Below are 71,260 nucleotides of genomic sequence, written 5' to 3' on the forward strand. Positions count from 1 at the left end.
ATTACTACCAGTGTGATGTTTTAAATTTAATGTAGCAAAGAACAAAGGTAGCTTTCTCCTTGCTTTCCTTCTCTTTCTTTCTTTCCTTTTTTCTTTATTTTCTTCTCTCTTGCTCTTTTCCTTCCTTCCTTTGTGGAATGGTTTGTGTTGGAAGAGACCTTAAGCTGATCCAGTTCCAACCCCCTGCCATGGGCAGGGACACCTTCCACTAGAGCAGGTTGCTCCAAGCCCCTGTGTCCAACCTGGCCTTGAACACTGCCAGGGATGGGGCAGCCACAGCTTCTCTGTGCACCCTGTGCCAGCGCCTCAGCACCCTCACAGGGAAGAGCTTCTGCCTAAGAGCTCATCTCAATCTCCCTTCTGGCAGGTTAAAGCCATTCCCCCTTGTCCTGTCCCTACAGGCCCTTGTCAAGAGTTCCTACATCTCCATTCCTAAACCAGGATCGAACCCACCAAATTGCTCAGCAGGACTTTGTGTTTCACTTCCAAAAAGTTTAATAAAAAATAAATAATGACAATAAAAAAGCCCTTATTGTGACTTTTTTTGTGGGTTTTTGTCGTGTTTTCAGGATGAGAGTGATCACAGTGATGTGGTGATGTAAAGGATGAGAGGATCAGGCCCCCGATGCTGCCAGAGGTGTTGCTGGAGCCAGAGGAGCACATCTGGCTTCTCAGATCCTGGGACTGTGGGTTGGCAGCACGAGCAGCAAGAAAGAGCTGTGCTTTATTTGTAAAGGACACGAAGTTACGGTGGTGTCACCACAGCACCATAAATGTCGAGTCCCACAATACCCATTTTACAGTCTCCATCCAGACCAAAGCCTTGCTATAATACTGCTTGCACATAATCTTCAGTTTGTAACATTTGCTTAATTCCTTATTGTTAAAAACCCCAGAGGAAGAATAGACTAGTCCTAACCTCTTCTGGACTGCAGTTCTGAGCTATTAATCTGTCATGTCAGCATATTTTATTAATACTCTTTTCCTGCGGACGAGAGGTGGAATACATCATAAGTCACTTACCATCTGCTGTGCAAGTGCGTTGTAAAGTATCTTTCTTCCATAGATTATTGCTTTGATAGATTAGGGGTTTGTACAGCCATGATACCTCATCCCATCAATTTTAAGCTCCCAGAAGAGCCTTCACGGCTGAAGTGTCTGATCAATGCAAAAGTCTTCAACAGCCTCTCACTGTGCCTCCGCGGGCTAGGAAAGTGCTATTACACCCACTTTCCAGATGAGGACATGGTGTCGCAGGTTTGTGCTGCATTGCTTAAATAAAGAGTGTTTTCTCCTTCTCCTCCATCCCTATGCAATGGGGAGAAATATGCAGGTCTAGAGGGGAGCGACCTTTTCTCCAGATTGAATCAGGGATGGATCTGGATTGTGGGGGTGCCCTGTAGCATCCGAGCCACTGAGCCATCTGCTCTGCTCTTTGGAGCTTGAACACATCTACATCACCAGCTTTTATAGGCAGAGTTGCATCAGTGCAATGAGTGACCTACAGACCATGCCAGAACAGCAGCGTCTGGGGGTGCAAAGCTCACCCACTGCTGTTAGAATCCACCCCTCACTGTTATAGCTGTATTAAAACCTGGGTGATTAAGTATGAAGAATTGTATTGAGATTAAAAATGAGAAAGAGGGAGGCACCACTACAGAAGGGGTTTATTTCTAGCCTAGAGAAGGTATCTTAAGACGGGGGGCTGAACCTGAAGTGTGGTGCTCTATCCCACCGTACCTGCAAGATAGTGTCATCCCTTTCATTGCACTTGTTTTTTCACATATACAGAGATGGGGAATCTGTGGGCAGCTGATACATCAGCAGTTCCCATTCTGCCTTCCTTAATGCAATGTGTCCTGTTCAGCCTGGCCTTGAACACTGCCAGGGATGGGGCAGCCACAGCTTCTCTGGGCACCCTGTCCCCCTTGTGTTGTTGTCCCAGAGCAGAGGGGGAGAATCCCCTCCCTGAAGAGCTTTCAGAGCCGGTGGTACATCTGAGCCACTGAATGCATGAGTTTGGCCCCAGAACCCAGCAGTTTCTGGTGTGCTGGAGCTGGTGTCAGACCTGAAAACCACCTGAACTTAAGTGGTCCTTTTGGGAAAACTCAGTCTCTCTGAGGCAGGCTTGGAAAACAAGGACTGATCAAAGGCCTGATTGAGCAAGACGTAGAGCAAGGAGGACAAAGTGCTTTTGAGTGATGTACATCAAGTAAAACTTAATGAGCCTGGGATTTTGTGCGAAAGTATGCATTAGCTGCATAAAGAAATTCAGTGTGAAGAGCTCAGGAACAGGTCAAACATGAGGCACTCATGAGGATGGGGAATAAAGATGTCAATCAAAGGAATAAGGCATATCAGCCTGTCGTCTGAGAGATGCTGAGAGGCCATGGTAGTTGGGATGTGGCATTGCCCAGATGGATTTTCCCTGTATCTTACTCCTTATATATCCCAATCCAAAGTGGACCACCACTCCTTTCTGCCCCTAAGCTATCATCTCCCACACTTTGGCATGCTCAGCACCCCAAAGCCCTCATCTACCCAAAAGCAGTTCAGCATTCTCAGGGTTAAATCAGATTTGGTATCCAACCAAGACCTGGCAGCTGAATTTCAGCCCAGCATGAGTTTTTTATGATCAAATTATAGACCCCAGAAACAGAAAAAAATATACCCCCAAAAAATCCAGTCTGAGGTTTATAATGGAAATCATGACAGAGCTCTGATTGTAGTAGCAGGAACAGCATCACTGTAACACAGTCATAAACTGGCACCGTCCTGTGGGGTATTGTAAAAGAGAATAAAGGCATCTAAAGTGCACTTGGTACCCCCAAAAGCTCTGAGGAGGTGGGTGCCATGACTGGATGGGAAAAGGGCTACTTGCCAAGATGAACTTTAAAGGATTAAATCTCCTCTGTAGTGCAAAACAGAATCCAGTGTGTCCCTGCAGCCCCATGTCGAGGGAGGTGAGATGCTGACCTGGCCCCTCTGCAGGGATCATGCTGGATATTTGCACCCTTGAGACAGGGAAAATAAAATATGTCCATTTCCAGGATGGATGACTGTCTATATGTGAGTAAACTCAAATGATATCGAGCTAAGCAATGCTGGATTGCAGTGATTTTTGTGGGTCTAACAAGGTGGAGGCGCAGCTCTTTCCAACATTAAAGTAGAAAAGCAAAAAGTAATAAGGCTTCTGGATCTCATCTTTATTATTATCTGGGCCATAAAGGGAGGCAAAGCATTTGTGAGCTGCTTGCAAATCCCAGCTTCTGAACTCCTGCTCTAGATGCTGGGTTTGCAATGAGTTTGGTTCATCCTCTCCTGGCCCTCTTAAAGATCTAGTGTGAGGCGTCCCTGCTCGTGGCAGGGGGTTGGAACTGGATGATCTTAAGGTCCTTTCCAACCGTAACCATTCTATGATTCTATGATTCTATGGAGGAGAAATGATGGTTGGCTCCAGCAGAGAGAATGATACAATAAAGAAAAAAATACTCACATTTTATTGCCTTGCTCACCCGTGGTTTCTTGAGTATGACTTATGGAAGCTTTGATTTACACTGGTGCAAGCTTTATCTGCTGCTGTCTTGGCCAGCTCATTCTTAATACCGAGACCTATGGGCCTCTGCTGACTTTCTTGGTTAAATAAATTCAAGCAAATATAAATGTTAATGGAAGCCACTTAATTTATGGCTAGATTGGAGCGCTGTCTTTTACACTGTGGGTCCAATCCAAAACCCATTAATCTGAAGCCTACTGACATCCTTGCATCAGGCCCTATCTTTGGGCTTTTCCTTCTCACTATGAAAGCGGGCAGTTCAAAATTCATTTTAAACCAGATTACATTATCCCACAAAAGCCATTCTGCACAATTCTCCCAGCCCTTGGCACCTCTGGGGAGGCCGAGCATCAGGATATTTTAGTGGCTGTTGTTTGAAGGCTAAAGATATTCCTCCCGCAGGGATGCCTCTCCCCCTTCTCCTCTCCATGCCAACCATCCCACCCTCTAAATATCTCCTCGTGAAGCGTTTTGCAATGCATCACGTGCTGTTTGTGGCCAAACACATTTTTGGCTCTTCTGTATGATACAGAACCTACTTCCAGCTCTTCAGACACTTTCTCAGATTGTTCCTTGCCAAACCTTGATTTTTTTGGCCTGGTTGGGTGGGAGAGAGTTTTCTGCTGCTTTTATTAATATTATTAGTATTTTTTTGTTATTGTTTATTCAGGGATGCTTTCTGCCACATGTACTTGGATAACTGCTGGCTTGTCATTCCAGTGTCTGCCTTAATGCATTCTGGTATGCTCCTTCTCCTCGCCCCTACATTTCACTTTCTCTGGTTCAAAAAAACCTCAAACTAACCCCAAACCACCCCAAAAGCAAGAAAGCAAAACAACACCCCAACAGCCAAAGAACAGTTGCGTGCTCTTTTTGTGCTGTAGAAGAAAGGAGAAACACAAAATATTAAAAACATGGAAAAATATAGGAGTTGTCCTGCAGGGGATTAAGATGAGTCAGTAGTTGTGTTTTCACATGGAAGTAGCAAGTTCTGGGTTATTCTCCTAGCATAAAGTCTTATTGTTATCACAGCTGTGGGAGGGATAAAAGGAGCAGTGAGAAGGAGGATCAGCTCCTCAGTGAATATGAATTATTATAGTTTATTAAGGCTGTGGCTTTTCACATCTGATCGTGCCTTGTTGATATCAATAGAGCTTTTACACAGATTCAAGCAGGGACTGAATTCAGAAGCTAGAAGACAAGAAGAAAGCATTTGGTTAGACGTCCAGAATGGAGAGAAACAGGAAATCTACCCAAAATGGTTACAGCATGAAGCCCCAAGCGTCTGTGTGAGCACAAGTGCATCCTTTGGGATGGCATTCAGACTTGTTAGGTTTATAGACAGCGTGGTCCTTCCCAACCGTGCCTGTTAAAGCACGTGGGCATCCAAGCATGGTATGTGTGGCTCTGCAGGATTAGGAAGCTGCCAGTCTAACAGAGTGGGATAATTCAAGGAGGTCTGATGCCTTTATATCTGTGTTTAAAAATAAAGAATGCTATTTATATTGCAGCAGTGGAGTTTGGGAGCCCTGCCTTGCTTTGTGCCAGGGAACTTGTGTGAACATAGTAAGAGGGATTTTGTACCCTCTGTTGTACCATGGTCCTATAGTCCAGTCTACAGGCCAGATTTGGGGGCTGCTTGCAGGTTGGTTGCGCTATTTCTTATTGAATTTAGGATAACAACCCTGACTTACAGGGAAAATGGGGTGTTAGGCAGGGGGGGTGGGATGTCCCCTGTAGGACACAGGCTCCCAAGCCTTTGCGAGCTGATGAAGCAGCTCGCTATAATCCCAACTAGGTCACACCAGCGTGGCCACACTCTGCCAGGCACATCCTTTGGAGGCATCCAGAACCCTTCTTAGACCCACCTCAAAGGGCCTGAAGGGGAACAGGGATGGAGGTGGTATCAGAAGAGGGGATTTTGCATGCTGTCTTCAGGCTTTTGTGGCTGCTCTGCATGCAGCTCAGCATGTGAAAAGTCTGCTGATATTTTGCCTTCCTTTTCCATGCACATCAGCACTGGTGGGCTGCGGAGATGTGCCCAGATATCACACAATCATAGAATCATTAAATCATAGAATTATAAAATCATAGAATCAGAATCGTAGAATGGTTTGGGTTGGAAGGGACCTTAAAGCTCATCCAGTTCCAACCCCCTGTCACGAGCAAGGACACCTTCCACTAGAGCAGGTTGCTCCAAGCCACATTCAACCCGGTGTTGAACACTGCCAGGGTTGGGTCAGGTAAGGTGGCCCAAACAAGACCCCATTTCTCTTTCCCATTACCTCACCTTAATGAACTCCCTATAATCACCCTGCCAGCCAAGCCCTTGACTTTTTGAGTGAAGTGACAAATGGCTTTCAGATCTGCCTTGCATTTTGCCGAGGAGAGAAAGAGCTTTGTGAATATTTACCCTGCAGATTTCCTCAATTAAAATAGCTCGGAGAATATTTGTTCTGTAGATTCCATGCAATTAAGTGAATAAGCGATAAGGAACAGCCCATGTTTTCCAAGAGCAGGATGATGTCCAAGCGATAGCGCAGCAATGGCAAAAGGAACAAATGTCTGCCTATGTTTTTATGCCACCCTATAATTAACCCCTGGAATGGCTCTGGAATAAAAATCAAGTAACTTAGTGCAAAGTCAGGCCTTGAATCCAGACTACAACCTCAAAAGTGCTCTATCTTGCTCAGTACTTAATTCACATTAAGTACTGATGTAGTACTTAATACTACATCACATCACATACTGATTAAGTGTGTGATGGACATACTCCATCATGGAAGAGGAACTAAAGCCTGTAATCAGGTGTTTGCAGGTAAATGGGAAGCCTAACTGAACTGTCAAGGTGGAATCAGAGGCAAATCACACCATGATCAGGAAGAAATCACTCAGGAAAAAAAATCACTTCTGTCACCAAAAAGGATTGATCTCCAATGTTTTCCTAATAGTTGTAGTTAAGAACAAAACAACCAAGTCTGGGTGTTTCTGGGAAAGGATGAAGGAGTTTTTTACCTTTAAGACCGTTCCTTAATAAAATCAGCTGGAAGGGAAGATAGCCAAGCTGGGATGTCTTAAGAATGTCTGAAGGATGTCTTAAAGGATGCCTAAGAAAGTAAAAGACCAGGTTCTTGGGCTTGGAGCAACCTGATCTAGTGGAAGGTGTCCCTGCCTGTGGCAGGGGGTTGGAACTAGGTGAGCTTTAAGGTCCCTTCCAACCCAAACCATTCTATGATTCTGTGAATCCATAAAGCAGAGTGTATCTGGGAGTGATTTTCCTTGTCTGAATGGTTCCACACTGAGTTTCAAAGCATTGTACTTTGTCTGGTACCTAGCCAGATCTTGTCAATTACGTCACAATGTGATTATGCCATTAATTCCCTTTCTTTCCCCAGTCTCCATCAAAAAGCAGCTTTATCTCATGGTTTCAAATAGAAATACTTAGCTAAGATGGGGCTTTGGGATCCTTCCCAACCTGGGTGTTGTAGGTTCTCCATTCAATCCATGGATTGCAACTAACCAAAGGGACCCACATCTCGTCTTGGTTTTGCTTTGTTTTGCCTTGTCTGAAAATGTGTCCCTTCAGCAGAGCAAGTTGTGTCTGGATCTCTAGAAGTGTTCAGGTCCTTTGGTCACAGCTGGGTGTGAAGAGGTGCTCGGCCCCAACTTAGGCATCAGAAATCCTGTCTTTGAAGGATGTGCACACAAACAGCATTGGAATACCTTCCCAGGAGGTTTGGCAGCAGGAATGGCTGCCTAAACTCATGGAAAAAGTCCACGTTCTTTCCTGCAAGGCAGTCTTGTCTGAAAACCTCTCCAAAAGCCCTTTGGATAACCTGGCCCTCATTCTGCCTTGCATGAGGTGGTCCCAAGACCCACTGAGCCAGAGCAAAACCTGGCGCAGCTCTCTCCTGGTCCCCGCTTCCCATCACAGAGTCAGAATGGATGTTGGGATCAGGGAGTAGGTTAAAAATGGGCAGAAATAGGGATGTTGAACAAACGTCTTGCTCACAGATGAGGTGTTTTTACTCTCAGCCAGCATTTGCAAAGCCGGGACCATAATGGCAGATGCTCCCCTGAATATTTAACATTATTCCCTCTATTCCAAACAGGCTATTCAGGCATTTTATCCTTTCCAGTTGGTCTCCATCTCTTCACTCTTGCAAATCACTGTTATTAATTACGCACCCACTGCTAAGCCCCCCTGTGAGGAGGACTCACAGCACCATAGCGAAGGAGGGGTTACTGGGCTTCATAGGGAAGAGAAAGCACTACCCCACCCTGAAGGGATCATTCAGCTTTGGAGAGAGGAGCTGACAGCTGGTTTTTATTAGGATAGAGGCCTTCTAAAGGCAGTGTTGGGGTAGGGGTGGGACCTTTGGTCCGGAAGAGAAGCATGTTCTGCTCAGTCCCAGGGCTGGAAGGTCGGGATTGCATGGTCTCCAGCCAAATGTGTAAGAGTCATGAAGCTCTGCTTTGATTTTCCTCTGGATAGTGATGGGACCTGGGCTGGTGCAGTGGAATGAGAGCTGGCCACTGCTTGGGCTGGGCGCGGACTGGGCACTCCTACAGCATAGGGAGTGAGTGATGGTATTAAAAACAAGGTGATGGAGACTAACAGCACTGAAATATAGGGAAAATGAGCTGTGGCTACAGCTCTGAATGCAACCCCTTTGCAAGCGGGTAAGCAGGGTGTTAGTGCACAAAAATCTCTGTTACTTAATGGCAGGAGAGGAGCAGAAAAGGGGCAGAATAAAGCAGAGCTGTGAGGCTGCAGGCTTGCATTTCACCCTGGAACATGCTATAATCTTCTGTAAGTTGTCTGGTGGGGGGGAAACCTCAGGTTGCTGCAATCTTGCTGCTTTATAGGCATGGTCTCACATGCCAGAGGAGGATAAACTGTGACCTCATCCCCTTTTAAATCTGTCTATGTTACAGGCACAAAGGAGTTTGTCTATGGTCTCTGTAAGATCTGGCCTCCATCATCAGGATTTGGGCACTACAAGAAACACAGTGTTCACCTCCCTCTGACTGCACCTTCTTGGGACAAAAACCTCATTTCTATTATTTGCCTTGAAGCTGCCTTGTACCACCAAAGCATAACCAGAGCTGCATCCCCTCTGCATGAGTAGCAGTGTGGCTGCAGGGTTATTGTGATAGATGCTCACACATTGCTGCTCTGCACCCCTTTATGTGCAATGGTGTACTACTATTTTAACTCCCTGGTTGGCCTCAGAGCAATCTCATGTTAAAAAAGGAGTAATCCATTTATGAGAAGCTGTCTTCTTTTTCCCAAACATGTGGCATTTCTCTGTGGATGCCGTACAGACTAGGAAGGGCTGTACCCAGTCTTGTATTTACCCCTCAGGAGTATCAATGCTTGCTATGAGGCAATCTAGAGAAAACACTCCTTAAGTCCAGAGTGCTCAGGAGAGACCAGAGGAGGTCCCGGAGCTGCTGCGAGGGCTGGAGCAGCTCTGCTCTGGAGCCAGGCTGAGAGAGCTGGGCTGGGGCAGCCTGGACAAGAGAAGGCTCCTGAAGGGGAGCCCTTAGAGCAGCTCCAGTGCCTAAAGGGGCTCCAGGAAACCTGGAGAGGGGCTTTGGACAAGGGCCTGTAGGGACAGGCCAAGGGGAATGGCTTTAACCTGCCAGAGGGGAGATTGAGATGAGCTCTGAGGCAGAAGCTCTTCCCTGTGAGGGTGCTGAGGCGCTGGCACAGACTTTTCCCAGAGAAGCTGTGGCTGCCCCATCCCTGGCAGTGTTCAAGGCCAGGTTGGACACAGGGGCTTGGAGCAACCTGCTCTAGTGGAAGGTGTCCCTGCCCGTGGCAGTGGGTTGGAACTGGAGCAGCTTTAACATCCCGTCCAACCCAAACCAGTCTGGGATTCTATGAAACTAGTAATTGAATAGGCTCAAGAGCACAAACCTGGTAACTGACCTATAATTCATCATTAGTAGGCATTGCTCACCAAAATCTGAGCAGGGCTTGGGGGATTTAAGAGAGACATTTCCCAATGCAGGGTGTGGATGCGATCACCCTGTTTTGGGTAACACAGTTTAGGTTCAAATGCCAGTTGTGCATCAGGCCAGTAGCTCAAAGTTATTTGTATTTATAGCTGGAGCCCATGTCTGAAGATGGCCAGAATACTTGTTTAAAAGGGAGGAATGGCATCCTGTCTCTGGGTGTGCTGTCATACGGCACCTTCCTGCCACCATTCCCAGCTAAATGATTTAAAACCCCCCTCCAGAACATTTATCAATGGCTCCTTTGAGCTTCACATGCAGAACACACACCAACGCTGGCTGAAGTGCTATCCTAACCCCTCTGCGGGTGTGATGGCTTTCATAGCTCATTCATAGCACACAGCATCTTGAAACTCGCTGATAAAACCCTAATACCACAGCCCACAGTGCACATAACTATGTCATATTAATAAATATTTGCAGAGTGCCACGACTTGGCACAGCTCTATAGAGATTTGTTAAGTAAAGGAGCACAGCCCCCTGCTCCAGGAGAGTTTATGCTTCAGTTCCAGTTCTGTATATGTTTAATGTTATCCTGAGTCATTCATGGACAGTCTTCTCCTCTTATAGGGGGGATGGAAGAAGAATAGAGAGTGAGGAGACACATGCACAGAAATGACTGATAAATGATGCTACTAAAAAAGCATGGGTGGGCCTGAGGTATTAGGGATGGAATATGCACCCTCAGGAAGTTTGTGATGTGTGGTGTAATTAACATGTTGGAGGGAAGGGATCCAGAGGGACCTGAACAGGCTGGAGAGGTGGGACTGTGTGAACCTCATGGAGTTCAACAAGGCCAAGGGCAAGGTCCTGCCCCTGGGTTGGGGCAATCCCAGCACAAACACAGGCTGGGGGAGACTGGATGGAGCAGCCTGAGGAGAAGGACTTGGGGTGTTGGGTGAGGAGAAGCTCCCCATGACCCGACTTCAGTGTGTGCTTGAGCCCAGAACCCCCCCGTGTGCTGGGCTGCACCCCCAGAGCGTGAGCAGCAGGTCAGGGAGGGGATCCTGCCCCTCTGCTGCGCTCTGGGGAGCCCCCCCCTGCAGTCCTGACCCAGCTCTGGGGCAGCAGCACAAGAGGGACGTGGAGCTGCAAAGCCGAAAAGGGTTGTTTGTTCAACAACCACTTGTGTCCCCTGGGGCTTAAATGCGTTCGGAAAGCCCCAGCTCTGGTTTATTTATTGTCACTCTGGTGTGGTGAGTTCTCTTTCATGAAAAAGCCTGGAATATGGTGAATCAAGTTGTCTTCTGCTAATGAAAACTGCAATAGCTTTGACTCATAGAAGCAGTAGGAAAGGTAATGATTGCTAAACTTACAGATCTAGGCCCTGATTAGCACTCAGGTCCCATGGAATGGAAGCCCATATGTACACTGAGGCATCTTCTCACTTCCCAGTTGCCCCAAAAGCATCCATGCTTTGCCGCCAAACCCACACCCCACTGTGTGCATGAGGAGCAGGAGGCAAAGACCTGCAACAGTTCAGCTATGGGCATTCCTGATTCATCAAAGCACTTCGAGCACAACATGTCACACAGAAATTGAGAGGATTTAAACATGTGCTGAAATATTTTGGCATATCAGGGCCTGGGGGCTTGTCTATGCACAAAATTGTCTCAGATTAAAGGTTTGAGGTGGTTTTAAAGTTCCTAAAGCTCTTCCTGAATAACCACTATATACATGTGGTTAGTCCAGAGCAAAAATGACCTTAAAGTCCTTTCCAACCCTAACCATTCTATGATAATATCCTTTATGTATACATCCTTTCTCAGTAGCCTTCTGGTTTCTTACTCTTTATCCCACCTTTTGACTTCTGCCTCCTATGTCATTCTGTCCTGATGAACACTGTGGACAAGCAGCCCTCATGAGCACTGCAAGGAGTAGGTAATTCTGCTCCTAAAACCATTTTTCATGGTTCCCTAGTACGTTGTCCTGTCAAAAGAAACCTTAACAAACTATTAGTGCTCAAGATAACTACGCAGACTGGAACCATCTCCTCCTTTCCATATTCCTCTCCCACACCATCATTTTGGGCCATTCAGCTCACAGCCCGAACATTTAGACCATGGAGGGCTGGTGGTAGGACTTGCCTTAGTGTGTTGTTTGCACAGCTCTGGGCACAGCAGGTGCCTCCTGCAAAATCATGAGTATTACGACTACCGCTACTTACTACTGCTGCTCCTATTGATTAATAACAACCACATTTCCCCAACAGCCCTTTAAAGATTAAGGTAATATGGAAAAAGGCTGTTTGTACAGAAATCAGGGCATTTGTACAGCGAGCTGGACTGCAATAGATATTCCAGGCAATTTCCCCATGTAAATAAGTCCTCCTTGGAGAACCTTGACAAAAACCTCCTCCTTGTAGGTACACGTATCTGGGGGGCAGTGAGGTGGAAATGGGAGTCTCGAGCAGTTTGAGCACTTATGGGCAGCTGTCACACATAGAAAAATGGACATACTGTGCAAAGCTGCTGGCAAAACTGGGTCTTAAGTAAGTAATATAGTGGCTTGGGGAGTTTGGGATTGTGTGTACAGCGTTTTTTGCAGTTCACATAGGAAAGCCCATTAGCGACCTGTGTATATGAACGTGATCTTTCCGGCACAGGGACACACACATAAACATATTATGCTGTATAAATAGCTGTGCCAAAAATAGACCTTTAGGAAATTTATTCTGGGTTTCTTGGTCCTGAGACTAAAGCATTTATTCTCCTCTTTCCTTTCCCGTGAAAGTCACAGTTACACTGAGTGATCAAAATGACACCGGTGCTTTTGCAACCAGCACCCGTTAGCTCAGTCCACAGCTGACACAGACGTCTTAAGTTCAGACTGATGAGGCGTGAGGCTGAGGAGCCAGTTGTGCTTTTCTTTCTTAAGGGTATTTTTTCTTACCCTTTCTTTTTCCTTTTCTTTTCTCTTTATCTTTTTCTCTTTTTCCTGTCTTCTTTTCCTTTATATTTTCTCCTTTTCTCTTGTCCTTTTCCTTTTCTCATTTTTCATTTTTCCTGTTCCCTTTTATACTTTTCTTTTCCTTTTTTCTGTTTTTCTTTTTTCTTTTCCTTTTTATTTTCCTTTTTAATTTCTTCTTTTCCTTTTTTTCCCCTTTCCTTTTCCCTTTTCTTTTTCTTTATTCTTTGTTTTCCTTTTTTCCTTTTTTCTTTTCTTTTTTCTTTTTTATTTTCTTCTGTTTTATTTTCCTTTTCTCGTTTTTCCCCTTTCCCTTTTCTTTTATATTTTTTCTTTTCCCATTTTTAATTACTTTTTATTTTCCTTTTTATTTTCTTATTTTTTAATTTTCATTTTCTCCCTTTTCCTTTTAATTTTCTCCTTTTATCCTTTTTTCCTTTCTTTTTTCTCGTTCTCCTTTTCTCTTTCTCCTTTTTCTTATTTCCTTTTCATTTTAATTTTATCTTCCTCTTTCTCTTCCTCTACCACGCAACCACCGAACCTCCATCCCCAACATTACCGTTAAAGCAAACCCCAGATCTCAACATCTGAACCTTCCACCGCTTAAAGGCAGATCAAAGAGGAGGAGGTTGTGAACCCCGAAGGCTGCGGCAGGACCCGGCGCGGCAGGACGTGTACCCGCATCCCGGGGGTGCAATGCCGGGCACTGATTTCCTCCATGCGGGACAGGAGAAGGAAATCCACCTGACGGCCCCGCGCATGAAAACTATCTTTGTCCTTTAATTGCGGAGCGCAGCAAAGCGCTGAGCGCCCTCGGGAGAGGTAACGGCGGAAAGTTTCCGGTGACCACACGAACCAGCTATTTCTGCTGCTAATCATTAACCGCTCATTAGAATAACACCCGTAGCACTTGCGGCACCGGCTCCCGGCGCCGTGGTGGGGAAGGGGGGGGTGACCGATTCCCGAAGGGGGGGATGTCTCAAGGGGGTGCCCCCGTGCGCGGAGCCCCGCGGAGCCCCGGCCCTGCCCGCGGGGGGATGCGCGGAGCGCGGAGCCCTTTGTTATGCTAATCCGGGCTGACATCACGCCGCATATCAAAGCCGAGGGGGCCGCATATAAGGCGGCTCCGCGGGCTGCCCCGTCAGAGCTGGTCCGGACCCCGCGCAGCCCCGGCACGGGTGCAGGTAAGCGGGGACCGGGAGAGGGGTACGAGCCGCTGCCGGGAGATGCGGAAGCGGGGGAGCACCCCGAAAGCACCCCGATGGAGCACCCCGAAACGCTAAAGGGGTGGCCAAGAGTAGGGCAAAGAGACTGGGGGGGTATAGGGAAGAGGGAGGCTTGGAGGCTGCAAGGGAGATGGGAGACCCAGGGGAGATGGGACACCCTGGGAGAGGGGTGCAAAGACTGCGGAGACCCAGTGGGATATAGGGAAAAGTGAATCTTGGAGGCTGCAAAGGAAAGGGGAGACCTGAAGGAATATAGGGGCAGAGGAGGTTTGGAGGCTGCAAAGGAGAGGGGAGGCCCCCGGGCGGAAGGATGCAGGGAGAGGGGAGACCTGGTGGGATGCAGGGAAATGTGGGTCTTGGAGGCTGCAAACGAAAGGGGAGACCCAGGGGGATGCAGGGAGAGAGGAGGTTTGGGGGCTGCAAGGGAGAAGGGAGACCCCCCAGGGGGATGCAAGGAAAGAGGACACCAGTGGTATGAAGGGACGGAGGAGACTCAGAAACCTGGGGCCTGGTGGGGTGCAGGAGAAAGGGAGGACCTAAGGGCTGCAAGGGAGAAGGAGACCCACAGAGTGAGAGAGACCTGAGATGGATGCGCTGCATGGGAGAGGGGAGACCCAAGGGCTGAAAAGATCCCATCTGAGGGCTGAAGTGAGAGGGGAGAGCTGGGGGCTAAAAGGGAGGGGGAAGATGGAGAAGGGTATGGGGACACCTAAAATCCAGGGGATGTGAGGGACAGGGGGGACTGGAAGGGTGTAAGGGACACCCAGGGCTTGCAATGGAGAAGGGAGATGGAAAGGGGAGACCTGGGAACTGCAAAGGAGAGGAGAGGCTGAATGAAGAGGGGAAACCTGGGAGCTGGAATCAGCTCCACCACCCCCTATTCCTTGTCCCTGCTCCCCATCTTCACTGCAGGTCATTTGGGGATGCGTTACTCCTGCGGGAGAGATGGAGGCTGGCACTGGGGTCAGGTGGATCTTTCCTTCTTGGGTGGGAAAGCTGGAAAAATGAGATGGATACTCACACATTTATATATATCTCATATTGCCTGTTCCTATCTTTGGGATCAGACTTTTGGAGGTGTTGGATGGGAGTGTTTTCAGTGTACAGGAGTGGGGCTGGCTGCAGACAGCCTTGGGTAAAGAGAAAAGAGAGCATTGAGTTAAAAACAGCTCTGGTTTTTAGGAGCCCACAGGCCACTTGCTGCTGGTTTGATCAGTGACCCAGAGCTCTCCAGAGCTGTAAACATCACGTCTGCCCCAAAGAGTCTCCCTCCCCTCCCCTTGCAAATTCCTCTTGCAAACATAACGTGAGTGGAAAAAGGCATTATTACCTCCCCAAATAACACGGGTGAGATTGCAGGCCAAGCTTGCAGCTCTTGGGGTGGGTATAACAGGGTAGATTACTTCTATTCCTCCCTGGGAGTTGAAAAAACTCCCCAAAGTGTGTTTTCTTTAAGGTAGGGGACAAAGCAGAGGGTGATATTGTCTGGTCAGGGTTAGCAAGAGGGTTTTAGACCATCTGAGACATTTTACACCCGACTCTTGTGTTGTTCAGCAATTCACCGGCGGGAGATAAGGGGTCTGAAATATCTAAATGGACACTAAAAGGCATGGGCAGGATTAAGGGCTGAAGGTTTCCAGTGTGCTCGTGGAGGGGTGGGAAGAAAAGAGCTTCCAGAGATTAAGAGATATAGAAATACCCTGAAACAAGGAGTATGCCTGGATGCTTGTGGGAGCACTGCCTTCAAGGGACACATTGAGCCCAAATCCAGGCAGGCATTAAGGAAAAACAACCCACAGTGATGAAATCCCTTGTAGTCAGTTGGAGTTTTGTGTCGGACTTCAAGGGAACAGGCAATTCGCCCCTAGAGGTTATTAAAATCCTTTGTAATAACAGCACTTCTCTAGTAACCCTTTATACCATGCGCTGGGATTGGGGTAGCCAAAAACCAGCCTGAATGGAAAAATACACTGCAGAGGGCAGAGAAAACACCCCAAAATATGTCTTCCTCCCAATCCAATTGCTCTCCCAAATGGGGATATTGGGGCAGAAAGCTACAGATGGGACAAACCCCAAGCTGGTGGTCATGTGGGACGTGCTTTTCCCAGGGTAAGGGGTTTGCTGAAGTGATGCTGACTGCTCCAGCCATTCCCAGTCCCATCCCAAACCCCTTTAAGGGAGCAATGAGGGGGGATGGCAGCATGCTGTGAGACTCCCGAGGTGCAATGTGGCAGGCAGGTTTTTCTGTTTATTTTATTATTGGCTTTCTGGTGGGCTGGGAAACCACCGCAAAGACCACAAAAAGCAGCCCGGAGCGGTGTCTGAAGTGAATAAGTGAAGGGAAACCCATTTACTGCTATTAATACCACTGCTAAAATAAGCAAGCAGTGCCCTGGAGACACAGAGGAACCCCTCTAAGAATTTAAGTCCTGCACCTGGCTTGTTTGTATGTTTGGGCTGAAGAAGAGAACAACAACAATAAAAGGTGGGGGGGGGGGGGATCCTTGAGAGCTTTTGTCTCCTCCTGGCTGCTCCCCAGAGACAGAAACGTGATTTCATGTTTACGGAGTTGCAGCCTTTTCCGTGAGCTCCAGGTGCCCGAGGACTTGGAAGAAGTGAGAGGCAGAGTTAATGAGGTGAGAAGGAAAGCAGAAGGGAAAGAGCAAAACACATTTTGTTGTAACAGATCAGACCGAAACATCTGCAGGGCACGGGCACCTGCGTGGAGTTGGGAAATGCTGCTTTCATCATTTGTCTTCTCTGCAGAAAAAAGAGGGAGGAAAAAAGAGAGAAATCTGGAGAGATGAATTTGGGCTCATTTAAAGATTTATCTTCTTTTTTTTTTTCTTACACAAACCTTTTGGAGAGAGGGGGGAATAGAAAAGTCGAAGCAGCGAATGAAGTCTTGCCATGTGCAGGGTTAAATGGAAACACACAATCAGACCATAACTCAGGGTGTAATTCAAGCCATACGGTTTGTCTGTCTGTTGACTCGGAAGGTTGTATCAAGGCTTGGTGAGGGAGGGGACTGAGAGGGGATAATCCAAACTTTTCGTGATTCATAAACCACTCCTTTGCAATTTGGATAATAGATCTCTCTCTCGCGACGGCTCGCTCAGCTTCAGAGCTAACCGTAGCTCGTGCTCTTTCTCTCTCCTTTCAGGTTGTTCAATCTCCAAGGACGAGCAACACCCAAACTGAAGGGAAATACGTTGTGCAGAAAATTAGGAAGACTCCTTTTTGTATTATTCTTTTTTTCTTTGGAGAAGCTGATTTCCTTCATCAAGTGGGAGACGGTGGAGAAAATGAAGCCGAGTCCGCAATTTTTCTTAGCTGGTTTTCTGTCTTTGATTCTGCAGACGGGGCTTTGCTATGGGATAAAATGGATGTAAGTACCTGCCTATCTCTCTCTGCATTTTTAAAGCCTTTGTAGGCACTGCTGGTCTCTTACCCAGTTTTTGCAACTGCTATTTGAGGCACGCTGTGAAGCTGTTTAAAGAGCAGCAAGCGCTGCGTCTCTCCAGGCATTCATTGATTTCAAGTGTGTGTGTACTAGGGGCTTGTGCTAACAATACGTCTCCATCTTCTTTCCAAAATATGCATGATTTAGGCTCTCTTTTTATCTTCTCCGCATTGATACCCAAGGAAAAGCACACACTTGAGCGCTCACATGAGCCACTTAATGAAGTTTCTAACGTTAGCTCCTACCACGCTGGGAAACTCCCACCGGGACCGCTGGTCGTGCTGAGTAGGAGATGAGAGCAGTAGGGACGGCTGCTAAGATAATGCCGCCAATCTCCAACCACATGGGATGCTTGACAGATAACATGGTTTTTTTTGTGGACCTTTTAACCTTTGGATTTCATGAAGGGTGTTAAAAATGAGGCGGGGGGGGGAGGAAGGAGGGTGAAGAAATACCAGGGAGTGTGTTCAAGTCTGGATTGAGTTTCCTTGGAGGTAGTGTCACTGCAAACAAAGTGAAAACATCACTATCTCATTTCTTTGCTTAAGCAAGCAATCAATTAGTTGCTTACTGCAAAATAAACAAACAAGCCCCTCCAGCACCCATCTGGTTTCATGTCCTCAATGAGTGATCTGTCTTTTCTACTCGGGTTTGAAGCTGTGCACAGAATAAATAAGGGGATGTGGGCTAGCTTCAAATGAGCATCTTCCGTAGAAGAAAAATTACGATTAAATGCAATGCCAGGAAGAGTCTGTTGTGTAGAGTATAGTGTGTCGAGGTGAGGATCTTTGGGTTAGGTGGGGAAACTGGGATGAGAAGTTCCTGATTTGTTCTGCTTCTGCCACAAACCCTGTGCTACCTCTAATTCCCATTCCACTCTCCCAGTCATTGTCATTTGAGGCTCTCCTGGAATCACCTTTTATAAAGGCTCTCTTGAATTTGGATATCTGCAGATTAAGATGTCTTGTTTGAGCCAGTGTTTTCACTGCCCTGCATGCAGTCAGGGGAGAAAGGGAATTCTAGGTGGCAATTCACCCTCTCCAAAGAGAGACATCCAACACAAGTGTCAGGAGATCTCCTTTGGAGATGCAGGGACTGCAGGGAGCTGCTTGAGACCACAATTATATGTGTAAAGAGAAGCAGAGTGAATCACTCTGTAGAGTGCTGAGCAAATGCACATGGTCAGGTGGGAGGAATAGTCAGCCTGCTTTAGGGCGTCTTTCACTTGCTGTCTCCAGACTCAGAACCACATTGAAAGTAGAGGAGAGTCAGGATCTGATTTGCTCTTCACTGTCTTAGCTTTACACCTTGTAGCAGTGACCACAGCTAAATTACACAGCCCAGCTATTGCTTTCTGCCAGCTTCCTTGAGTATTTAGGCTCTCAGCTCTGCATATATATGATATATATGTGCAGCACCTTGCACAGGACGGGCATCTCCTCTCTACAGAACATTTAGCACCATGCCCATAAGCTGGCAGAGCGTGGACTCACTCAGAACCGTTATTTCTATGCAGCACAGAAATCAAGCTGGTTTGTGGCACCCTGATTCAGCAGGGCGCATATGTACAGACCCATAAGTGAGTGGAAGGGTTCTCTCAAATACTTGGCGTTAGAGTCCCGCATAAGCAAGGTGCTAAATCCTGAGCAAAGGGCCTGGGTTTCCCCAAAGGGCAGGGGCGAGATGAGCTTCAGAGGGAACCTGATAGTGTGGTGACAAGTCATAGATATAGACATGACAAAAGGCTGGAAGGCAGCGCAAGGTCCCCATTACTTTGTTGGCAAAAGCAGCTTTTTGGCTGGTAAGTGGTTAAGCTGCAAGAGTTGCTTTTGGGGATGGGGTGTGGGGAGAAGCAGTTGGAGGAAAGACGCTGCAGTTGCCGCTCCTCCCCTTCCCAGCAGACGTATCCCCCCCTATCGCAGAGCTAGTGGGGAAGATGAAAGCCAGGATTAAAGTGGCATTTGAAGCACGAACTGCATCCAAATGTGCTCCCCTCACACCTGTTTAAAGCCTGGTGAGGACCTGCACTCCCTGTCCCAGGGCACTTCACCACTGGGATGCTGCCAGTTGGGATTTCACAAAATTATGGGGTTTTTTGTTTTCATTTGCTGTTTCTCCTCCTTTGCCCACCCTTGTTTCTCTATGGAAACAGGCTGATTTTCCCGTCCTCCCCATCCCTCTTTTCCCAGTGGTGCTGTTACCACGGGGGCTAGAGGACCATCCTTGAAAACCCCATGTGTAAACTCTTATGGAACAGAGATTGGTGCTACTGAATACCAAGTAATACCTCAGAGCTGCAATCACAGCCCCGGACTCACATGCTGGGTGCTGCACAATCAAACCCTGCCCCTTCTAGTGCTTGTGGATGGAGAAGGGTGGGGGGGGGAAAGGGACGGGATGAAGAGGGAGGAAAGTGCTGTGAGATGTTTTTGGTCATGGGCTTGTCTCAGCGGTCTGCCTGCTGCAATATTGTTGTAGGCACGGTGCCAGAGGCGAGCTTCAAAGATGATTTGGGAGGGGAGGGGGAAGATAAGGAGGTGGGTTTTGCCAGCCTAGGGAAGAGGGAGTGACTGATACGAGAGGCGATAGGAAATTCAATTTTGATGTAGGGTGTGATGTAATTGCAGAAGGAAGGGGAGAAGAAAAACACTCTTTTCAGCTGTTTAGGGCTTCCCTGTAACACAAATATCCCCTGAAAATTAGTAGAAGCAGGGAGAAGGTAAAAGGGAGCTACTTGTTTTATTTTAGTTGGCTTAGTTTTATGAGTTCTATGGTCCAGATCCCCATGGTTGTAAATCAGCACCATGCCCTTCCCTGCCACAGATGCACCGCTGAGCATCCAGCGTGGTGCATGGATGATCAGCAGCTCATAAACCTGCTCTTGCTTCTGGAGAAACTGCATTTTAGCCTCTTCCATCTGAAATCCAGGGAACTAATGGAGTATGGACAGATTTTTGCAGGATCAGGGCTATTATGGAGAGGCAGCCTTTCCATTCAATGCATATAAGACTCTGAGTCTTATTTTTGCACGCTGCATTTTGCAACCACTTTCCCATCCTAGAGCAGGGTTTTGTTGCATCACTTTGTGGTCCTCAGTGCTTGTTTTGCGTCACAGGAGCTGGGGAGGTGAGGCAGCCATCGGTTTGAATGGGAGATATCTTAGTGCCAATGCCTGTAGGAACTCTCGTTACCCTACCCACCTCCTTTTGCACCCCCTTTAGCTTTCCTGGGGGGGCTTGTGTTTGGCCAAGCAGGCTGCTGGAGCAACATTTTTAGGTAGAGCTGAAAAATAGATGAGCACTAGAGGGAGCTGCAGCCAGATGTGCATGCCACAGGTCTGCAGATGTTGGGATGTCCAGGCACCAAGTAGTTTTTGAGACATTTCTGTCTCCCTGGGGGTTGACATCTCCTCTGTCCAGGACACAGGTTGGACTGTCCCTCTGTATTAAGCGTCACTCACCTTCAATTTAATAGTGGTTGTAAAGAAGCCAGATGCAGCAAGTGGTTGGGGTTTTTTACTGCGCGGCTTTCAGGATCAGCCCATGACAGTAAGTGGTGGCATTAGGAACCCCATCATTTATACATGGAGCTTGATCACTTTGAGAGAAACCCCTGTTGTGGTGGCCTGGACATGCCCCATGCCCTCTGCAGCCATCTCAGCTTTGCTGCACATGGTTAAATCACAGCCCTTCAGGAGCAAAAGGTGGCTTGGCCATGCTCTTTGGTGAACCCAGGATGTCTCCCAGCTCACCAGCCTCTCTGCAGCCAGCAGAAAGCAAGGGGTGGGGGGGAATGGAAAGGGTTTGTGCTTCCCGGCAGCATCTGCTTCTCTCCTTTAACCAGAGAAGGGGGGAGCTGGGACATGGGGGCACGGGCGCCTGCGAGGAGACCGTCTGCCTGGCAAAGGGGCTGCTAGATGAGCTGCTGTGAAAGGACTGCAGGACGGGGAGCAGGCTGAGAGTGAGGGAAAGGGGGGGGACAACGGCTTTGAAGTTTGCTCTTCGCTCAGGAAAACTTGACAAAGCTCCATGGCCTTCCTCAGCGCTCAGGGAGCCAATGCGCCGCTGGCATCCACTTCAGTCGAGCTTGGGTGGAAGTCAACAGCCCTGTGCCCACTGCTGCCAATGCTGGATTTAGCACCGTGTCTGAAAGCAGCTCTTATTTTAAGCTTTTACTTCAGGGTTGGTTCCCCCCCTCCTCCTCCTCCTCTTCTGTCTGTCTTATTTCTTTTTTTTCTCTTTTTTTCTATATAAATCTTGCTTCTCTATTTAAAAAGTCTTTACAGAAACAGTGGGATGCGGTGGCTTTTCCAGCTTGTTGGTCCCCAGACCAGGACTGATGCAGGGCAACGTAGAAGGGATATGGGCTGCCTCTTCCAGGAACTTAGACAAGGCTATTGTAACAGTTCTGCAAGGCTTTTCCAGTTGAAAACCCGGGAAAATGAGGCTCCTGCAGATTAAAACTCCTCAATGAGATTGAAGGTAGAGAAACCGCAAACCAAATCTCTTCTTCTCTTCATTAAAATTTACTGCACACTTCACTGTTCATAAATTGCTTAAATCTTTCTTTTTCCACCCAAATCTCTGCAAGGTTAAGCTGTTCAAGAATAGGCATAAAAAAGAGAGTGCCTTTGCAGAAAACAAGGTGGACAATTTGGAGCAGAAGTTCATGGTTTCACTAACAGTCCCTCTGTGAGTCCTTCTTGGGTCACATCACACAAGGGAGGAAGGTGAGATGCCCTCCAGAGAGAGCCCACATCAGAAAGAGAGGAGGTTCTTCCACCCTTCAAGGGTGTTTTAAAGCACTTCAGTGCTTCACTGCTCAACTCAAGGAGCTTTTCCTCCCTTTGGCTTGACCAGGAGCAGTGTCCTGCTCACAGTCATCCTTGTAAACCGAATAATGTATGGCTTTCACTGATGTCTGCTCAGATCTGAAGGTTCTTATCCCAAGATGCTGCTGCTATGAATAGTCTCCTCAAAGAGCCCAGATCTGCAGGAATGGGCCCATACCTCTCAAAGGACCTAACAGTGTGGAGCATTCATGTCTTGGAATGAATTTATTAACTGCCTGAGATAATTAAAAGAGTAAATGAAAGTCATGATCCACCCATGCATCATGTTTCCTCTGTAATTACATTTATGGTTTTCTGTCAGTACCCATAACTTCAGCTGAAAGCCCTGCTATGCTATGTATAAAGCAGGAGATGTTTGGTTTGGGGCCTGTTTATTTAAAGGGATGAGTCAAATATGTATGTATAAAAAAAAGCCAAACACCCCTCAGCTGTCCTCAGCTTTCTGGAGAATGAAAGATGGGGCATTAGTAAGAGGAATCAGTGAAAAACAGTGAAAAAAAACCACTTTTGCAGCAGGCAAAAGTGTGAGTCCAGATAAAGGTGTTCATCAGGTTTTTCCCCACCATATTGAGGACTAAAAGCTGTTCTGCAAGCTATGCCTTTGAGGGCTGCTTTATTCAAGCTGGTTGTGCCCCTTTGGCTCCAGTTCCCCTCCCAGTGCTGATGCTCAATGGAGACTGGGTATAGACAGGATAGGAACCCACCACCAAATCCCACCATGCATGAGATTCTTCTGGGAGAAGATTATTTCCTTTCCACTGGCCCACAAATGGATTTTGTTCCCCAACAATATCCTTTGCAGGCAGTGGGCATCCCTCTCTGGTGATGCCAGAATGTGGGGAACAGGGAGGGTTGGTGCCTTTCCATGGGGAGGGTTTGGACCAACAGTGGCTGGAGAAGACACTTTTGAGTGCAGGACAGAGACTGAGTAAACCTGTGTTGTCAGGGCATGGACTAGATGACCTAATAGGCCTCTCACATTCCTGATCTGTGATTTATTGATGCACTTTTCGGTCTCGGCAAGCAACTCCAGTAACTGTGAGTTTTCTTTTCCATCTCCATTACCCTTTACTTTTTCCTCTCAGCGCTTGGAGATGTTTCCAATTATAGGTTCTCACAAGCAAAAGCATGAAGTTCAGGCCTGGGAGATGTTCAGGAAACACCTTTCTGCATCTTGGATCTTTATTCTTGGTGGGTTCCCTGGAGCTCAGTTAATTCAAAGGGAAAAGGCCACTGCTGCCACTTAGCGAGTTCTCCTCAACAGGGCCATGGTCCTTCCCCTCTTTACTGTCTGGCAGATATTTTTCCCTCTTCCATAAAGCAAATTTCTTTCTTGTTGCATTAGGTATCTGCTTCTGCAATGGTGACCATTTCAGGCCATCTGTAATAACATGATCTCGTTGTATCATCCCCCCCCTTTTTCCACAATGGGGATGAGTTTCAGCCTGGATTCAGCTCTCATCCAAACCTGTTGGTGGTTATTTCTGCTGCTTCTGACTTGTCTGTAATGGTGAGATGCAGGTGCCTCAATGTAGGCTTCCAGGTCCCTTAAAGATGATGAAGGCATCCATACAGGACTAGAAAACATGATGCAGGACCTAGGGGAAACATCCCAAGGCTTCTAAAGCATCACTTGGCACCTCTGATTAGAAAACTGAGCTGGTGCTCCATAGTGCAGCATCTCTCAGAGCATTCCTTGTTTGCCTGAAGCTCAGAATGTGAAGCGCTCTCATTTTTCTGCCTCATCCTGCCTGCTTATTTTGCTGCTGGGACACACTGTGCTGGAGTATTTATCATTTTAACTCAATTAGTGATGAGCTGCTTTGGCCTCCTGCCTGATTTGTGTTTCAGCCCATTCCTGAGAGTTGCTGATAGGCTTTCTGGGATAAGTTTTCACAGGTTGCTGGTGCCAAGTGCTAGGGGTTGGACACATCTCACCCAGCTCTGTGTTTATACAGTCCAGATGTCTGCATCCGAGCTCGGTGCCTGGGTTCCCTCTATAGTGCAGAAATGAGCAATTCTAGGGCATGACGTTATCCTACTGTAGATCTCCAAAGCACATCAGGCTAATTGCTCCCTAGATATGGCTTTTTCTTTCCATGGGCTGAAGGAGGACCCTGAAGGACTACCATGAGGTCCACACTGTAGACATTTGAAGCCAGGTGACATTTACACTGTCTATAGACTCATGCCTCTATCTTCAAGGACATGATGTATCTGACATACCTGAGCACCCAGACTATCACCAACAGGTTTCATCACCACCAGCTCAGATCCAGCACTGGTTCACATCTAAGGCAGGATGAGTTGCCTTCTGGAGGTGTCCCTCTCCAAACAGGGAGCGTTGCATGGGCAACAGTTTGCAAGGGACTGAGATGAACTACAGGGCAACTAAATACTCCACTTTTCCCTCCCCCTTGAAACTCACTGCCCAAAACTTCTGTTTGCTGTACATTTAATGGACCTCTTTAAATATATGTATGATGTATATATTTGCATAGCTAGCAGAGTGGTGGTTTCCCTTCCAAGTTTGTACCTGATGATCTAGTGTCAGGAATGCCAAACTCCAGCCGCCTGGGAATTTGTCAGTGCAGACCTAGTCAGCCCTTGCAAGGATCATAGCTTTTCCCAGCTGGAATAGTGGTTGGGGTTAGCAGTTATGTGCAGCCCAGAGAGAGCTCCAACATACACAGCAGCTGTGGGAGCCAACCTTAAGGGAGCTGGTGGAACATAGATGTGTTTTCCTGAAAACCAGAGATCAGAGCTAATATCCACGATCTTGGTTAGGGCTCAATTTTAGCTCCGTTTCCATCTCATTTAACTTCTGAAGGATGTGGATGTTACAGTAATAAAGTGAAATGCACCCAGAAATGTGTCTGCTAATAAGCCAAACTAACCAAGATGGCTTAGGATGAAACTGAAAGGCAATGCATTTAACAAGGAGAGAAGGAAATATGTGTTAAGGCAGTTGTGTTGCCAGGATCAGATGCCAGTTACTGATGCAGCCAGCTAGAAAGTTGTTTTATGGGAACGAATAACATTTATGACTACCCTAAGCAGGTCATAAAGATACAAAGAGAGTTACACACCAGGCTTCTGCTGCTCGCTGTGGGTGCCTGGGGGAGAAGAGCACAAGCAGTAAATGCTCCATCCCTGGCAGTGTTCAAGGCCAGGTTGGACAGAGCCTTGGGCGACATGGTCTAGGGTGAGGTGTCCCTACCCATGGCAGGGGATTGGAACTAGATAATCCTAAATCATCCTAACCTAAACCATTCTGTGATTCTATGATGCTATGCATGACAGCATTTGCTTTTTTCTTTTTTGCTTAGAAACGTTGGCAATTACACACTAGAAGAACCAGTGGGGTCTTTGGGGTGTTGTTGGTTTCTTCCTTGGTGCTAGTGGATCCCTTCTTAGTTTTGGCCATGGTGCTTTCTCTGCACATACTCTCATTGTGCTTCTGCACTACATTTTTGGAGCCTACAGAAACAGACTTATCTACATGCAACAGTGATGGATTTGGTGGAGGTCCTTGGCGTTAGCTCTAAGGGAAAACATCTGTTTTGCAAACGTGGTGGCTTTTCCCTGGGCCTTGCGGGGGATTTTCTCCATAATTAATTACATGACATTTAGCATAATCCTTAGAGAGTGTGTGAGACAAATGCTGAATGCAAAACACTGATAACACCAACTTCACTTTCCCTCCCCTCTCCGAATACCACAGTCTTAGAAGATCCAGCTTTCTGTTATCGTGGAAATGATGGGTCATTTTTCACTCTGTTGGGAGGTCCATCCTCTTTATTCTTCAGCAAAAACCCTTCCCATAAGGATTTACACGTTCAATCAACTTGGCATATGCCCCAGAAGCTTTGTCCAGGCTCTGCTAGATGATGGAGAGAAATGTGCACTTCTAGAGGATGTTTCTTCCCACCTACCTTAAACACCTACTTTAGATGAGAGAAGTCACTCTTCCTAGGTGCCTATCTTTCTCATCAGCTTAAACTAAGCACCTATTTACAGGTAGCTAAAATGAAGTCAGACTAACATAGGCCAAAGCATTCACTGGACTGAAGGTGATGGAGAAATTCATATTGACCTGAAGATTAACTGGGGTTTTTTGCAGGTTTTAATGTCTTTTTGCATGTGCTTGTCTCCTCAGAGCTCTGTCCAAGACCCCTTCGGCTCTGGCCCTGAATCAAACCCAGCACTGCAAGCAGCTCGAAGGCTTGGTGGTTTCCCAGGTACAACTGTGCCGCAGCAACCTGGAGCTAATGCAGACCATCATCCAGGCGGCACGGGAAGTGATAAAGACCTGCCGTAAAACCTTCTCAGACATGAGGTGGAACTGTTCTTCCATTGAGCTGGCTCCTAACTACCTGCTGGACTTAGAGAGAGGTAAACAGCACTGCTGTCAGCCAGGGACATGAGTGAGTAGAGTCAGCCAGTGTGTGTGTGTATGTGTGCTGGGGCTGGGAAGGGTCTTGCTACCAGGGAGATGTTGAGGGACTATGTAGCCTAGTTGTTCTGTTCTTTGAGACCATGTTTATCCTTATGGTGCCAGTCATGGCCAGGTTGTCTTTAGTCCAAACTTGGTCTTCCACAAAGCATGCCACTAACTTGGTCTGCTCATCTCATTAGGAGTCATGGTGCACTTGCTCACAGCCATGGAGCTGCTGTTCACGGCATGCAGGCTTGTCAAGCAGCACATGCTATGTGTGAGGCTGCATTCAGCTTTCATGGGTCAGAGCATCCTTGCACACTCGTGCTGCAGCTTTGTGGCCTCCCACCACCTTCCCCAGCTCTGTGCATGCCAGCTCCATGACCTGCTGGCAAGCAGCATCCAGCCCAGGAGCAAAAGGAGGCAGGATAGTGCACGGAGGGGCTTATTCATGTGCTCTAAGAGCAGGTCACACCATGATGGACAAGTTGTATAAGTCCATGTGCCTCCTTGGCTTGCTTGGATGTTGTCTGGTGTTGAAGATGTGCTCCAAGCTGATGATGCCATGGGAGGGCTCAGCTGCAGTGACTTGGTGTGTTTATTGCTTTGTGGGGCACAGATTGTGTGGACCTCTTGTTGGAGGACTTCTAGCTGTCCCAGGAGGCTGAGCTTGTTCTTGTCTATTCCAGGCACAAGGGAGTCAGCATTTGTGTATGCCCTTTCTGCTGCTGCCATCAGCCACACCATTGCCAGAGCCTGCACCACCGGGGACCTCCCTGGCTGTTCCTGTGGTCCCATCCCAGGTGAGACACCTGGACCTGGGTATCGATGGGGAGGATGTGCAGACAACCTCAACTATGGTCTTATCATGGGGTCCAAATTTTCAGATGCTCCCATGAAGATGAAAAAATCAGGATCACAAGCCAATAAACTGATGCATCTGCACAACAGTGAAGTAGGGAGACAGGTAACAAATCCACGAGAGTTATTGTAATTGTACAATCATCTGTAGTGGTCGGTTGCTCTGTGAGGTTCAGTGTCTCTATCAGCTAGCAAAAGGAGCAGGTTTATCCCACATTGCTCTGAACTCCTTTGGCCTGCTGAAGACTATATGACTCACATTGGGACTCAGGAGGTCCTGAATGCTATTATCAGCCCTCTAATATATAACTATGGGTGGGACGTCTCATTGCCACCCTCTCCACAGCCAAGGATGGCTCTGGCTTGCTTATACCCCAGGAGGTGTGATGGGGATGGGTCCCATTGTGCTCTGCCAAGGGCGTTGCACAGGCAAAGTGCTGTGTAAGCATGGAGAATTATCATCTGCCAGATGCATCCAGCAGCAGCTGCCTCCCTCCCAGCCATCCCCTGCAGCCAGGAGGGATGAGTCTTCCTTTCCAAACTGCTTTGCTAGTGATTATTCCCATATCTGGCAGAAGCTGCTTATAACAGCTTGCATCCAGCGGAGGGATAATGCTTACCATGTGCAGTGCTTGGTGCAAATCCCTATCTCAGCCCTCCACAAAGCGGAGAAATGGGTGGGGGGCTGTAAAGCTGAGCCGTGCACCCATCTCTGGGGATGCAGTGGTTCCTTAGGCTGGTCCTACCACAGAGCGTGGACCTTTCCAGGGCACTGGAGAGGATAAACCTTGGAGCATGTTAAGCTCATTGGCAGCTTCCTGTGTAGCTACAAGCTGAACTCACCTTTGCAGAGCACAACCGTGCCAAACCTGCCTCCTCTGGGTGTTTTATTCTACCATTCCCACTCTATCTGATTTTATATTTTCATAATGTATTGAGGTTTTGTTTTAATTTCAATGGGAAAATCTTTGCTTGGGATGTAGTGTTGCCATGGCTGGTGGATTCAGCCCTTCTTAGCAGTGTCCCACAGAAATTAAAGTAGTGCAGAATCAAAGTAAAAGGCTCTTCTGGCCCCATAGCCAGCAGAAAGGCAGGGTGAGGATGCCCTGAATTCATCAGAGCCTTGACATCTTTTGCCCGAAGAGCTGCTGGGGGCAGAAATGGGTGTTAATTGTCTGTTTAATGGATTGCTTTGATTTTCAGCTGCTTAGGAATTTAGAGGTGGGAAATGCAGCCCTATGTAGATATCTGATCAAAATTCAAAGTGCTCTTCTGTCTGCTGGCTGCAAAAGTACCTTGTTGAAAGTAGTATTGGGATAACCCTAACTATTCTATGATTCTATGATAGTGATCATCAAGGAGTTGTGGGATCTCATTCCCTTTGCACAGGAGCTACTCTAGGGTGACTGTGCAGAAATCAGAGCAGCATTCCTTTTCTATAGCACACCCTATTAAGAAAGTGCTTTCTTTAGCAACCTTGTGAGATGTTTGGAGGTAAGAGAAAGGCATTTCCTAACTCCTGCATTCCTTTTTGCAGGTCTTGAAAGCCTCTCTTGAAATGAAATGTAAGTGCCATGGAGTTTCTGGGTCATGCTCTATCAAGACCTGTTGGAAAGGCCTTCAAGAGCTGCGAGACATTGCATTGGACCTCAAAAACAAGTATTTATCTGCCACCAAGGTCGTTCACCGGCCCATGGGCACACGCAAATACCTCGTGCCAAAGGATATTGATATCAGGCCGGTTAAAGAGACAGAGCTGATTTACCTGCAGAGCTCACCCGATTTCTGCATGAAGAACGAAAAAGTGGGGTCGCACGGGACCCAGGACAGGTGAGGGTTTCTGCAACGGGTGCTGACTGTGCTCTGAGCCCCAAAGAGGGAAGGGGAAGAGGGGAACATGTATGGATGAGAGGCAAATCATCAGGGAGGTAGCACATGCATGCAAGGTCAGGGATACCTAACACATGGTATGGTCTATAGATACCTAAGTGGTAGCTGTGGTTGAAACAGGACTGCAGACCTTCTGCATTACACAGGCAGGCACAAGATACCTTTTGAAATCCCCCACACCTCCACAGCGTCTTATAATGATCCAGCAGATGCCTGAGACTCTCCAAATCATTTCTTGCAGTCACTGCTGATGTGATGAGTTGTTACTCTACTGTAAGGCTCTTCCAAGTAGACAAGTATTGACCCAATTGCGACCAGCCCTCTTAGGCAGCATTAAAAAAGCCCTGATAACTACAAAGTTAAATTTTAGGGATTTTCTTCCACTGCATTTAACAAGTCCAGGCATGTTTGTATTTCTTATATCTCTGCAGAAGAATATCTTCATCTTATTAGTGTTAGTGATTTAAGGTCATCATACCCAGCCTCCACTAGGCATAGTGCTGTCCCCTTTCACAGGCAGCAGACATGCCTGTCTCTTCCATAATCTGTTTAATTCCATTCAAGACAAACCATTTCCGTGTTTCAGCAGTCTGAGCATCTCTAGGTGGGCAGCAGACCCTTCGACAGCCAAATAATTGTGGTTTTCAAGATGTCTCATTAGTTGTTATCTGCTGGTTTGGCTTTCTTCACATAGTTCTCATAATTCTTCTTTGCTCTTTGTGTTACTATGTTGTGGAGACTCAGACAGTCCAGTTGCAAGGAGCATGTGCCTGCCCTTTTGTGGGGTGTCTTCATTTTAACTCTTGTTTCATGTAGTGGTATTTGGACTGCTTTGGTTCAATAGAGAGAAGGTTTTTCTGTAATGAAAATGAAGTAAATCACCCAAATGCAGACAAGATACTCTTAGGATACCTTTGATTCATACAAAGTATTGAGGGAGGGCACTTTATAAGCTATCCTTTGGCAATGGCCGTTTAATCTGGAACTGCAACTCTGTAGACAATATATCACCATTCAACTGCTGGAACTGATCAGGAGATGAAAACAGTTGAGTGAGACAAGTGTTTCCTTTTTGTAGTCTGATGTTTTGGGCCAGTTTTAGTTTCATATCCTCCAAAACCAGTGGCTCGACTGCCCTACAGCAGCACTCATCTGGCACACCAGGCTGATGCTCATCGCCAGCCCAGTGGTGGAGCAGTGATTATTAAGTGAAGATGTTTATGAGTCACTGAGGACTGTAGGGAAAATACATGTGTTCAAAACAGGGTTTCTGAGGGAAAATGTAATTTGAGTGGAAGCTGTGTTTTTGTAGATTTGTGTGGATTTTGACAAATTTGTGTCTTGAAAAAGGCCTCTTTGTTGTGTGCTTTGCAATGAAAAGAATTGTGGGGATTATTTGGAAATTAATTTTATAGGAATTGTGTGAAATCAACAGACTATGTCAAAGACAAACCAAATCCATTACAGATTTGCCAAGCTAAACATTTTCCATGAGCTGACATCCTTTCAAGGGAGAGGCATGGCTTCTTCATCTAATTTCATTTTACCGCAGATTTTTGCCTTTTTATCCCAGCTAAGGATGAAAAATATGTCAAGTTCTTGAATGATGTGTTGTTTTCTTTTCCTTCTGAGGATAGGAAAATGCATATTGCAGGCATCCGTTTATCCCGAGCTGGGCGACAGCAGTGATTGTGAGCCTGCCAGGCAAGAGTCCGCAGGAAGTGAGATTGAGTGTGGATTTAGAGGACCGAGATACTAAGGCAGGAGGGGATGGTTTTCAAAAGGAACCTGTCAAGAAATACTCCTGATGTTCAAGATGATGATGGCTGCGGAAGGGGAGGAGAGTGAGATAGTCCTGTGTTGAGCTGCAGGCACCTCTCATGCCAAGTTTTAAGGTCATGTGTAGTTATGCTCATTTTCACTGCAGTCCATCTGCAGGCTCTTGAGAAGATGCCTGGTGCCTCAGAATTGGCATGTGAAACACAAGCCATAGCATTCCCCTTTCTGCCTTGAAATAGCAGAGGTAATAAACAGTGTGAAATGCACACAGTGTGCTTGCAGATTGGTCCATTCTTTCTGAGGGGAGCAGGGAGAAGGAGGAGATCTCGCTGGATATGGTTCTGAGCAACCTGGTCTAGTGGAAGGTGTCCCTGCTCATTGCAGGGTGTTAGAAACAGGTGAGCTTTAAGATCCCTTCCAACCCAAACCATTCTGTGATTCTGTGATTCCCTAACCTCCTCCTCCCATGGATGCCTTTTCCCCTTCACAATTATTCTCTCATGAAGATGATATCTAAATGTATTTTAAATGCAGTGACTCTGTTCCAGCCGGCCATGGGGCTGCAGATAGAGCTTAATGACAGGGAGGAGAGAGAAGGAACACGAAAGGGATGATGTTAGAGAGGGCAGGGAAAAATGTGGACCATGTTTACTCTGCTAAGATGTAAAAACCCTCACATGGAAATAGCCCAAGCAGGTTTCTGTTTTATAAGTAAAGTCCCAGAGGCATCTTAACCCTTTATCCTTGTGCACAGTAATTTCTTCTAGGGGGAGATCCTGCTGCTTCCTACTAGGCTAATTGTTAAGGTCTTTTATGGCAAATGCAATCAAAAAGGGATTTTTAGTAGTGGTCCCTCAGTTCCTTTTCTCTCGTCTTCCACCACCTGCCTATTCCCTCTTTGGGCTTTTTTCTGGCCATGAACGAGGGTGCAGGGATCAGCTCACAGGGTGTTACAGCGCAGACCCTGATGACTGCGGCCCAGGAGACTTTGGTCTGGGCATCTTCAGCATCTTTCCAGCCCCACTTTCTGCCCTCAATGAGGTACACAGGGGAGGAGACATCATTAACAGCCCCAGTCATCACATAATTGTTTGTGTTGGAAGGGACCTTAAAGCTTATCCAGTTCCAACCCACTGCCACGGGCAAGGACACCTTGCACTAGCGCAGGTTGCTCCAAGCCCCTGTGTCCAACCTGGCCTTGAACACTGCCAGGGATGGGGCAGCCACAGCTTCTCTGGGCACCCTGTGCCAGCGCCTCAGCACCCTCACAGGGAAGAGCTTCTGCCTCAGAGCTCATCTCAATCTCCCCTCTGGCACGTTAAAGCCATTCCCCTTGGCCTGTCCCTACAGGCCCTTGTCCAAAGCCCCTCTCCAGGTTTCCTGGAGCCCCTTTAGGCGCTGGAAGCTGCTCTAAGGTGTCCCCTTCAGGAGCCTTCTCTTGTCCAGGCTGCTCCAGCCCAGCTCTCTCAGCCTGCATTCAGAAATGAGCAGTTTTGCAACATATGGAGAAGAAGTCCTTTCTCTCCATCCTCTCCCCCAGGTCTGGTGCTTGCTCAGAGCACGCTGGAAGCAGGACAGCAGTTGATGGCTCAGTTGCAACACCTCAGACTCATTGTGTTTCAGTGTATGCTGTAGGGAAAAATCCTGCACTGGCAGGTGGATGGAAGGGATAATCTAATTGGTGGCTTCCATCTCTGTAATTATCCCTTGCATTATGAGGACTTATTGCATGTTTTTCAGGCAGGAAAGGGAATTGAATTACCTTGTAGTGGAATTGTGTGAAAATCCACTCAGAAAAGGTTCACCTGGTTACTCAAAAGCCTTTCAGTCCTCTTCACTGACAGGATTTCAAAGCCTTCTTCGAAACAAGCCTGAAATGTTTTCTGAGACACCTTGTCCTTTCTTAGTTAGTTAAAATTAGAAATGGTTTGGAAACCTGTATGCCTCCAAGCACTTGGGGTGTATCCAGATTCCAAAGTCAGGGAGCTGGACACAAACCTGAGATTTGAAGCCTCTTTGAAGTGCTCAAAATCTGATGAAGGAGCTGAGTTTTGCAACCGGTGTCCAAGGCTCCAGCAAACAGGATTGTTGCAACCACAGCCCTCATCAGCTCCAGCCAAACTCCATGTGCTTGTGTGCCACCATCACGGTTTCATAGCCAAAGAAATAATGGTCTGGATTAAAACCTGAAGAAGCTGATCTGCAGAGCAGCAAGTGGATTGTACAGATTCCCATACAACAAATGAACCACTGGGAAAAAATGTAGATGTTCCCATTTCAGAGCTTTCTTGGACAAAAGCTCCCTCATCTTTTAACAAGGTAGTTCAGTTTCTCTTTCCTGAAAAATTTGCTATTGGCTGTGAGTAAATGATAAATAATAATTTATTACCCTGAATAATAGCAGATTATAAAATTGAGATCTCTTTTGTGAGAAAAGAAGCAAAAGTATTAACCTTCTTTATCAGCTGAGTGCAATGTGTCATGTTTCAAAGGCTGTTTAAGGTCCCTTAAGGGATCCAAGGAAAGGGAAATTCGGCCATGCATGCAAAAGCCTTGCAGAGATAACCGAGCTGCTTATTACTGATCTTTCCCAGAGCAGTCTTGGAGCCAAGTGAATGCTGTTTCCTCCCTGCTGAAGATGGGAAGGAGCTCTCTCACACTGCAGAAATGGGGCTGCAATGTTGGGCTGCAGCTCATCTGTGTTTGTTAGCCACCACTCCTTAGGTGATCCACTTTGGCAACAGATGTGGCCGTTCTTTGGTGGTTGCTCCTTGCTCAAGCATTCATTCTTTTCTCCAAAAATATTAGTCTTAAGTGTCTCCCAAGTTGTTTTAGGCTGGTATGTTTCCTTGTATAGAAACAAACATGAAATTAGCTAAGCATGCATCTGACACTCAGCGGGTACTGCAAAGACTTAGTGGCTGGTCATTATCTGTTTGGCATCTTGGTGGTCCCAACAGTAGGGCTCATCAAATGCTGCAGAGAAAGGATGCTGTGGTTTTCAGCATTCAAAGGCAGCACTTGATGCCACTTGTTCACTGCCACCTCAAAGATATGCTTTGCTTTTTGTGGGTAAGGCAATTTCTTAGCAGAAGCACTCATATTTAGATGGCAGAGTGGTAGTTATGGGTAGACATCAGCATTTGGTGTTGTTTGGTTTTCGTTACAGCCTCTTTCATTTTCTGCCCCTCAGTGCAGGCACAGTAAGCGGTATGGTGAACTTTGGCTTTGAGTAGGTTATAATGTGTGTGACGATTTGGTAATTTTGGGAACTGTTTTCATGTGTGCCACCTTTTTTTCATGGGATCCAACAAATGGTGAATAACAAATAGCAAATAACTCTTCTGTGAGTGTCCTAGAAGTTTAAACTGGAGGAAAGTCAGAAAAAGGTAGCTTTATATTCCTCCCACCTGCAGTGCTATTTCTACTTTCCCAGTGCAAAGCGCTTATAGCCAGTGCCCATTTCAGTATTTGGGCCAGCTGTGTTTTGGGGGGCTTTTCTTAGTTAATCCCTAGGGAAGTTTGAATCCTTCCTTCTTTGAGAGACCTGGATTTGACCATAAAGTTTCCTGAACAGATTTGTGAATCATAAATTTCGTGGTGGAAAGAGAAATTTCACACAGTAAAATTACAGTGGGTAGTGAATTCAGGGGATAAAATATTGCAGCCAGCTCTCCTAAATGTATTTAATCCCTCTGCATCAAACCAGCATTGGAGTTAAGGAGTATCAGGGCTGGGAATGACTTTCCAATAGAGCCTGATCATTTTAGGAGCAAGACTGAACTGAGACTACCTAGTTACTGAAAGTGTTTGTGCACTTTAGTTTTAAAAGGTTTCCCTAAACAATCTGTTCTAGAGTTTTATTATCCGTGGAGTTATGTTTTTCTTAATTTGAATTCAAACTAATCATAATCTGAAATCAACCTGATTTCTTGTCTTCTTTCCTCAGTGTATAAAGAACATTTATTCTCTCTCCTTTTTGCAACAGTCTTTTATAGATGGGAAGACACATCTTCTTACAAACTTCCCTGAATCAGTTCCTTTGTCCTTTTCTACTTTCTCAACTGCTCCTCTGGCTCTCCTGGGATCGCTCCCACATTTATCTCTATCTTTCTCAAACTGTGCTGCTTACTTTGCATTTTAATCCATGCTCACAAAATGCTCTCGGCTCCTTTTGCCCCAGTGTTATCCACAAGTTTTTAAGCTCACTCTCTACTTCTCATTAATGAAAATACAGGCTGGTTCCAGGATCTCCCTTGACATCTCCTCGCTGACATGTACTATTGATAACTCTCTTTCGTACAGTTGTTCAGCATCAGTCTCTAGTCGTTCCTTGTGGATGAGAAAGCAATTTAAAAGCTATTAAGATTCTGCCCTCAAAATCTTCTGTGAAGCTGTGCACTTTGATGTATTTTTAGCAATGTCCATTGTGCTACACGTCTCCTGTGGAATTTGAGTTATTTTTCTCCTTCTTTCTTTTATATACTGCTGTATGACTTGACATTACCAGAGCAAGGGGCATCAAAGGAATGAATAGGAATTTGATTTAAAAGAAAGAAAATGAATTACTTCTTTACACAGCAGTACTGTCTTTTGGGACTTGTGGCTGCTGGAGTTCATGGAGGCAGATGGTTTTCCTGAGGTCAGAAAGGGATGAAACAAGCCCACGGCCAAGATGTCCACAAGGGGATACTGAGATGTCTAGGCAGGAACACACCTTCTATCATCCTTAATGCAACAGCCCAGGTGCTGGTGGTGTATGAGGAAAAAGACTACAGAAAGTGGCTGGATTTGTGCTTCCCCTCCTGAACAGCATCTCCCACAGCCACTGGGAGATGTATTGGGCGAGGCAGGCAGTTGCTGTGACCCAGAATGAGTTATATATGTGTGTAAGGAGCTTCCACTTAGCAATAGGACTGATGGCATGAGGTCATAGTGGACATCTGGCCCATTCTGTGGGTAGGTCATTAAAGAGTTGGCCTCAAAGTGGCTCTCAGATGCCAGATGGGCAAAAAAACCTATTCTTATATCTGCTGGTGGGACAGAAATGAACTGACATCCACAGCAAAACTAAGTGTGATATGCCCCATCCCTGGCAGTGTTCAAGGACAGGTTGGATGGGGCTTGGAGCAACCTGATCTAGTGGAAGGTGTCCTTTCCAGTGGGAAGGGGTTGGAACTGGTTGAGACTTAAGGTTCCTTCCAACCAAACCTGTTCTGTGATTCTATGATCTTCCCATAGCTTTTAAAATGAAAATCCCCCAGGAGGTAACTGTGAGATGGCTTAGCTTCTCCATCTAGGGGAAGACTCCTAGAAGTGCTGTGATGTCCTTCACCATCTCTGCGGAGGAGCCACCCCATGATGATGCTCTATGATGTTTCTCCAAATGAGGGCTGGAAAGGGGAGATTTTGGACAGGCGTATTGAGTAGGATTTGTCCAGTCAGCAGAGCTAACCTCCTCCCTTCTTACATAAAGAAGGAAAAAGCACTGTGACAATGTGAAAGCCTGTTCCTGAGCCAGGACCTTGGCTGGGATTATGCCCGAAGCATTATTTTTCACCAGTCTTCCAAGTGCTTCTAGAGGTTACGGTGTTGTGCTAAGATGCAATCGCCTGCCTTCATGTTTTCTCTCTGAGGCTCAGGAGGAGGGCATTTCTCTGAGTTGCTGGAATCGTGCTGGACCAAGCCCAAAACAAATGAGATTGAACTTAACCCATCAGCGGGGAGCTTGGTGAGATCACAGCCGCGGGCTCTGAAAGCAGATGCTCGAGGGTAGCTTCTGTGGGTAAACTCTGGTCTTTGGGCTCCTTTGTCTTCCCCCACTTGCTTTTTGTATGTATAGATACAGCTGAGAGAGTACCTCTGTTTCAGCTTGTTTAAAGAAAAAATAAAGATAATTCATCCAGGCCTAGACTTTAAAATAGAAAACACAATCTCTGGTTAATGACGTTGTAGGGAAAGTCTTCTAGAAGCCCATTTAGGTTCAGGATGGGGTCAAAAGCTTTGTTTTGGCCATTCAACCCACCCATCCAGAATGTCCCTGTTCTTTTATCCAGAACTGAGGGAAAATTGGAGAGTTTCTAATAAGATTTTGGGTTTTCCCTCTTCTTATTTCAGGCTGGGTAGGGTGGGGACAGCTATGGAAAGGTATATCTCCTAGTAGATCCACTTATTTTCTGCAAACTGCAGGAATGGGAGCAAGGAAAGGGAGATTCCCAGGTCCGAATACAGCAGGTAGAAGAGTTTTGCTCTTTGAATAGGGTAAAGTTGCCTGTTGAGTGCTTTGTACATTCGGGGAGTGAATGTCCTCAGAGGTGGAGTTAGAATGGACCCATATTCCTTTTCTTGGCCATTTTACTGAGCTGTCAGCAGGAGGTGGCATGGATGCACTGCACATCCATCACCATGCTCCTACAGACTCCCTATCCTCCTTAGGTGAACAGCCGGGCAACAACCTTTCCATCCACCGGTAAAGCTGAGTAAGGTTGTCAAATACCCTCCCCTCTTCTAATGTCAACATGCCTATATTTGAACCTTTGCTCCTAATATTTAATGCATTTGCTAATACATTTATGAGGAGTCATTTGGAGGTTTCCTGGTGGAGGGGCCCTGGCTCACAGGGGCAGTAACACCGCCTTTGGTTCAGCGTTAGGCAAACATGCTCAGTGTGGCTGCAGACCTCGGCTTCGGTAGAGGCTTTCAAAGGTTTGTAAATATTTACACAACTCCTGAATGAGGGGGAGCAGAAGGAGGGGGGGGCCTTTAAACGCTGGACCTGGAGAGGAATGCTAGTCAGGAATAACAAACAGGAGGCCCGCCTGAGTCAGAAGAAAAGAAAGGAAGAACAAGAACAAAATCTCAACACCTCATTAATCCTGTAACTTCTCCTAAAGCATTACCTCATGAGGAATTCCTATAAATCTCATGGATTTGTTTTCGTCTATTAATGGAGTGCTCAGCTCAAGTGTCCAACTCATGCTCCTCCCGCCTTTCCTTGCCCCAAATCAGCCTTAGAGTGTTTCTGTCCAAAATAGCCATGCAGAACAAGATTTCCCTATCCCTGGAAGTGTTCATGGCCAGGTTGAACAGGGCTTGGAGCAACCTGCTCTAGTGGAAGGTGTCCCTGCCCTTAGCAGAGGGTTGGAACTGGATGAGCTTTAAGGTCCCTTCCAATCCAAACCATCTTATGATTCTATGTCAGCAATTCCTCCACTCTCCAAACCGCCTTTCTCAGAGTAGTTTCAAGATTCCATCAATTTCACAGCCCCATGGTGTTGGGTGCATAGTGAGATCTGTTAGTGTCCAGCCAAGCACCTGATCAAACAAGAACACTTCCACCATGGGCTATCTTTACAGCCCATAGAGAAACAGCATCTCTAGGGCATGCTTCATTGGATTCAAAAGTCAATACCTGTTGGGTTTTCATGTCAAGTGTGGTCTAAATGTTCCAACTTGGCGTATTTTAGGAGTATGCGATAGCTGGTTTTTGAGAATGGCTGTTGATCCATGATCAATGGATCAGTGAAAGAGAATCCCCACTTCATAAGTTACTCCTGAAAACCTCAACCCAGCCACTTGCAAGTGAACAAAGTGAGGGGCCCAAGACAACGGCCAACTTATCCCGACAAGTCTGGCTTTAATTAAAAGCAGAAGCAAAACAAACAGTGGAAGTCCGTGTGATATTTGGCGACTTGTCATCCTACACTGTGCTCCTGCTGTGCTGCCTGCTCCTGGGTCAGCACTCGGGGTGTTACAGTGCCAGCTCCCCGGCTGCTCTACCGTGCTGGGAGACACTTTGAGGGGGGAAAGTGCAGAGTCCAGCCCTGCCAGTATCGGTTGTGATTTCCCTGATAGTGTCAGGGCTGGATAGTGGCTGTAACAGCCTGTTTGGGAGCTTTCCCAGCCCTGAATCATTGGCATGGAGCCTGTGCAAATACTCGGTGGCTGCAGGGTTTCTCCTCCATCCTTTTCAGGTTAGGTAGTGTTGGACAAACAACGGTGTTTGTTTTTTAGGATATCATCTTCTTCCAGCTTCTTTCAGACAGCTTTGGAGCCTGCCTGGGAATACAGATTGCTAGGGACTATGAGGTTTTGATTTGGTGGAAGTATCATGATAGCTTTGCTCATCTGTCTGTACAGGAGCTGGGTCCTGCCTGCCTTGGCTGACAGCAGCCTGAATGCTGCTGAGCCTGAACTCAGCCAGGACAGCAGTTTAATGTTATTTTGGGTGTCAGAGCTGGTGATGTGAGTGGAGCCCTGGGGCTCTCCCTGTCTCCCCTGAAGGTGTCGAGGGTTGCTTGGCTGGGTGCTCACCCCTGCCATGTGCTGGCTGCAGCTGAGATGCAACCATGCTGGCTTCACCCAGTGCCTTGCAGAGCTGTCAGACCCCAGCACCACCACCAGACAGTGCTTTGGAAAGCCCTGCAGGGAAAGAAGTGTGACCAGCAGGTTGAAGGAGGGGATCCTGCCCCTCTACTCTGCTCTCACGAGATCCCACTTGCAGCACTGTGTGCGGTTCTGGTGTCCTCAACATAAGAAGGACATGGAGCTGTTGGAGCAAGTCCAGAGGAGGCCACGAGGATGATCAGGGGCTGGAGCACCTCCTATATGGAGACAGGCTGAAACACTGGGGCTGTTGAGCCTGGAGAAGAGAAGCTGCATGGAGACCTCAGAGCAGCTTCCAGTGTCTGAAGGGGGGTTCAAGGAATCTAGAGAGGGACTCTTCATCAGGGACTGGAGTGATAGGACAAGGGGTGATGGGTTCAAACTTAAACAAGGGAGATTTAGCTTGGATATCAGGAAGAAATTCTTTATCATGAGGGTGGTGAGGCACTGGCACAGGTTGCCCAGAGAAGCTGTGGCTGCCCCATCCCTGACAGTGTCCAACGCCAGGTTGGACACAGGGGCTTGGAGCAACCTGCTCTAGTGGAAGGTGTCCCTGCCCATGGCAGGGGGTTGGAACTGGAGGAGATTTAAAGTCCTTTCCAACACAAACCATTCTATGATTTGTGCTTGCTCACTGCATATTCTTTCATCCAGGCAATGCAACAAGACTTCCAATGGGAGCGACAGCTGTGACTTGATGTGCTGCGGCAGAGGCTACAACCCCTACATGGACAAAGTGGTGGAGCGATGCCACTGCAAGTACCACTGGTGCTGCTACGTGACCTGTAAAAAGTGCGAGAGGACTGTTGAGAGATACGTGTGCAAGTGAAATCCCTCCTCTTTCCACCCGGGAGCTGAGATGCCAGCGGCACCTCAGCACTATGCAGAGAAGAGAAATCATTTCCCCGACTAGACGTCGTTCATCTTGTAAAGACACAGACTTGAAGGAACATGGTAGGAGGAAAAGAAAAAACAATCACACCAGTAAAAATAAGACCCTTAAAATCCCAAAACAAATGTCTCCCCCACCAATAAAATGCTCTCTGAGAAGAAAAAAACTCATTCAGGATGTTATCTTCTTCCCAAATATTTCCTATGGTCACCAATGATGTCCAGCCATCAAGTGCCTTAGTATTTTGAGAAACAAAAGTAGAAAGCAACTCTTGTTTGAAAGCAACTAAGGCTCACACTTACCTTCCAGCACAGGTACTGAGTCTGCATTAGGACCATCCCAAAAGGGAAAACACTACAACTTCTCAGCAATAACTGCCTTTGTTGCAGAAGACTTTTAGCAGGAAAGCATCCACCCAGATGATAAAGGTGGAAAGTTTTCGGGTCAATCCCCTGAAATGGACAACTCATTTTAACCTTTCTTTTACACAGGTCTGCGACTTTGAATTCGCTGCTGCAGGAAAATCTATCCTCGGCTTGTCCAGGCTGGATGGGGTTTTGAATTCAGCCATGCAAAAAATCCCCTGGGATCACAGAGGCAGAATAGGGTACCCTGAGAAGGACTCAGGGTCTGTGAGATAGTAGTGGAGATACTACTATGGGGTCTATGAGATAGTAGTGGAGATATTAGAATAAAATATCAAAGTGAAGTCAAAATCCAGTGGGAAAGTGGAAAAAACCCAGCTCCTGCTCTCTTTCTCTCTTGCCTTTTGGGTACGATGCCCTTAGTCAGTGATGTTCTGCTACATTAGGCTATCAAATCCTTAGGGAAATATGCCGCTGCCTCATTTTTTCCTATATAAACTATTGACCCAGCCCCAAGAAACTGCAAAGAGCATAGCAGGTCCGGTCCTGGCTGCAGGGAGCAGGGCAGCAGCTATTCCCAGCAGGAAGGAATGGGAACATGTCAGTGGCCCTGCCCTGAGACAGCAGAGAACCACTATCTGTGGCTGTACATATTTTGTATGAGAACATACAGAAATATTTATATCTCATGCTTTTGTCTACTCTACTTCCTACATAAATATATCGATATGTTATAAACAAGCATTAACAATAGTATGAAATAAATGCTGAAGTTACTGGTGCAACAGCAAAATGTTAGATTATTACGTTTCACTCTCCTACTTGGAAAGCAACCCTGAGTTTCCTCCCAAAGACGGGAGAAGAGCATGGCTCGAGGCACTCGCTGGCGTGGGATAGATAAGTTCCTTTATTCCCTGTCTCCCCAGCCTCTTCATTTTGAGCAGAATTAGCCAAGATACAGTCAATACAATGGAACATAGTACTTAGAGAAAGGAAGAGTCACCATTCTTGTTTTATATCAGCAATTGCTCTCATCAGTAAAACATCTCAGTGCTCCCAAGTTACTTAATAACAAACGTGACTAATACCTCTCATGGGTGGTTTGCTCCTGCATGTGGAGAGAAGTTGCTGTGCAGGGGAGGTTTTAGCTTGGTTTAGGTTCCCTTGCTTGCTCTTTTTCTCTTGCCATCGGCAGCCAGCTCTGTGTCCCTGTTAGGAAAGTTGATGTTGGAGAAGGGCGTCTGCTATGGGAGCAGAAGGCAGCAGAGCCTGTGAGGTCCTTCAGAGAATTTTTGGGAACCCCACTCCCCAAGGAAGTGCTGTACACAGCTGGAAAATCGCTCATACAGAAATATGGGGGGACAGTGGCTCTTTTCTATGGGGAAATATGTCTATAACACTGCAGTCTTCATCCAAATCCCCTTTTTCCCCCTCACCCAGCTGCTTTCTAGGAGGCAACTGCCTCTGACATCTCTCTGAGCAGCCCTGAGACCTGGAGGAGAAGAGCATCGCTGGCTATAGAGCAAAATGAGAGATATTTTGCTCTCCTCAGCTACTTTGCTTTGCTGTAATGGGTTTGGTCTCCTTGCCTCCTTCCCTCCCCCAGCTACGAGCAGGCAAAAAGAGGCCTTTGGTAGTTTGTCAGTGGTTTGTGTTATTGTCACCCCATAAAAGCTGGTGAACTAAAATGTCTCTGCAGTGTGGTGTGATGAGCGGTGGGTGTCTTTAGGCTGACATGCAGACAGGCTGGTGGCATAAATCCCACTGCTCTCCAAAGCCAGGACTTGGCTTCGTTTGATATGTAAAGAAACGGTCTACTTTCATTCCTTTAAGGAATTTATATTTCCAGTTGCTGATGGAGCCAGCAAGGCAGGGATGTTCTGAGCAAAGAAAAATCTGAGCATTTCAATGCTATTCTGTAATGACTCTTTTTCTTGCTCCCTTGCTGATGTCCTGAGTCTTTCTGCTTGGCGAAAAAAACAGTGAGATGGAAGAAATGCTCTATATGCACATTGTTTTCAGCTGCGTTTCACTCCTCCGGTGCCAGAGCTGTGTTTCTCAGCTGGTTTTCTCATGTCAGAAGAAACTTTGCAGAGCATGAAAAGATGTGAGGAAGTATACCAGGTATCTGCAAGTCCATCTGGTGGGACACAACCCCTCAGCAGACTTTAGCAACGGTGGGGCCTCATTCTTTGTGTTTCCCCCTGCCCATAGGTGTCTGTTACTGAAGATAGCAGCCTTCCAATATCTGAAGGGGGCTACAAGGATGCTGAGAAGGACTCTTCATCAGGGACTGTACTGACAGGACAAGGGGTGATGGGTTCAAACTTAAACAAGGGAGATTTAGTTTGGATCTCAGGAAGAAGTTCTTCCCTGTGAGGGTGCTGAGGCGCTGGCACAGGGTGCCCAGAGAAGCTGTGGCTGCCCCATCCCTGGCAGTGTTCAAGGCCAGGTTGGACACAGGGGCTTGGAGCAACCTGCTCTAGTGGAAGGTGTCCCTGCCCATGGCAGGGGGTTGGAACTGGATGAGCTTTAAGGTCCCTTCCAACCCAAACCATTCTATGACTCTATGATTCTGTGTTGAACTGAAATGCTGTGATGTTTGGAGATTTGCAGTTTGAGACATCCAGGCCCAAAATATCTGCTGGCAGCTCTAGATAACTCATCATGGGCTTCATCTGAATTTTGCTTCTTTGAGCTAAGAGTCTGTGTGTCCTCAGCCCACGTCCTAGGCTGTTGGTCTGTGAATTCACACTGTTACACCCCTTTTTCCATAACTTTTAAGTTTCAGAGCCCTTTTCTTCTCTGGAGCAGCTGTCCCCTGCATTGGCAATGTGTTTTACCAAGACAAGAGTAATGCAGAGTGCAAGGTCTGATAAACTGCAGCCTCCCTTGTTACACAGCCCTGCTTCATCCTGCAAATGAGGGTTATCTCCCTCTTGATGCTCTGGCATTTTCTATTTTTTCCAGAAAATGGCTTTCTATGAGAGAGTGACAAGGGCTTTCTGTTTTCTTTTCCTTTTGATAGAAACTTGGAATAAAAAGATAGTCTATAACAAAGAGTCGATAACATGGGACCATACTGCGGAAGGTCTAACGGTGCATCTTGTTCCTTGCAACTCTGATACTTTCCTTCTGGCATCAGCAGCAAAGCACAGAGAGGCCAGAAGAAAGGTGCCCTTGCTCTCAACTGCAATTCTCAGTGCAACAGGACTCCAAAACATAGCTGCCAAGTTATTTTCTGTGCATGTGTGATCTGAAAGATATTTGGGAGAACATTTGTCACAACCAGTTTTGCAAGGAAAATATATCCCTAGCAGCAGGGCAAGACCTTCATGTACCACTCTCCTTCCTTCCCCCAGCCCCTCAGCAACCAGTTTTCTAAGCTTTGCTCCGAAACACTGAGGTCTTTCAGCTTCTGAATGAAATGGCTTTAATTATTGTGAATGTCTCTGTCCGGTGATGCTACAGTTCCCTCTCCTATAACACTGCCCTACCAGATCCTAATAGCTGGTATAGTTTGGCAAAGCTCCATGTCCTACTACACAGCTCTGTTGATTTATATTAGCTGGGAAAATACAGCTGATATATCACCATAAATACAATTATTTCCAACTATTACACTACTACCCCTGAGGGAAGAAGACAAGCTGTCTTGAAAAGTATTATATCGGTGGCTTTGTAGCATTTACTCACTTGAAAAAATATCCATGATTTTATGAACCAGTTTGGACTTAATTCTATTTCCATATCTGAGGATTTAGACCTTGTGTGCATCCAGCTGGATTTATGTTTTGATGAATTCCCCCCACAATCTTCACCCCCTTCCAGTTTTATATCCTTTCGGTTTCTCCCTAAGGTAGGGAAATGACATTCGTTATAGAAAACTCCCATTGGATTATTTATTTTAATCCACAAAACAGAAAGTATCTTAATCATGCTAAAGCAGCAGCCCACAAGTGTTCCATGGGCAGCTACAAAAGCCCTTGCTGAGGGGAAAGGGTGTGGGTAAAAGAGGCAAAAATCTGAATAGAATAGAATCATGGAATCACAGACTGGTTTGGGTTGAAGGGACCTTAAAGCTCATCCAGTTCCAATCCCCTGCCATGGACAGAGACACTTTCCACTAGAGCAGGTTGCTCCAAGCCCCAATAGAGTTAACAGCGTCTTTGTCAGGCAACTGATGAAAGAACCCCTAAGGGACCATTCCTTTTCCTGCTACAGAACAGATCCCTGTAGACAACTATTAGCATCCTCCAAATGAGCTGGGTTTGTGTTTCCCAGCTCTGGGCTACCTGCTCAGGAAAGATGCTGGGAGGAAGCTCTAGAGGTACTTGGGCACATGGGAAGCAAGAGGAGAATTCAGCCCTGGGATGGCTTGTCCTTGACACCCTCACCCCACCACCAAGGATTTGCCTTCCCTGCATCAGGGTCGTCAAACACCATCTCTTGGGGCTTTGTGCCCAAGAGCTGCTCAGAGCAACCACAGACACAACTTTGTCCTCTGCACATGGGAGACAGAGCAGAAAACAAGATCTGGGAGAGGGGGAGAATGAACAGGAAACTTAAAATCCACCTGAGATTAATGACTTTAACATGTACAACATGTTGTGTTGTGTTTTGTTTTCCCCTCAGGACCAGTTTCATCAGTCAGGCAGAGTTTGATTAAATATCTCAGCAGAGCCATGGTTTATTCATCTAGAGCAAAAGTCACCCCCTGTTCAGGGGAGCAGCATTAGCTTTGTTTTCTGATTGTAAGAGCAACAGTAATAATAAAAATAATAACCATAGCATGCATTGTGGATGGTTTTTATTTGCTTTTTGTTCAGAAAAAGTGGACTGTATTTTGTCTGTATTGTAAAGATGAAATGAGTAATTTTAAAGATCCTTTCTGGGCGGTGTGGAAAGGGTTTTTTCTCTTAAATGGAATTTTTCAAGGCATTCACCAGAACCACATGGCCTCGAGATTTCTCTTAAGAAAACAAACAGGCAGAGAGGATATAATGTAAAAGTGCATGACTCCAAGAAGCTGGGATATGAAGGAACATGCTTCGAAGGCTGCAGAGCTTATGGGAAAGCCGTTGGATCCAGAATGCTGGGGCTCTTGTGCTGCCATCAGGGAAGAGCTTCAGACCCCCAGATTGTCATGGGTTGAGTTACTTTGGGAGTCTGCCCACCAGTAGAGCAGAGTGACAGCTTGAACGGGGATGGCTCGTATGTTAAACATGTGTGTAAGTGTTTTTCTGGATAAGGGCCAAAGCACTGAAAACCACAGAGAATTGAATCCTATAAATGCCAGTTATCGATATCTCAGATCTGTCTAAGTGGTAACTGCTGACAAACATGGGCTTTTTTAAATGGAGACCCGGATTTCTTCGGGATATTCTAATGCTGGGCCCCAAATTTGCTCAGTCTGGGATCAGGTCTATAGTATTGCTTAGTGATGATGGGCGATGAAACCAGGCTGGAACAAAGGTGGGACTATAGAATAGAAACAGGTAAAGTTGGGTGCATACAGCCCCGTGTTTGAAGCTCTAAGGGTGTGTGAGAGCTCGACTTCAACGTTCTTGAGGATCGGCTGTTTTCTCAAAATTCATACTGAATTTCAGAGAAAAGAGAGATTCTAAGTACATCATTCTACAGGGTTTCCTTCTGACCCCATTGTTTCTCATCCTAAATCTCATGCAATTTGGAGCAACTCCAAAGGAGGCCACAGAGATGCTTCAAGGGCTGGAGCAGCTCTGCTCTGGAGCCAGGCTGAGAGAGCTGGGCTGGGGCAGCCTGGAGAAGAGAAGGCTCCTGAAGGGGAGACCTTAGAGCAGCTCCAGTGCTTAAAGGGGCTCCAGGAAACCTGGAGGGAGGCTTTGGACAAGAGCCTGTATGGACAGGCCAAGGGGAATGGCTTTAACCTGCCAGAGGGGAGATTGAGGTGAGCTCTTAGGCAGAAGTTGTTCCCTGTGAGGGTGCTGAGGCGCTGGCACAGACTTTTCCCAGAGAAGCTGTGGCTGCCCCATCCCTGGCAGTGTTCAAGGCCAGGTTGGACACAGGGGCTTGGAGCAACCTGCTCTAGTGGAAGGTGTCCCTGCCCGTGGCAGGGGGTTGAAGCTGAATGAGTCTTAAGGTCCCTTCAACCCAAACCAGTCTGTGAGTCTGTGATTCTATTCAAGATTGTCCTAAAATAGCTTGAAATTTAGGATAAGATTCTATAATTTGGGCCATTATAAAAGTCATTAATAGCAGCAACTGCATCATCAAAGAAAACCAACCACTAGGCATATCCCAAACCAAATGCCCTCCAGGTGCAGGAGGTTTATCATGCAAAGGAGGATCCAGACCTTTCTCTGCTCATGCAGACACTGAACACACAACCACCTGCAGCTACTTCCCACTCCTCTAACTGCTCAATGTGCGATCAATTTTACCAAGTGCTGCACATGTTGACCAGAGCCAGGCCGAGGCAGGAAAACTGTTTTCTCAACTCCTGCTCTGTCCAGGGCTGTTCTCCTCATCTGATTTGGACAGATTAACATACCACCTCAGTGCTCACCTCTGCAGGTGCTTCCTTCCTTGCTGCAGGCAGCGTACAAGCTGCAGGGAGCGTGAGCTGGAAGTATCTTTGCATTCGGGGATAGTGGGAAATGATGGTTAGTAACTCCCTGTGTATCCATGCTTGAGGAGCAGCCCTCGGCATGACATAAAAGTGTCAATCAGCCAGTTGCAAAGAACTGGCTGATTTAAGGCAGCCACAACTCCCCAGCTCACCCTGACCCCTGCAATAACTCTTCTTCCACTGGACATAGGGTTCCTCTCAGCAGTCTGTAGTGAAGCATCTGGTGCCATTTGAGGCTTTGCTCTGGATTTCAGAGTGACCTGGGTCCCATGGGAGTCCCCTGCCCACCACGGCTGGAGGAGAAATGTCAAGGGGGCACCCAAAAGCATATCAAATAGTATTAACCTTGGGTAATTCAATTGCACCCCTGCGTCTGGTGATGCAAGGATTCAAGGATACTTTTTTCCCTCTACAGCATTGATCCCAAGCATTCTTCCAGGACCACTGTTGATCAGCAAATTGGGTGACACTCAAAAATGAGCTTTGCAAAGCCATTGGGACAATCCTGCCTCATCATTGCCACTGACACACATAGAATCATAGAATGGTTTGGGTTGGAAGGGACCTTAAAGCTCCTCCAGTTCCAACCCCCTGCCACGGGCAGGGACACCTTCCACTAAAGCAGGTTGCTCCAAGCCTCATCCGACCTGGCTGCAGGGAACGCTTCTCTGTGCCAGGTCAGATCTCCAGATGTGGTCCTTACAACCCCAAATCACTAAGGGGGATGCTGAGTTAAACAGGATCTTAGTGAAACGTTGCAAGTTGTTGAACGAATTCCCCCAGGAGCAATTCCCCTCCTCTAACATTGCACAGGTTGTGCTGTCCTCAGCTCCCTGTGCTGTCAATGATGATATTTCTAGAGTGCTCGAATCCTGGTGTGCCTTCAAAGAGGGGATCAGGAAAAGATAAATTGTGTCCATTGGGAGTCAGTGTGGCCCTTTTCATGTAGACATCGTAGAGCAGATGTCAGAAGTCGGGTGAGATTTACCCTTAACCTAATGCTTGTCATATAGATCCTCTGTTTTAATGTTTGGTTTTATAAAGAAGCTAAATAGTTGTTAAGCATAGCCGGACTAATAGCATCAGAGCATCATCCTACATAACTCCTATGCCCCAAATGATTATAGCAGCCATCTATTATTTTACAGAAATTGCTTAAAGACACTTCCAAATAAAACAACAAAACACAATGGATGAAATCAAGCGTTGTAAACATGAAAATATAGCTGGTTAGATTTAACTTTTCCTCTTCTCTCCATTAGAGGGAATATTTTCATCTTGGGATTTGCACATAATCCCAAGGAAACCCAAAGACTTGCTTTTTGTGGAGTTAATAAACAGAATGAAACCATTCAAGTGCATTGTCCATGGTGGTTGCAATCAAATGTCAGGCTCAAGGCCCCTGAACTTGATTCGTATTGTTAATTGCTCTGGTACAAAGTAACTTTCTTTTCCCAACCATTAACAGGGGTATTCCAGATAATGAAGTATAAACAAAGGAACTTCAAAGAGCAAAATGAATGCCACACAGTGTGTTTTACATGAACAATGAATTGCTGGTAGAGGATTTCTCTTGCAAAATATTTTCCATTGCTCTATGTAGTCTGTTTAACAGCGTAAGTGCCCCAGCTTACCTTTAGGAGGCTTAGATAAGCTGAGATATCTTCCTGCATAGAAATACACAAATCATCCTTTCAACATCATCCTTTTTCTGCTCAAAATGATGTTGGCCAGTCTAATGAGATTGACCTTCTTTCTTGTTGCTGATATCCTGCTGGTACTTCTGAACTCTTCTTTCAATGGTGTGTCTACTGCATGGAATACATGAGAATAAAGGAATCATGGAGAATGAGCTGACATACCCCAAAGCAAAAAAATCAGCACTCAGGGAGAGGATGCTCCAAAGGGCCTTTTAGGCACTGAAAATAGTGTGAAAACAATGAGAATTGAGTGCCTCAGTGACTAATATATTACTGTATATTTTGTCCTTTTTTAGTCCAGACCAATTGTTCCTTCCCAGCTTTACAATTGATGTAGGTTTATACAATCATAGAATGGTTAGGGTTGGAAAGGACCTTAAGATCACCTAATTCCATTTACCACTTCTCTGGGCAACCTGTGCCAGGGCTTCACCACCCTCATAGGGAAGAGCTTCTTATAAAATAGAAGAATTCTTATAAATAGAATTGCTATAAAGGAATTGGGGCAGGGAATTCACCAAATATGGTATTAATTAAAACTCTCACCTTGTTTTAGCACAACCAAATGCAATTCCACAGATCTCAAATTCCATCCAAGTTTTCCTCCTGCTCCATATCCCACGTCTTTTCAGGTGCTCTCATGCAGAGAGGTGAGAATCATCTCATGCAGCTTCAGGTGACAGTGATGGAGACACCTTCATCTGAGCTAACCTAGCACCTTAATCATGATGGATGGGTGTGAGGAAGGGATGAAATGGTTGTGCGCTCTCTCTTATTCTACCTTTTAGCCTGGTTTGGGGTAGGAACATATGATTTGAGTTTTACCTGGTTTGCCTGTGAGATCTGGCCTCACCTAATTCTGGATTATAATTGAATCCAGGACCGGATCTACTGTGTTGCATGCTAAGGGACTCTTCAGTGAGCTGAAGCTAGGAAATGGAGTTATGTTATGTTAGAAATCCAGCAGAGGTAGGTTTATATTTATCATCACCCTGTAAATAGGACTGACACAGAAAAGATTAAAGCAATAAAACCCAAAATAGAACATCTTCTTGCAGCATTGTTTTTTTTTAAAGGCCCAAAGTTTTCAACTAGGATTTGCCTTGACAGGATAACGTACATTTTCAGACTCAGCTTCTTAATGGGCTACATCTGCTTAATGTAATTTTGCATCTCAACTGTGTGTCTTGTCAGGCACAAGCACAGTCAGAGCTGCACTCAGCAGTACTCACTTTCCCTGGAATCAGATAAACTCAGCCCAATAAATTAGTTTTACTGCTCTCGGTATCACCCTGTTATCATTGTGAATGATTTAGTCTGGGCTTCCCAAACTTTCCCATTCTTTCCCAATGAAAGGAATTGAGCTCCCAAAATAAATAAAGATTATGTTTATTTCTTTCTCTTTTTCTTTCTCTCCCTTTCTTTTGCTCCCCTTTCTTTTTATTTCTTCTGCTCTCTCTTGCTTTTCTCTCTATTTCATGCTTGCTTTCTCACTTTCTTTATCTTTTTATGGGTTATATAAAGTAATTCACAGTTATACTTCAAAAAGTATAGCTTTTTGCTCAAAGAGAAGCTATTTAATTAGGCAGTTGTGACCTGGTTCTCAGCTGGTGTCAATCAGCAGCAGTGATTTATACCAGCTGAACATATGAATTCTGGTGTTTGGTAGCAGGTTTTAGAGGCCCTGCCTTGTAAAGTGCATTGGACTGTGTATTATATTAGCTACAAAAACATTTTGTAAAAATACAGTTGTATTGTATTTTATGCCATCTTTTATTCATATCCTTTATAGTCCCACACTGTCTGCATGATTAAACAAGAGGAAAGATGGACTTGTCATTACAGAACAGAGCAGGAGCTGGGTGATAATGGTCTAAGCTCCCTCTTACATTATGGGCAAGTCACTTGAAGCTGAGGTGCTGAATAACCCATATGAGGTATTGACAGCTTGCAAGCCTTGTTGGAGCCCACAGTGCTTTACAGGGATCTAAGGGGCCTCCAGAGGCATCTGGAGTTGTGGTGGATGCAGCCCACAGGTTGGATACTCGGGAGGGAAGGAGGTAGGAATAGATGTCCACCCACCATGGTGATGAATGGGAAGAACAGTGCAGTATGAGGGAAAACAAGAAGCAGCATTTGGGATGTTTTTGAAATGTATTTAATTTTCCCAGAAAGGCTGATGGACCTGTTCCTGGGGTAAGTGAATTCACAGAGTGGCAATCAATATATGGGCCTCTGATTAGGGGCATCTGAGAACCTAGTTCTCAGGAACATCTGTTCCTCTCACAGGGTTTGCTAGGCTTGGCAGAGGGTTAGGAGAGGAATGAATGCTTGAGAGTGGCAATATCCTAAATCTCCTAGCAAACTTGGCCAGAGCTTGTCTATCAGGGCTGAGAGCTGTAGGAGAGGTGGCAAGTTCTGGTAAGCTGCAGGGACTGCAGTTTGGACCCTGACTTGCTAAGGATATAATCCTTTTGCTACATTCTTTTCTGCCTTCATGAATGCCTATACGTCCGTCCTCCACTTCTGCTCTCAGTGGCCAGTTCCAGCAAACTGGCAAGGGGTTGAGGTTTCAAGAACATCCAAGGTGGGCTATGTCCTGTCTGCCTAGATATGCTAGCTCTGTCGTTCAGCTAGTTCATTCTAGACTCCTTCTATAAGCAGTGATAAGAAATTGGGATTAGGGACATGCTCTATCCGTGCGTAAAATAGCCGTGAAGTTCTATAAGGTATCACACTTCCAGGGTAGTTTGGCATCAGTCTATTAAATGAGCAATTATACTTGGGATACTTGGAATTAAAAAACAAAGCAACTGTACTCCTTGTAGAGCTGAGTAAATTAATTCCGTTATAATAATCCCAAACTCTTGGACCTGAGCTTTTGTCTCTATTCTGGCTAAATATCCTTTGAAACATGTTAGATCTATGGGCATAAGTCATCAAAGAAAGGCATTTCTTTATGAAACACTAATTAATTTTCTTGCTTTCCTTTGTGCTCAGTTATAACCAGGATTTCATGAGTGTGCTTGAGAGTGGAAAACTGCATTATCCTTTAAATATGGTGTCCCAGCTATGGCTGAACTTTCTGTTTGGACTTTGACCAAGCTGCTGGGCTTAAATCCCAGCTCTGGAGCTACCAGATGGACCACATTATTCTCACTTGCAGGAACCCCATCAGACAAACTGTTTCAAGCAGAAGAGGCGTGCTGCTCATGGAAGGTACAAGGTGCTGATGGGACACTGTGTTCCTGCTCCTTCTAGTACCCATCTCAGCTTGCATCTTACTTGGTTTGTTAGATTACCTAGATTAGAGGGATGGAAAAAGGTCTATAGTAGACACAGCCTGGCTAGCAGATGGGGCAAGGCCAGAGGACCATTGGCACCACAGCATCACAGCAGCCTGAAATGCTTCACAGGGGATTGTCTCAGCCCAGCCAACTTGCATTGCCAAACAGAGACGTGTTGGAAATCACACTTCTTTCTTGGACTCAAGCACCTGTGTACAGCCTCAAGATACCTGCGTCTTTGGCTGTGTTTGACTAGCAAATGAACCAGGTTGGCGCCTGTTGATTAGCTGCCCATGGCAAGTGGTACAGGAGAGCCAGATGGTTTTTATCGCCCAAAGAGATGACTTCACCCCTACTGAGTTTCGTCAATGATCCTTGCTCCTTGCTAATATGACCATGCCTGGATGTTGTCTGGACTCACTAGCTGGGGTGGGCTTCAGGCGCGATGGGGTGTAAGCTAAGATTTAAGCAGCCTGGATAATAATGGAATAGAGCTGGAGCCATTGCTCTGGCTCTACCTGGCTCTTTAATACAGATGTAGCCCTGGAGGCTTAAAGCATTTCATAATCCTTTTGTTTCCCTTTCCTGAAATCATACATTCTCCCCTTCAGCTGCTGTCGTAGAATCATAGAATGGTTTGGGTTGGAAAGGACCTTAAGATTATCTAGTTCCAATCCCCTGCCTTGTACAGGCACTGTCACCTTTTCATATCCCAGCAGTCCTGCAGTTCAAAGAAGAGCGAACTCCCTTGTTTGTCATGAACCTGGCTCCCAACATCTTCATTTGGTGCCCCTTTGTCCTTCTTCTAAAACAGAAGGATCCCGTACTGAAAGAATAATCCCTTCTTTTAAATCTCTTAATCTTTTTAAACTTTTAATCCCTCCCGGATGTTATTCCAGGACATCCTCTCATTTTCATGTAGCTATCACCCTCATAATCCTCAAGGATGCATAAGAGTCGTAAGTGGGATATCCTGCTATAGCTATAGCCCTTAGCTGGGTTGGGTCATATCTGCTTATTTTTCTTGTCCCAGTGCCTCCCAGGAGATGTTGTACCTAAAGGAGCGAGCTTAAACAGTGCTCTGGGCCACAAGCTGATGAAAGACCATGAGAAAGATATCCACAAGATATGGACCACATCATCCTCAGTGGTGGTATCAGGCCAGGTTTTGATTTAGTCATTTACCTTCTTGCTTAATAAATTGGAGGTTGAGGGAGGAGACTGAGAAAGAAGTGTTGGATCCTTTACTGGTTCTCCTGAGCTACTGCTTATTCTCCATATCCCTTTGCAGGCAGGCAGAGAGGAGAGAGGATGGAGGTGCTGGCAAGCCCCGAGCCCCTACAGCAGGCTGGGAAGTGATTGGTGTTTTGCCTGCATGTAGATGAGATGTAGTTGGAGAGGCTGCCCAGCCAAATGTTCTTCTGGAGTAAAACAAGCATGAATCACCCTGGGGGGTACTAACAGAGGTCACAAAACCCCTTTCTTCCATACCTCCCAATGGGTCAGGAGAACAGAACAGCTAACCTGGAGCAAACTGCTCTTTTCTGCATCACTCGGATTTGGTAGAAAACCTCTGAACCTCTATTATACTTGGTCCTCCTCCATGAGACCCCTTCATATGCTGCTCAGAGAAAGAAGTACACAATGAGGACCAGAGATTGATCCCAAAGTGCTTCAGGAGTGGGTACTTCCCTGTCTCCTCAGCTAACTTTGGCACTGGGTGTTCAAAAGACTCCTGAGAGGTTCATTGCATGGGGTTCATCTGGGCCACAGAGGTCTGTGCCTCAGCTGGAGATTTTAGCACCATCCCTGAGACTGTGGAGTCATGTTCAGGTGTCACAAGGTGAGATCTGCAAGGGAAGCAAAGACCTTCTTGCCTCAAGAAACTAGTCAGAAGATGGTGAATCAGTCCACAAGATCTTCATGGCACCACCAACCCTCACCAGTGCCCAGCATCCTCCATTCCTGGTGCACTGGCAGGAGGCTGAGGAGCTGAGCCTCACAAACATCTGGGGAAATGAAAAACCAACTGGCTTTTCTGGCTTCATGTCAAGATGGAAAACAGATGGGATCCTTGTACCGTGGCTTTCTTCCCCCCGGCAAACAGATGTTGTACCTTTTCTAGAGCAGGCTGGAGAAACGCACCCTCTTCTCCAAGAGCTGGCCAAGCTCTCTGCCAGGAGAAGGAGGATTAAGAGGTACAGACCTCTTCTTGGCCCAATTCACAGCCTGCAGCCCGACTGGCCTGCAAAGAGGGTGTAAAAGAGCGTGTATAGGGGGCACTGACACCCACTTCGTCATGGCTTTGCATCCATGGGAAAGGATCTGCAAAGAGAATCAGGAGTGTTGGCAGGCTCAAGGCAGAGTTCCCAGCACAGCCTGTGTGGGGTTGTTTTAAGCATATGTAGTCAATTGTAACCTGGTTGTAGGAATGAATGGGAAGCCTGGGTCCTTTGTGTGCAGGAAAAGGCAGGTAGTAAGTAGGTTTAAGGGTGGGCTGGAAGGCAGAGTGTTGGGAACCATGGAGAAAAGAAAGTGCAACAATCGAGGAAAAGAAGGGAATGAAGTCACTGATTGCTTCTCAAGGCTGTATTTTAAAATGTCACCTGATTGGTTTTCAAGCCAGAAAGGTTTCAGGTCCAGTGGGTTTCCAGTAATGATGGTAAAATAAGGAGGAGCACAGAAAGGAATTTGTAAACTTTGTATTTCTTTCCTAGTTTTTTAAAGTTCCATGAAAAGGACTTTTGTCCTTCCTGGCTTGGAATCAAACTTGGGAGTAAAAACCTGTCTGTGTTCACCAAGAGAAAAGACATTTTCTCAGCAGTATTTCTGATACTTGGATTTGTAAAATTGGAAGGTTTTTTAAGGAAGAAACACTTTTCTGTGTCTATGTTTTGCAGAATTTCATGTTGTACTCACTTATATGTGTGGAAACAGACTTTTTGTAGGCAAAGTCCCCATAGCCACAGGCTTCCAGCCCCAGGAAGGGATTGAGACATTTACAATGAAAATGCAATGCTGCCACCTCAGTCATTTGAAAATAGCATTGCAAAGTGCATGGATGTCTTCCAGTTGATCTGAGCTCCATCAATTGGAGCAGTGCAACCACTGCCAAAGGTTCTTCTGGGTCTGCTCTTTTCCAGCCACATCTAGTGTCAGTGCAACCTACAAGATGTGTAGTAGTGAGGTTCTGGAGCCCCCATTAAGCCATATCATTATATCAGACCATGGGCAATTCGCTGCAGCCTTTATATCACACCACAGAGCAGAGTCAACTAGAAAACAGCAGGGTGGGAGTAACAGAGAGAAGTAGAGAGCACCCAGTCCCTACTAGCACTGCAACAGACACAGGGACTGTGTCTTGACCTAAAACACTTGTTCAATAAGTCATAGCCAAGCTGGGGTTTCTATAGAGGTTTCTTTTCAAGAGGAGGAAATATGACTTCATCATGCTAGCAAGAAGCAGGGAAGGAATCATGCACCGGGGTCCCAGGGGCATTCAGGAATCCAAAATGTGCAGAGCCAGAGGCAGAGACGGGATTGTTGGAATAGGGAAAATTGCATAACTTTATCCTGGCAGCTTGATCCAACATTAGTCCTGGAGACTCACCTGCAACACCACCAGCTTGTGCAGACCCCAAAGCAGAGGGAGTCAGCTCTTACGTGCATAGTGTGGAACAGCTTGCAAGGGATTTGGTGAATCCAGTTTAATTTCCACATGTCTTGTGATGAAATCTGTACTGAAGTCATTATGATAGCGCGGGCTTTTCCAGATGTGACAGTAAATGTCTGCAGGCACACTTTTTAACAGTCTGCAAGGGTTAGGAAGACGTTTTATGATCTAGGTGGACGAGGCTGTTTAATGTCTGAGCAAAAAGAAATTAATGGCAAAGAGCTGCCTAACAAGCCTTTTTCTGAGTGATTGCTAGCCAGACTAATGTGTATTTGGCCATAAACCAGCTGGGACATTTGGGATGTGTTAGCCAGCTTTTGCATAACATATGCAGGAAGATGCTGAGAAGATAGAACCAGTACGTTACGATGTACCAAACTATTGAGTTATATGGTATAAAATATGAGTTTCTTTAACAAGGTGACCCTCATCACTGGTGAGGACATGGTTCATGTGAAAGGCATCGATTTTCGATGTGACATTTTCTTGTGATATTTCATCTGTATTCCCCTTTTTCCCCCCTATCTGCAAGATAAGGTTTTTACTTTCCTATCAGCTTGAGGATCGTTCAGATATGACACTAATAAGAGACAGACACTTACCTTCAAGACAGTGGACCCACTTCATTTCAGTGGCAGGAGATCAGTGAGTGTTTTCTCACTGTTTGGGAAGCACTGAGTCTGTTACTCCCATGTGAAATTGCACTTTTTAATAATAGCCTTGTTTAGTAATGGTGTTGTCTGTGTGAATGACCTATGGAAAGGACAGACCAGTGGTCTTCTATCTGGAGTGATCTACTTGAAGGTGCACAGTGCTGATGCTGTTGTGTTTCATGAAGGACAACTGGGCAACCATCTAATTTCAGATTGTATTACAAAATACAATCTGAAGTCCTTAGCACTCCCCACAAGAAGGTCCTTTCTGCTTCTAAGCCATAAAGAAACTGGTTTAAATACCCTGGGATCATTCCTGGGATCTCAGGGAATACCTTCACTGCTAAGAGCAGTCCAGAGTGCAAGCTCAGGTCTTGGAGCACCAGTTGTCCACACTGCTTTGCCATTAGCTCACTCCCAAACCCTGCTCTCCAGCAGAGGAGAGCCGAGGTGTTTGGACACAAGCCATGCTGTGACACTTGGCCTCAGGGCCAGCGAATCAGCCCCGGCCGGCTTTATTTAGTAGAGTAGGTGTTGCTGATGAGACTGAACTGCTTTTGGCTCCCTTTGCCCTGCTCAGTCCTTCAATACTGTCCCGGCAAGCTTTGCACCTTCGAACACCCCCACAAGCCTTTTTGCCACATCTCAGAGCTCGTAACACCTACCCTCAGTTTCTTGCTGTAAAAACATTACTCTGGCAGGCTGCAGCACAGCCCACTTAATATTTCAGGCACTTTGAAGTGACCCCCCCCCTTCCATCCCTCCTCCAATAATTACTATGAACTAGGGCCATGGGGCATCACACAAGACCCAGAGGAGGCTGAAGGCCAAATGCCATGTGCTGTGGACCAGGCAGTCTGCTGGAAACACTGAGCTGTGTGTGGAGATACAAACCAGGCTGCAGGACTGGACTTCAAGATGGGATCACAACCCTCTTTGCTGTAGCACTATAGAGGAGATCATTGTGGATTTTGGGGGAACCGTACCCTTAGAAGGCAAGAAAGACTTTTGCCAGTAGAGACATTGGAAATAGTTTGTGAGATGTGCATTCATCTGACTGACTTCCCAGCTCACTTTCATGTGATGAAACTTCTGGCTTAGAGAGATCTTTCTTTGCTAAGACATGTGGCAACACTCAAACCCCAACAAGTCTCCATAAATACCCCTGGTGAAGTCCCCAGCACAACAGAGTCATTTAATAGGGTTATCAAATCCAGGCTAAGCCATGGCAGCCAAATGTGAGGTCATTCATATCAACTCAGCTTACCGTGCAGAAGTGTCCAACTTCTGCTTGCCTCGAATGGAGAATATGCACTGGGATAGTCACTACATCTCATCCAACATGTGGCAATGCCATATGGGCTGCCATAACTGGGTTGTGTGTTTGAACCCCGGCATCCAGCTGTTCACAGATGATGGGTTGCACCTCCACAAAGGGGTGGCAGATGTGGACTGCTCTTTGAGAAATAAAACACAGCTTGTCTTTAATCCAGACTGCATGGGTTTGACATTCCAGGCGCATCTTGACATTGCTGCAGATTTAGAGCAAACCTCTAGGTCCCCATGCAGCATGATCAGGCATATGTTGTTATATATGCAAAAGGACCTTGTGCCAAAATGCCTGTGGTCTATATCTGTTCGATAGCCTGGATGTGATCTAGAGGAATATGGGTGACTTGACTTTGTAGGAAGGGGTAGGTAGATGCCTCAAGCAACAACTTAGTATAAAATCATGGACACGCTTTGGGCTCTGTTTGCTTAATGAACAAATGACTGAAAGGTCACTACTGAAAAAGCCATCCTGGCTTTGACCTGAGGAATTTGCTTCTCTTGACACAATGGCCTTGCTGTTGGGCTGTAACAGCCAGGCTGTGGAGGTGTGAAAGTCAACAACTCATCTCCCAGCCAGCCTTTTCCTTCACCTCTGAGGGTACAAGAACACTGCTGTGCCATTTCTGTGTGTGTTGGGACAAGTTTCCTGAAACCTTGCGTCTGGCCCACCTCAAAGCAGATAGCTGTCCTCATTATTTTATCTCCAGGCATCATTGTGTGAAGTTGCTCTGGAGCTCCCAGGTCAGCTAGGGCCAACAGGGCAGGTTTCCCAGCTGAGACATCAGTTCGTCTACAAGGGTGGAAGCAGCATGCCTCAGTCAAAAGGCAGAGAGGCTTGACACATCTTCATAGATAATGTGGAAGAGAAAAGGTCTCTCTTGCAGTGAGCCTGGAGGAACACCCACCTCTCTGCTGACAAAGTAATCACAGGGGGCAACTGTGGCTTTTATAAGATGGACATATGTCTACTTATTGACTCCAGGCAGTGAGGAGATGGCAGGTTTTCACCCTTATCAAACCAGACTGTATTCGAACTAGCATCCAAAACATATCCCAGCAGGCTTACAAGCCCCTGAATGTCTCTCTTCTATACGGTACTCTGCTCTCAGAGGCCATGCGTGTTATTACTATAATAAACATTGATGTTAGCTCTCTATCTGCCAGGTATGTTTCACTTCAGAAATGCCACACGTATTCCCAGCCTTTAGGAATTTCCCCAAATCCTACCTATTCAAAACAGATCCCACAGCTGCTTCTCCTGCAGAAATCCAGCTGCATCTTCTATTGTGCCTTTACAGTGATTATCAGGTTTTCCTCCAGTACAGCAGAGCTGCAGCTTATACAACCTTCTGAAGCACAAAGAGAAAGAAGAAACTAACAGGGCACAATGTCTCCTGTAGCCATTATTCTACCAGGAACAGCCAAGCTACTGAAAGGGAAATCCCCGTACAAATTAAGGAAATTCAGAGATTTCTTTCATTCTCAGAGGCATTCCCAACACAATCAGGGCTTGTTTCCAAAGATATGGCTGCATTCCAGCATTAGAGAAACTTTATTATGCAAATATTGACCAGTGTTGAAGGAAACAGCAATAAAAGACTGTCAAAGGTGACAAAAGCTATTGTGCTTGGGCTGTAATGTCTGAAGCCAGACTCTGAGAGCATCGTTTCACTGATGAGATGGTTTTTGCAAGGAGAGGGTAGCACTGGATGGTTTGTGTTTCTTCTTTTTCTATTCTTATTACTTCATTTTAATTGGGGAAATTTTAGGCCTGGAAATGATGACGGAAACACCAGCGAACACACAGAATCCTGTTATTGTCCAGGACTGCGCAAGGATCCAAACAATAATCCAGCACGGAGCCCAAAACTAATAAAGACCTACCTGGCAGGAACATGAAGAGGAACATTATGTGTTATGGATTGGCCCCAGGAATGAGGGCGCTGGGTTGGAAGAATATTGGAAAAAGATGGGAACTCCATCTCCAGTGAAGCTGGCGGAAAAGTCCAAAGGAGGCCCTGGAATGGTGGGGCAGGAACTCAGTAATGATATACAAGTTGTAAGGTTTGAGGCAAAAGTCAGGGGTCACACAGATGAGGGTTTAAGTTACACATTGGTGAGGAGTCTGAATATTTGCAGCTTATGTGTGGAGGAGCTAGAGAAGACATGAGGATACAGCACAACCCCGCAGGCTATGTAGGTGTGAGTCAGGGCAACGTCTTGCCCTTACAATGGCTTCATCTGCCTCCACAGCAGAACTAAATTAAACCTTCACAAGCTGGGGAGAGACACTTTAAACAGCCATCTCTGTGCAGAGAGAGTTGTCCTTGCAAAAGTAATGATAGAAGAAGGACTACATTAGACCATATATACACAGATGGTGTCCTACCCAGCTGTAGTCAGAAACAAACGTTTGAAGAAGGATTAAATGAAGCAAGTAATAGCTCCTCTTTCCTTTGCAATACCCTCCTGGCTTCTGGCATGGATGACTCTAGGGTACAGTTTTACTGTATTCAAACATGAATATACCAGCCACATTTCATCCTCAGGAATTCCTACTAAAGCTGAATTTGGCCCTGCGATAAGGGCTTCTTTAACTGTTATTCTCTTTTCTGCTATTTATCTCCTTCTGCTAGACATGACAGCTCTAAGCCATGCTCCCAGCAGTATACAGGCACTTCCCAAAGGTTCTGTACGATATCTTCATTTATTCAAAAAAGACTTCTTCCTTTTCCCTGCAAGCTGCCTTCACCAGGTATATTATCAGCAGCATGGACAGTGTGAAATATAGACTTTACACCCCGTCCCTGAGCTGGCATATGAATCAGAAGCCAAGGACATGCATTGCTTCTAGGCATCTAGCCAAAAAATGTTGTCCACGTTCCCTCAATACGTCATCTTCCATATCTGACCATGCTGAATAAACTATCCTTTTGCATTGCTCATCTCCTTTCGTTGACTACAGAGGCAGTGTAGTTGCACCACACCAAATGATAATTTGTCATGACAATGAGCAAACTGATCCAGAAGTTCACAGAGGGCAGGAGCTTTCCATGACCCCCCTACTCTCTATGTGTGCATAGGGAGTGTTAAGCAAGTGCTGGTTCAACCACGTGGTGCCACCTTGATCTGCATATGATATTGGTCTTCAGGTTTGACATCTGGGAGTGTTTTCAGGGCAAGATGTTAATTGGGACCTTAGGGAGTGTCACAGGTCCTTCAAAAGCAGCCTGTGTTGTGGTTTAACTCCAGCTGGCAGCTAACCCCTACACAGCCACTTGCTCACTCCCTCCCTCGATGGTATGGGGAAGAGAATTGGAAGTAAGAAAACTCCTGGATCGAGGTAAAGACAGTTTAATCAGAAAAGAAAAAGCTGTGAATGCAAGCAAAGCAAAACAAGGAATTTTTTCACCACTTCTCATTGCAGGCAGCTGTTCAGTCATCTCCAGAACAGCCAGAAGTGTAATGGTGACTTAGGAAGACAAACATCATCACTCCAAACATCATAGAATCACAGAATCATGGAATGGTTTAGACTGGAAGAGTCTTCTTAAAGCTCCTCCAGCTCCAACCCCCTGCCACAGGCAGGGACACCTTCCACAAGAGCAGGTTGCTCCAAGCCCCTGTGTCCAACCTGGCCTTGAACACTTCCAGGGATGGGGAAGCCACAGCTTCTCTGGGTAACCTGTTCCAAAGCTGGTGCTTCTTTTGCAACTTATAATGTTTCTGTGGTGCACCTTCAGAGCTGGTGAGGGGAGACAGCATGCCAGCCCATGTCCCCATGGCTCTCTCTTCCCTTCCCTACCAGGTTTATTTAGGTGTAGATGCTGATGTGGCTCTGAGGAGGACTCTGTGTAACTGACATGCTCTCAGCACAAATAGAGATGGGCAAAACATATTACTTTACATTTGGTGGGAGGCAGGCATTGAACAAAACCCACCAGATGACACCTTCTGCAGGTAGTCTGCAGTGGGAGGGGGGGGAAATCTGCAAGCATACTCCCAGGAAGATGAGATTTAGAGGAGGAAACGTAGAGGTATAGAGATTGCTTCTTCCTACGTACCAGGCACAAAGTGGCCCAGGGAGGTTTAGCATTAAGAATCACATACACACACATACACACACAGAGAAAAAGATGCAGAGGAGTCTAGACTTCTTAAAGCCTTTTCCTTGCTGGCTCTGTCTGGCAGAGCCTGAGTTTTAAAATACCAATGCCTTTTCATGTCATTCTCAGCTTTAATTTATTCTTTTTTTAAATCAATAAATATCCCTCCACTCCTCCATCTGGAGGATTCCTCCTTCATCCCACCACTGCCAAGCTGATCAGAGCCACCTATGCAATGCCATTTGATCCAGAACATATTTCAGTCTTGGCCCGTTCTCAGCCTCATAAATTCCTGACATGATTCGGGAGGCGTTCCTGTTGGAAATAGCTCTCCGCTCCGCTGTCGTATTTATAGAGATTGCTGCTGCCTCTGATCTGAGGCCAAACATTAGGAATAACTGCAGCAGGAAGCAGGACAGAGCTCGACATATTGTTTGTCTGGATTGTTTTAATTTCAAGACCATGGAATACCCCCACTTATTGATGTTAGGAGAGGAGAATTAAAAAGAAGAGGAAAATAAAAGTATTGTTCAGGAATTTTCTATTATTTTAATTGTTTTCCCTTTTTATTGCTTTTGTTAGAGGCAAAGAGGGAATCGTTACGTCTGTGCTGAGGACAGGGAGGTGATTTAGATGTTGGTGACTTACTAATTCAGGAATCCTGTCCCTGCGGATTAGAGCAGAGGTTCCCGCTTCTTTATTCTCTGCTTGTTGAAACAAAGCCAAGCAATGCACACGGCTCTGTGTATGTGTGTCTGTGTGTGTATGACATGTGTGCATGACAGTGCAGAGCTGTAGGTGGGCCCCCAGAAACCTTGTCCATGTGCCCCTGAGCATCACAGAAACACCAAGCACCCGTTAGGGTTGAAGCTGTTCATGGACAAGGTGCTAACGTTGGCACTTTGGAAGGAGCCACACATCCAGCCAGGAGATGGCCCGTACTCAAGGCATGAAGTCCTTGGCCATGTGGCTCAGGGCTGAGTAGGAAAGCGCAGGACGGGGATGCCAGGAGCCTTCAGACACACTGTGTCTGAACCGGGGCGGCTGTGTTTGGAAGTGAGAGACAAATGCACACGCTGGGAGCCTGTTGAAGTCGACAGGAAAAGGTTTTTCACTTCAGTAGGCTTTGGATGACACTGGAGGTGCAGCTGAGAGGGAGCATGGGGAAAAGGACACAGCAAAGTCTCCCCTGTACAGGGGTTTCAGGCAGTCTATGAGGTGGAACCATAGGGCTCCTGGTGCTCAGAAACCCTGTTGTAAATATCTCCCTCCCCTGTCTGACCATCTGCAAATTGTCAGGGGTTTTGGGACACCACTGAAGCACAGGGTGAGATGACAAAGTGGGACCTCAGTGCAGAAAGGCATTGGGGTTGTCTTCTCCTCCCATGGCTGTGTTTTCTCAGTAGCATTACTCTGCTACAGTGGAGATTTAGATTGCCTCAATCTTACTGCCTTCAGAGAGGGTACCTAAAGACTTGCTTAAGTATCTATCATTTTAGTAAAATCATAGAATCATAGAATCACAGAATTATTTGGGTTGGAAAGGACCTTAAGATCATCTAGTTCCAACCACCCTTAAAGTCCTTCTTAGGTACATGTTGAAATATGTTCCTGAATAGGCATCCTGAATTTGTGCTATTGCCTCTTGAGAAAGAAACCTGAGTCTGGTTTCATTGCTGGGTAATAGCGTTGGGAAAATAGGAGATCTCTTTCTGTCAAATCCTGAGCTGTGCTGGTTCAAGCCTATCTCTGTTGCTGGTTACCAAGAGCTCTGTTAATTGAACGTAGATACGGAGTAAGAGCTGCTGTAAGTTCAGTGGAGAAAACCATCCACGCTTCCAGCAAGAGCTAAAATCATATTAGCTTAACACAGGGGAATAGTAAAGGGCTCTACTCAGAGAAGAAAACAGCAAGCGCCAACAGCGGGGAGCTGAAGCCAAAAAACATTGGTTATGAGCAAGTGAGCCTTGTAAATTGAAGGGGGAGGTTGACAGCCTGGGGCGAGCTATCAAGGAATGGTGAAAGAGTTGGCCAATTGCTAGGGTGCCTTTAGGAAAAGATACTTTAAACAAATGCAGGTCACTGGGCTCAGTCCAGCTTCGAGGTGAAAGCGTCTGTTCTGTGCTATGTGGGAGATCAAGTTAGGGGTTCGATGGTTTCTGCCACCCTCAATGTCTCTGGATAGAGAAGTGCCAGGAAGCATTCGTGCACTTAAGCTGAGAGAGAAAATGGAGATGAAACCATCTCACATTGCTTCTTGGATTGTCAGTGCTACTGTGCGTTTGCATTTTGCCCCCAGCAACCTGTGAAATAGTTCAGACACTATTTTGCAGGGGTGGAGAAGAGGTAAGGAATAATTGGCACTGTGTGTCTAGCTTGATGGGGCAGAAAGCAACTGCCCTAACTGGCTGCTATTGTGAAGGTACGTTTGGTATCACAGAGTCATAGAATGGTTTGGGTTGGAAAAGACCTTAAAGCTCATCCAGCTCCAACCCCCTGCCACGGGCAGGGACACCTTCCACTAGAGCAGGTTGCTCCAAGCCCCTGTGTCCAACCTGGCCTTGAACACTGCCAGGGATGGGGCAGCCACAGCTTCTCTGGGCACCCTGTGCCAGTGCCTCAGCACCCTCACAGGGAAGAACTTCTTCCTTATATCTAACCTGAACTTCCCCTGTTTCGGTTTGAACCCATCACCCCTTGTCCTATCACTCCAGTTCCTGATGAAGAGTCCCTCTCCAGCATCCTTGTAGCCCCCTTCAGACACTGGAAGCTGCTCTGAGGTCTCCACGCAGCTTCTCCAGGCTCAACAGCCCCAATGTTCTCAGCCTGTCTTCATACAGGAGGTGCTCCAGCCCCTGATCGTCCTCGTGGCCTCCTCTGGACTTGCTCCAATAGCTCCATGTCCTTCTTGTGTTGAGGACACCAGAACTGCACACAGTGCTGCAAGTGTATCCTCCATTACCTTTCTAACAGCAGAGCCCAGCACTGCTATTGCCTCTGATGTCGAGCCTACTGCCTCAGTAAAAAATGCCAGCAGCCAAACGAGGATGGAAAATAAATGTCTGAAACAAAATGAGGGAGGAACCAAAATAGGTCTTGATGTATTCAGTCTCGATCATTCTTCCCTGAGCCCCTGCATCTTCTCAGAGACAGGACAGAGTCTAACCCAGTGCAGCCTTTCCTACATTATCATATAGGGGAAAACTCATGAACATGTCCTAAGAAGGGCAGATGAATGGGTGGAAAAAAGGATGGAATAATTCTGTTTTTCATCCAGGGAGCTGAGGCAGCAAAATCTTTAAAGGAAGGCTATAGGATATATAGGATAAAGGGGAATAAAGCAATTATTTTGAGTCTAACTACATCTCTGTCATTCCAGTAGCACCTTTCTATGGAGCTGACCACCTCAACCCATAACTGTGCAGAGCAGTTATGTTACCCTGGAGTCTTTGCCACAATAACCTTCCTGTGGGAAAAGAACTAGCCCTGATAAACTTAACAAGCTCAGCATTGCCTTGAATATTTTAAGTGACTCCCAATGTGCTCAGTCTCCCTCAAAACCTATGCTAGTAAAAAGTATTCCTTTTATTTGAAAATAAGGATAATGGGAAAAAGGAGAACATAAAATAGATGGCGAGGAAAGCTGGGACAGGTGCCAGAAGATCTGATGCTAATCGGATCCAGATAACATCCACATCCAATATCGCCTTCCCTAGGGACGGTACCCAGGACGCAGTGCCAGGAGGATGTCAATGTTGAGACTCCAGCACTTGCCTGCACCACAAGAGAAAGGGAATCTGCAAATATTTAGTCTGCCAGGAAGACTATTCCAATCAGTGGATGTCAGATCAAGGCTTGAATGAGGCTGAAACATGTAAGGGTTTGGACAGGGCTTACCCAAGTCACATAAAGGTCGTCACTTACTCAGAACTATTTGTATCTGACAAGCATGCACATCTCTAGGCACTTAAACCAGAAACTGCTTAATTTACCCTAGCAGTCGTGGGATGGATCCCATTTAATGTGAATTCCTGCATCCTCAGAAAGATGAGCTTGGACTGATTTCATTGCTTCTCATCCCCTGGAAATCTGCTTATTCATAAGTAAAACCCCACCATCATTATCTGAAATGGGGGAAGGAGCCTTAGTCACAGAAGACAGGGTGTCATCACTCTGCTGTGTTATTGCTAGCTTCACCCTGGCCCTTGGTCCTAATATGGTTACGGGTAATGCTTGCACTAAGAGCTGCAGACAAGCAAGGACTTGTTTGGAAATGAAGGGACAGGGACTGCAGAGCCCCACATGAACACCCAAGTGAAGAGAGTCATGTCAGCAGATGCACAATGCTAGCATCATGTTGGCTATGGGACGGGCCCTGTTCTTACCCTCCCTCCTTTTTCCACACTGCAGTTCTATTTATTTCTTCAAATAAAGGCAGGAAAATCTCTCAGGTCAAGACAACAAACAACAAAGAGACTGAGAGCAACTGACAGGGTGGAATTTAAGGCTCAGCCTTAAGTGCAGACACTGGTTTAATCCCTGTCCCAGCTCCAGAAACAGTCAGGGTGTCCTCAGCATGGTGATGCTTGGCCATCCCCCCCTCGAGAAAGGCACCAACGCCCCGATAGCAAGTTCAGGTTTCACCACCAAAGGGGCATTTTCAGCTTCCCCTAAGCCTTCCCATGCATCAGAGTCAGTCATGAGGGTCTGCATACACCTCTCTGAACACTTGTTGTGTTTGAGGAGGAATCACTGTCCCTGGAAATGTTCACAAACCATGTAGACGAGGCCCCCAGTGCCATGGGTTAGTGGTGGCCTTGGCAGTGCTGCGGAATGGTTCGACTTGGTGATCTTAAAGGTCTTTTCCAACCTACTTCATTCTATGATTCTATGAGCTCAATCTATGGCCAACTCTGACCATCCAGGCTACATCTGAGGGAGTAAGGAAAGCAGACCAGGTTTAATCTCACACAATTAAAATTCCCTTTTTCTGCTGCAAAACCATGCATCGTGAATAGCCTCTGGCCAGTGCTCAGGCAACTTTGCCAAAACCATCCAAGGATGGTGCTAACACTCAGCCAACCTCTACAAGTGAGCCCATGCACTGGGTCTGTTGATTGTGTAGATCCCAAAAGGTTCTAGAGACAGAGGAGAAAGGCAGGTGTCCTCTCTCCATCCCAATAGGATGGGATAGGGTATTCAGGAGGTGAAGGCTGGTGGAATGAACCAAGCTTTGGATGTGCACTGGACTGTCACAGGGTCCTCCTCTGGATATTCATGGAGCTAACCTTAGGTGAGATGAACCCCTGCAACTCTTACCTGCTGCCTTAGGTCCTTCATCTGGAGGGATAAGAGATCTTATCCCTCTGAAGGTTACCAGAGCCTTTCTCCCAGCTGAAAGCTCCCTAGAGGTATTGTCTTCAACATCATCAGGGGCAAAAATGGACCACAAAGGAGTATCTTAATTTCTGCCCATGGCTATGTGGTGTGTAAGTCAAAGTTGGGTGCATGTGATTTTCTCATATCCTCTTAGAATGACCCTCTGGCTTTGGAAAACATGAAATTTCTATGCTAAACGCCACCAGTTTTAGTAAAACCAGAACTCAATGGATCCTTTGTGCCAGATGATGTTTTAAAATACAGACTCAATAGAGCTGCCCAAAGTAAGTGTAGAAATGTTACACATGCTTGTCATTTGAGATGATCTGGGGACTTTTGGATGCAAAGGTATGACAGGGACAGTCCCTTCTACCCGGCAAGCATGAGGAATGCCCAAAAGCATGACAGGAAACCTTGCTATACAGAGTTCAGCTAGACAAAACCAACAAGGGAAGAAGAGCAACTGGGGGACACCATTTTATCCAAAATCAGCTAATGACTAACAGGTAGGAAACAGTTTCAGTCCTTGCTCCTCTAAAGTCAAACCAGGTTTTGCAGCTATATCTGCTGCATGACCAGGCCTTCATCAGTGCCCTCGGGCATATCTGCCTGTCTGAAGCAAGAAGGTAATTTTTCAGAAGACTGGTTTTAGGTTCAGGGTTGCTTAATTATGTGGATTCAGTTGAATGAGATGGATAGGGCCAAACTAGAGAAACAAAAACGCTGCTGGTTCAGTGTGCATCAAGTTTCAGGGGTCGAAACTTCCATTTTGCACCTTGTGAAAATCAAAGTGTCTCAAATGAGCGTGTAAAATCCTAACTCTGAGGTTTTGCAGCCCTTTGCCTCATCGCTTTCCTGGTAGAGTATACACAGTCCTATGGAGGAGGATTTACTGGACATGATCTTTATTAATGGAGCCCATCCGAGCCGTGCAATCCTCATGCTGAGTAACAGCAGGAGTTTCTTCAGGCCTCCTCACCACGCAGGGGTTGGGTGTTTGTGAAAATGAGACATCCTGGAGGGAAACTTGCATCTGAATTTCTCAACAGGTGAGCCCCAAACATATTTTACGTTACTCTTTAACACACACAGCCAGGCCTGATGGATTTGGTACCTTTTCTGGTCCATCAGTCTGACAGATTGGAAGGGAAAAGGATTGTTTTTCAGTTCCATGAGAGCTTTTAGTGCTTTGCAGATGATCCCTTTCATGGTGCACCCTGTCCTCTGACTGAATAAGGAAATAATGTTTAGGTAAAAAGGCTGTGATTGACAGTCAGGCAGACAGATGCATTTTCTTGTAACAAAAGCCAGACAGATAGTTGGATTGTTTCTTTACACCAACCTCCAAAAACCTGCACTTGGCATAAGGAAACTCAGGGAAGGAATCTGTCGAATCTCCTCAATCTTAAAACACCAGCAAGAAATTACTCCCAGCCCTTACATTTTCCCTCTGCTTTTGTGCCGTAACCTTCTTCACTTACCCTCCAGCAAATCTGCTGTACCAGATGACAGAGTTCAAGCATAAACAAGGAGTTTCAAGGCTCAAACCTGATTCCTTCCTTTCCCATTGCAGTCCTTCCCTATTGACCATTTCCCACAATTAGGGGTCCCTCCATTCCCAAAACTGCTGTAAGTATAAGCATGCTATCATGTTACCTTCCCTTGGGCAGATACTACCTTTGGTAAAGTCCCCTTTTCCCATGTGTTTTTTCTTTTCTTTCTAAGAGGAAAATTAAAAATACAGATAGGTAATAGTAATAAATCTCCATATTTCACATTCCACCACGACCCTTTAATATCTCTCTTTATGTTATGCATTGTTTAGCACCGTCTCACACCTTTTGGAGGAAGATTGGCCAAATATTTACTAGTTTTGCAGAATTCCAAGACTAAATGTTGAGTTCAGACAGGTTTCTCTGTCTCATCTGTCTACAGCTTAGCTGTGTAATATATAGATAATGTACGTCCCATAGCTGGCCCGTGGAGTAAGAAAAGGCAAAGATAAGGTCTAGCAGTGGGCTGTACCAGAGATGTTACCTCTTGATGCAAAGACCTTGAGTATTTTCTAACTCTCACGTACATTGTACAATGAACTGGGACTGACCTTTGTTTTTAGAACAGGAAACTCTCCAGAATGTATTTCTTCTGGGGGTATGTGATATTTTGCATATATTTCTGTATCTGCTGCTAGCTCATGGCCCATGTTCTTTCTCTGTCCCTCCAGTCAAGTCTCAGCGGATCTGTAATCTCTTACATCTGCATCTGTAGCTCGTATGTGCAACGGGCAAACATACTTGTGGCTTCAAATAACTGTTTTCTCTTATACGCCCTTTACTTCTCGGTACATGGAGCTCTCTTACACATTCATGTTTTGTTCCAGGAAAACAGTCTGGTGCTGGAAAAGACCCCAGAAAGGTGTTCTACAAGGTCTTCAGCTTGTGAGAAAGGTAAGGTCTGTTCTTTGGCTGTCTTCCTTCTCATCTTGTCTTGTTTTCCACTCCTCTTGGTTCTTCCATGCTGTGCAAGTATTTGGACTTTGGTGCTTGAATCAGAGCATCGTGCTGGTCTTCAATGAGAGTATTTCTCCCCTAGGGAATGACTCACCAGGCACTGCCTTTGCTTCCTTCAGTATGATTTTAGCAAATAAAACTGCTGTTTTAGCTTTGCTGTTTGGTCACGGTCAGTGGCCGACATGCTGGGACAGGATTTCTCTTCCTGGGTAAATCATGCAAAGTTACTGCAAGTCAAACAAGGTGCCTTCTGAAATGCCTCTTTGCTTTATTGCATTTCATCTGACAGTTCATCTGCCTCCCCTTGCTCTGAACTGCTGTCTGTAACGATGAGGTAGTTTGTGTGGTTTGCGATGAAAAGGTCCTCTCCTAGTTTGTTCCAAAACCTGCTGGGGATGCTGTATATTTTCCTTGTCTCTGTTTGTTGCTTGGCCAGCATTTCCTTGCCTGTATAACATCTGCTCACCAGACCTCAGATATCCTTGATCGCATTTGGCCAGTATGAGGCACCTCTAGCGTTCTGGTGTGTTCTTGGGAGTGCATCTGCTCACAAAAATCTGGTGGTTGTGATTTAGCCGCATTTCTGTCTGAGCCGTCTATCCCATGCGACTAATCATCTCTGTATTTCCAGCTAGTAGTGTCTCTCTGTCTTCTTTTCCATGGCTTTTTGTGTATCCTGTTGATATCTGGTGAACTTTATGTCTGTTCTGGACGTTCTCATAGGCAGGAGTTCATTTTCCTATGCTCACAGCTCAAGTTCAGGTGAACTTGATAGAGGTCAACATGAGGGTTGACAATTCAGAGGTTTGGACAACTGGGCATGTCCATGAAGAATTTCTGTCCTCTTTATCCAAGAATTCACTAAAGGAACTTTGCTTCCTGCCTCCTTCACTCCCCAGCCCCATTATCTTCCTGCCTTTGGCTTCTACCATATCATTCCACTTAGGATCTCGATCTCCTCCAACCACTCAGTGTCCTCCTCCACCTCCTCTGCTTTACCTCCACTCCTCCTCTTGCCTCCTAATGTGCTGTGTTTAAAATCCATAGATTTTAGACCTCATTTTACCTAACCTCAGGTAGCCAACTGAGGTCAGGAGCACCCTTGACTAGTTGCAACTAATGGAGACAACTTTAGAGGGCATTTCAACCCACTTCTGTAAGTGTCTCTTTCTTTCCTCTGACCACAAAGAGGAGTCTCTGGGGATTGGAGTCTGATGTGCTTCGCTTCAGCGCTTAGCATCACCCAGGAGAAATCCAGTCTGTTTGCTGCAGTGCATGTCAAATAGCCTGTTCCTTGATGCAGGACTCAGGGTAACTTCGTCCACTGTCTCTGGGGCACTTCACTTGTTATTTGGATTCCAGAAACCCCCTT

At 46.2% G+C, this 71,260-nt stretch overlaps 1 protein-coding gene across 3 annotated transcripts; it reads left to right on the plus strand.

The window, feature by feature from the left end:
• Positions 1-13,233: 13,233 nt before the first annotated feature.
• WNT11 (Wnt family member 11) lies at positions 13,234-41,436 on the plus strand. 3 transcript variants are annotated; one of them, XM_030477361.1, is made up of 6 exons: positions 13,234-13,309; positions 16,877-17,101; positions 26,188-26,423; positions 27,156-27,433; positions 28,865-29,157; positions 40,036-41,436. In XM_030477361.1, exons 2-6 carry the CDS (start codon positions 17,019-17,021, stop codon positions 40,208-40,210), a joined length of 1,065 nt encoding a protein of 354 aa, XP_030333221.1. In that variant the 5' UTR covers positions 13,234-13,309; positions 16,877-17,018; the 3' UTR covers positions 40,211-41,436. The 3 variants fall into 3 exon arrangements, with proteins under 3 accessions (XP_030333221.1, XP_030333220.1, XP_030333219.1); XM_030477360.1 differs by lacking the exon at positions 13,234-13,309 and adding an exon at positions 13,614-13,671; XM_030477359.1 differs by lacking the exon at positions 13,234-13,309 and adding an exon at positions 16,313-16,349.
• The last annotated feature ends 29,824 nt before the right edge of the window (positions 41,437-71,260 follow it).

This window comes from Strigops habroptila, chromosome 2, assembly GCF_004027225.2.
Source record: "Strigops habroptila isolate Jane chromosome 2, bStrHab1.2.pri, whole genome shotgun sequence".
NCBI lineage: Eukaryota > Metazoa > Chordata > Aves > Psittaciformes > Psittacidae > Strigops > Strigops habroptila.

What these genes read in the sequence shown, in the direction of transcription:
- WNT11 (XM_030477359.1), top strand. An exon ending in TGCTATGGGATAAAATGGAT is followed by an intron (nt 17,102 to 26,187) that starts GTAAGTACCTGC and finishes TTGTCTCCTCAG; the next exon opens with AGCTCTGTCCAAGACCCCTT. An exon ending in CCTGCTGGACTTAGAGAGAG is followed by an intron (nt 26,424 to 27,155) that starts GTAAACAGCACT and finishes TGTCTATTCCAG; the next exon opens with GCACAAGGGAGTCAGCATTT.